At 41.4% G+C, this 71698-nt stretch overlaps 2 protein-coding genes across 3 annotated transcripts; one reads left to right on the top strand and one right to left on the bottom strand.

The window, feature by feature from the left end:
- The first annotated feature begins 2061 nt into the window (after nucleotides 1-2061).
- Nucleotides 2062-35435, top strand: Cops4 (COP9 signalosome subunit 4). Of its 2 annotated transcripts, XM_027387612.2 has the most exons (10): nucleotides 2064-2285; nucleotides 12363-12442; nucleotides 12878-13029; nucleotides 14591-14694; nucleotides 18006-18159; nucleotides 18691-18841; nucleotides 23073-23243; nucleotides 26522-26637; nucleotides 30178-30262; nucleotides 34943-35435. In XM_027387612.2, exons 1-10 carry the CDS (start codon nucleotides 2212-2214, stop codon nucleotides 35074-35076), a joined length of 1221 nt encoding a protein of 406 aa, XP_027243413.1. In that variant the 5' UTR covers nucleotides 2064-2211; the 3' UTR covers nucleotides 35077-35435. The 2 variants fall into 2 exon arrangements, with proteins under 2 accessions (XP_027243414.1, XP_027243413.1); XM_027387613.2 differs by lacking the exon at nucleotides 30178-30262 and having other exon boundaries at nucleotides 2062-2285.
- Nucleotides 35436-40746: 5311 nt separating this feature from the next.
- Nucleotides 40747-56270, bottom strand: Plac8 (placenta associated 8). The gene is made up of 5 exons (XM_027387610.2): nucleotides 56115-56270; nucleotides 48345-48482; nucleotides 45799-45923; nucleotides 42418-42533; nucleotides 40747-40991 (listed from the first exon to the last, which is right to left on the bottom strand). The coding sequence occupies exons 2-4, from the start codon at nucleotides 48451-48453 to the stop codon at nucleotides 42429-42431; spliced, it is 339 nt and encodes a 112-aa protein (XP_027243411.1). The 5' UTR covers nucleotides 48454-48482; nucleotides 56115-56270; the 3' UTR covers nucleotides 40747-40991; nucleotides 42418-42428.
- Nucleotides 56271-71698: the final 15428 nt, after the last annotated feature.

Raw genomic sequence — 71698 nt, forward strand, 5'->3', positions numbered from 1 at the left:
AAGTTCTCCAGGCAGGCCTTAAGAGGCCTGTGGCAACAGACCTGACCCACACTTTGGATTCATAAGCGCCCCCCAAACCTTATTGGAAAGCAAGTTTCCAGTCTCAGTGATGCTAGATATTCTTGCCAAAAGAACATGATTGAATTGGTGTGGATACCTGCTATTTTGTTTCCCTTGTTCTATATACTTACCAATAGATAGAATATGCCATTTATAAAATACCAAGAAGGTAAAATGCTTTGAGTTTGGTATTTGTTGTAGGTAAGTAAGTCCGTAAGAAATTGCAATCCTGTCTCAGTGAGTTCAAGGCCACCCTGGTCTACAGAGGGAATTCCAGGACAGCCAGGGGAACACAGAAACCCTGTCTCTGTGGCTCCCATGCCACTACTAAGTCAAATGGAACCTCCACTTGTGGCGCCTGCTCCATGACTAAGTCCAAGTATCAGTCAAAAGCCTGGAGATTTCGTTAAAAGCAGAGCCATCTGGCCACTTGTGCTATGTGTGTCTGTCTTAGTGAAAGGAGAGAGCAGCCTTATGTACACTTACAGCACGGTGGAAAAAACCCAGGTGTAGGACCTTGTGTTTTTTATGCTGTGGGGTACGGCCAGGATTGTAATTCAGGACTGTAAAACAGGATGCACCTGTGATTATTGACTGGCAAGCAACTCACAGAGACACCGTGGGGGCTGTGGCCCAACATCTCCCCAATATCTTTCCCAACAGTCTCAAAAATGTCAAAAGAAAAATAAAGGAAAGAAGGAAGGAAGGGAGGAAGGAAGGAAGGGAGAAAAGAAGGAAGGAAGGAAGGAAGGAAGAAAATACTAAAATTCTCCTGTAAAGTACAATTTGGCAATATCTGGCAAAAATTGTGTGTACCTTGATTTACTTTTGGGAGTGTATTTTACTTGCATATATCTTAAACCATGCACATATAAGGTTATTCATTGCACCATTGGTTACTCTCTTAAAGCTACTTATATATCCTATAAAGACTAAATGTAATGTACCATCATTACCTTTAAGAATAATGCTAACAAAGGACTGGACTTACATTGCTGGATTGTCCGAAAAGTGAAAACACCAAAGATAGAACAACAAGATGTGTCATTTATTGTGAAAAGAAGAGAATGCAAAGTCTTGCACCTATTTGATTGTAATTTTGCAAAGTTTTGAAATAATACATAAATAATGAATGTAATCTCATCTAAAAGTAAGATGACCATATAACTTGTCATTCAAATAACGGTTTGTAAAGTGAAGGCAGTATCATTAATAGTTACTTCAGGACAATAGTTGAAAAATAACATTGTTCTGATGAATACTTTTAAAAGATATAGGATGTAACAGAGAAAGGGAATACACATATATAGTCAGTCCACAGGGATGTGTGTGTACATTAAATCTATTTCCTAGACTCTTGTCTCTCATAGGTTCTCTCATGGTCCAAGCTGGCCACCAACTTGCTAAATTCAGGAACATAGCCTTGAACTTCGAATCCTCCTGCCTCCTACCTTTGGAGTGTTGGTATTGCAGTCTAGCCTTTTTTTGCGGGGGGGGGGGTGCGCTGAAAGCAGTCCACTGATATTATTATAAAGTATGCAATTAAGTTTCTCACATGTGGGGAAGCGCAGACATCAGCACCTCTAAATGGTGGTGCCTTATCCTGAGAGAATTATTTTCTTGTCCGTGGTGTATTCCCTCCTAGCTAAATTGTGTGTGTGTGTGTGTGTGTGTGTGTGTGTGTTTGTTTGTTTTTGCTTTGTTTTCAATGTTGGACTATCTTGAATTGGAAATAAAAACTATAGACAGCTCATTCTTTACCATAGGTGATTTAGAGATGCCTTAAAAAAGAAGGGCAGAACGACGACCCTCAGACCCGGAACTTAGTGAAAACGCTGTAGTTTTAACGCGCCGGGCCCTTACTGAGGTTGCACAAGGTACACTCCTTCAAGGGTTTAAGCCAATCTCAGTTCGGAGCGTGAGAGCCAGCGTCTCTCGAGAGGCCTGGGCGGGTCTCAAACGGGAGGAGAGGAGTTTGGTGTCGCTCAACCCCGAGGGCGGGGCTAATTCCGGCTCCCACACTCGGCGCTCTAGCCCGTAAAGACGCGATCTATGGCACCTCGGGTTCCCTCTGCCTGCGCTCTGGAGGACCACACTCGTTTTCTTTTCGGCTGCGAGCGGTCCCGCAGCCGTGGCTGAGCTGGAAGAAAGATGGCGGCTGCCGTGAGACAGGATTTGGCCCAGCTCATGAATTTGAGTGGCTCTCATAAAGATCTGGCGGGCAAGTGAGTATTTCCTAGGAGTCCAGAGGTGGGATGGGAGGCACAAATTTACCTTCCTAGAGGTGCCGGGGGCTCTCGGGTGTGGGGCCGGGGTGGTAGGCCCGAGGGCTCAGGGGGGCGGGCCTGGTTCAGGCTGTGGCGGTAAATGCTGGGAGCCGCAGAAGACTGTCAGGGACCGTGTGCTGGGGTCCAGACCGCCCCGAGACCCGTGCTGACTGCAGCGTCTTAAGTCCTTGGTAACGTCCTCCACGGGTTCCTTTGGCTTCTGCAAGCGTGGCACGAAAGATGACGGCTCCATCGGCGGTGGCCGCCTTCGTTAGTGGCTCTGGAGAGCCCAACATACCGAGTTTGACTTCTGTTTGCTGCCGCCACCGCCCTCACCTTGGTGGAGATAAATTTATAGTCTGGGCTTTGATGCAGAGTTTTATTTGTTTGTTTGTTTGTTTTTTTTAAGAGAAGGCTTTCCAGGGTGACAGGGGCCGAGGAGTATGGCCGTTGTCATGTCGCCCAGAACTTCTCAAGTTTAAATAGCGTGTGTAGGTCCTTATGTTCTGGATACTCTCCCTCAGTCTCTGTCACCAGCTCTGCAGAAAAGAACACAGGCAGAATGTCCTCGATCTAGGATTTCTAGAACACTGATGTTTCCATAGGCTGTTTAGGAATTTTGTAGAAACCTTAGAATGCTTAGGTCCACTCCAAGTCATAATTTGTTATATATGTATGTATGTATGTATGTATGTATGTATGTATATATATATTTTTTTCTTATTATTATTTTATGAAGGTATCAGATCCCCTGGAACTGGAGTTACAGACAGTTGTGAGCTGCGAATTGAACCGAGGTCCTCTGGATGAACAGCCAGTGCTCTTTAACTACTGAGCCATCTCTCCAGCTCCCCCTGTTGAACAGTTTTAGTCGTTTTCTTTTTGTAGATTTCATAGGTTTGCTCTCTGCTGAAAGTCTTTGTTTTTCGAGACAGGTTTTCCTGTGTAGCACTGGCTTTCCTGGAACTCACTCTGTAGACCAGTCTGGCCTCAAACTCAAGAGATCCGCCTGCCTCTGCCTCTGGACTCCTGGGATTAAGGGCATGCACCCCCCACACCTAGCTCTTTATGCTGAAAGTAGGCCTCCAATTGATTTTACATGCTGGCAGCTGAGAGCACGTTGATCTAACTGTTGAACACTCTTGCTCAAGCCTGCACATTGATGTTGTGTAGATGTTGTATGGCAGCTGTGCTGCTTTTTTGCTGGTAAATTTAGTTATACCCCAGCCTTAACTACTTTATGCTTCCTTTTTCTGCTTAAAAAAAAAGTGGTAGTGTGATTGTGAGACTTAGTCTTACCTGATTTCAAGATGAGTGTGTGTCTGTGTACTTATCACACTAAATATCTGAGTTCTGTCCCTGGTATATAGAAAACGCCATAGAATTGTTACTATTAAGCAGTCGGTAAATATATACTGACTTATTCCAGGATTTGGAAGTAGTTGACTATGTCTTCATTGTTTAGTCTTTTTTGCATGTATTAATACTTTTTATTGGTTTGGATGAAAGTAAAACTAGCTTATGTATTTCAGAAAATGTAAGGCCATTAGTTGTCAGATAAGCTGTAGCTCTTTGAACTGGGAAGCATTCTGGAACTTTGGCTTACTCCTTAACTTCTTTAGCTTTGAATTGGAGATGAGCAGTAGTATGTCTCCAGTGGGTTGTTTCTTTGTCTGTTGCTGCTTAATAAACGTACAGTTTAGTGGTGTAAGCATACTTTTCTCCCCAGGATTCTTTGTGTCACCTGGGCTGTCTTCCTGGTCTTGCCTGGTTCAATTAAACAGATTAATTTGGCTAGCAGTTCAGTTAGGGCTGGGCTCATGTCAGTATCTGGCTGTTGGCTGGGTCTTTTATTCTAGTTTCATAGTGTAGCTTTGGCTTTCTTCTGGGCTTCTCCATTAGAGTGTTCTACCTGAGTGAGAATGAAAGCTGAAAGGCTTAAGGCTAGCCTGAGAAGTCTTCCATTGACTCTGTAATACTGGTGAAAGCAAGTGATTCAGGGGGAAAGGAAATGGAATGTACCACTAACTTTTTAGTAGCAAAGTGATATTGCAAAGGAGTCATTGGAAACTATTCTTGTGGCAGTTTACCATGTGAGTTTATTATTCAGAGCAAATGAAATGATTGGATTGATAAATGGTAGCCCATGTAGTACTAGCTAGCTCCTCCCTCAGTATCACTTTCTTTTCTTTCTTTTTCTTTTTTTTTTTTTTTTTGGTTTTTCGAGACAGTTTCTCTATGTAGCTTTGGAGCCTATCCTGGCACTTGTTCTGGAGACCAGGCTGGCCTCGAACTCACAGAGATCTGCCTGCCTCTACCTCTCGAGTGCTGGGATTAGAGGTGTATACCACCAACACCTGCTTTCTTTCTTGTCTTAGGATTTAGTTGATTATTTTTAATTTTTATGTATGTGTGAGTGTGAGTACCATCTGTGTGCAGGTGCCCATGGGTGCCAAAAGAGGGAGTCACCGGGAGCCCTCTGACCTGGGTGCTGGGAATTGGATTCAGGTCCCTGGAAGAGCAGCACCCTTGACCACTGAGCCATCTCTCCAGCCCTCCCTCAGTGCTGCTTTCTGGCCTTGTCTCTGGATGTTTGCCCAGTACTATCTGGGTAAGAATGTTAGGATGTTTACCCCTGTAACAAAACAGTTCTGCCAGCCACATAACTTTATGAAGCACCTATGCCATGTGTTTATTTAAGGTTTTTATATTGGGAACTGCGAAACAAAAGATATCTAATACTGAAGCCCTCTGTGTTCCCATACAGTGTATTGTTCAAGAAATGTTGGTTAATGAGTAAATGGCTAGAAGGGGACGTAACATAACTTCTATTTGAACCCATGTTTGTCTTAAAAGCTCACTTTTAACTAACCAGACTATATTGCTTTTCTTGCTAAAAACTCAATTAGAAGTGCTTTCTGATAATTGAATTAACAGTTATCAAATTTTGGTATAAGAAATTGGCCACATAAAAAAGCATTTTTGTTTTTATATACATTGGCTGCTTTTTCTTTTCATATAACATATATATTTATTACCTATTACAAAGCTTTGGAGAGGAGACTGGAGCATTGCTCAGCTGTTAAGAACACTTACTGTTCTTGCAGAGGACCTGAATTCAGTTCCCAGCATTCACAGGGTGGCTCACAACTGTTTATAACTCCAGTTCCAGGGTACACTTTTCTGACTTCTAAGGGCACCAGATACACATGTGGTGCACAGACATACATGCAGGCCACACACACACACATAAAAGTAAATTAATCTCTTTTCAAGAAAAGCTTAGAAGCTGGGGCCTTGGATTCCAGCTCTTGGGGGTTGGAGCAGGCTGATCTCTGTGAGTTCCAGGTCAGGGCTATATAAAGAAGAGAAAGAGGGACTGGAGAGGGAACATGTGAAGGTAATTGTTGTGATAGCCTGTCTTAACACAATTGGCTAACCTACTTGGTCCTCAACATTTGATTAAGTGGCTTCCCGGAAGCTTGCTCACATTCTCACACCTATCCCCACGTTAGGCCTAGTTAATTGGTCTGCCTGTGACCAGCTATAGCTTACTTTTATTTGGATAGATTAGATTGATTGTTCATTTGTCCACTTCCCTGACCAGAAAGTATACTTTTTATTTTTTCAAAGTAAACAGCTTTATTTAGGAAAAGTGAGAAAGAACTTCTGAGAATGGGAGGGACTGCAAGGGGAGGAATACTTACACACACAAAAAGAAACTTTGAAGGCACCTAGTAGTCAAGCCAGTTTATAGTCCATGTTTATGAACTCCTCACTCTAAAATATAGTCACCTAGTCACTTAGTAGACATTTGCATATTCTGAGCTGCAGGCCAGGTATACCCCATCTATCTACACTGAGATGCAGGCCAGGTGCACTGCTTTGCTTTTTCGAGTTGCATGGCTAATACGTGACAACAGGGTTCCAAAGTTAATAACACATTCAAAGCCTCTTAAGGTCCAGGCTCAGAACTGGCATTTCATTTCTGCTACATTCTATTGGTCAAAAAGTTTAGAATGGGATAGGGAAATAAACCTTTTGTTTTTGATGTGAAGAGCTACAAAGTCAAATTGAAAAAGAGTGTAGATACAGGGAGTGAAAGAATTGTGACCACTTTTTGAAGATAGTCAAAGTTAATCGGCTGAGCTTCACTGGGAAGCCCAATGGGTTAGATGGTTTAAACAGTTCTGGAAGTGTTTATTGGAAAATCTATTTACCTGTTTGCCTCTCTCTCTTTTTTAATGGCATCTCACTCTGTAGCTCAGACTGGCTTTGTACTTACTGATCTTCCTGCCTCAGCCTTCCAAGTATTGTGATTATAGGCATGAACAACCATCTCTGGTCCAAGTTAAACCTCTTCATTACCTCTTTTCTGTCTTATTTCTCCTCTAGACTCTAGTGAAACCTCTGTTCAGAACAACATACTGGGACTTCTATATCTTCTCTCGTGTATTTTTTCATTTCTATGCTTCATTCTAGATAGGTTTTTTTTAATCTGCTTTCTGTTTTAGCAGTTCTTGGGTTGCCTCTTCTAGTGTTGAGTATTTAAGCTGGTTATAATCTTTTTCAGTTCTGTAATTTCTGATGGTTTGTTTTCCAATGACATGACACCAGTTCCTACTTTCTTGTTGAACTTCAAAGCTTGCCTTACCTCCCTGGGTGTAATTATATTACAGTTTTTCTCACTTCAGAATAATTCCTAGTTGTTGCAATTGATTGTTGTTTTTATTGATGCTAGCTAATACTATCATGTGCCTTACTAATCTTTGTTTTTTGGTAAATAATTTTCAGAGATGTTTTTAGAAACAATTTGGAGCCAGGCTCCTGTGTGTCAGAGAATGTTCATTTCCTTCTGTCAGCACCTGCTAACAATCTAAGACGAAAAGACTTCAGATTTTTTTTCCTAGATAATCCTTGGTATTGAATTTGTAACCTTATTTCAAGTTGCTTGTGTTTATTTCCTGGTTTGTCAGGCAAAGAACTTGAATCACATCCTTCTAGCTCTGTTAGTCTCCCAGAAACAGCAACTGGCTTCTCATTCTTTCCAGCAGATTTACAGAGAGCTCCAAAGTAGAGCCCTCCCTTTTCTCTGTAGAAGTGTCTTCACCACCTCACTTCTCCCTCCACTGCCTTCAGGACTAGAAAATACTTCTTGTTCTTTTCCCTGCTTCCCATGTCTTTCTCCCCCCCCCCCCAGACAGGGTTTCCCTGTGGCTTTGGAGGCTGTTCTGGAACTAGCTCTTGTAGACCAGACTGGTCTCTAACTCACAGAGATCCTCCTGCCTCTGCCTCCCGAGTGCTGGGATTAAAGGCGTGCGCCACCACCGCCTGGCTTTCCCATGTCTTTTTCATTTACTTATTTATACTGTGTGCGTGCATGTGTGCAGGTGCACATGAGGCCACACCTCCTAAGAGTGCCACTCCCTTTGGGGGCCATTTCCTTTCAAACCACCACAGGGGGGTTAGGAGCCTTTCTGGTTGTGTTTTTATGTATTTAAAAAGGTTTCTTATTTTTATTTTATGTGTATTAGTGTTGGTTTACATCTGTGTGTACATGTATGCATGACTTGTGCCCTCGGAGGCCCAAGTTCATTTCCCAGTACCTGTCTACGTGGTGGCTAACAACCATCTGAAATTCCAGTTCCAAATCAGATGATCTCTTGTGGCTTCCGTGGGTACTGCATACTCATTGTTCACAGACATCTGTATAGGCAAAACATCTACACACAAAGTAAAAGTAAATAAATCTCCTTTTTTGTTGTGGTTGGTTGGTTGGATTTTTGAAACAGGGTTTCACTGTGTAGCCCTGGCTGTCCTGGAACTAACTCTGTAGACCAAGCTGGCCTCAAAGTCATGTAGATCCACCTGGCTTTGCCTCCCAAGTGCTGGGACTAAAGGTGTAGGCCATCACACATGGCATCAAAAAACTTTTAACTTTAGGTTAGGCATCAAATTTGCCTAAGTACTTACCTTTAAATATTAGTTATATAAAATACTCTCTAGAAGTATATAAATATAAGACTTAGCTATAACCCTGATTTAATAAAATATAATCGAATTTGAAAATAAATCAGTCAAAAATAAAGCATAACCTATCTGAAAATGTGTCCAGATCAGTAAATATGTAAATATAGGTTTAAGACCAATTTTAATTTGTATGTATATGAATTTGTGTGTGTGTGTGCATACTATAAGTGAGGTATATACATGAATTTGTGTGTGTGTGTGTGTGGGGAATACTATAAGTAAGGTATGTACATGAATGTGTGTGTATGTGTGTGTGTGTGTGTGTGTGTGTGTGCATACTTGTTTTTTTTTAATTTTGTTTTTTCAAGACAGGGATCTATGTAGCTAGCCCTGGCTGTCCTGGAACTCACTCTGTAGACTAGGCTGGCCTCGAACTCACAGAGATCTGCCTGCCTCTACCTCCCTGATTATTGGGATTAAAGGTGTGTGCCACTACCACCTGACTGTGTGTGTGGTTACTATAAGTGAGGTATATACATGAATGTATGTGTGCATACTATGAGATATGTACATGAATGTGTGTGTGTGTGCATACTGTAAGTGAGATATGTACATGAATGTGTGTGTGTGTGCACACTGTAAGAGTGAGAAGGCTAGAATGAGATACTTTGTAGGAAGTAGTTTTCTAACACAGTCCTGTCCCTTAAGGAGTCAGACCTAGTAATATGTAAAGTAACACTCTTGTCTCTAAAGGTTTACTGTTTCCTTTCCTTCTCACATCTGCCAGCACACCTGCTTCCATTGTGATTTTGCTACATTCCATAACCAGGAGTGGGATAAGTGGGCCCTACAAAATATGTCGCCAGTCTGAATGAGTTGGGGTTTTATTTGTGCAAGTTTTTCTTCCAGGCTTCATTCTGAACCACTTTCTGAATAACTGAAACGTTGTTAGGTTTGCAATCAAATTTAACTAGCTGGGTATGATGGCTCATGCCTATAGTTTAAACACTGGGGAGAAACTGAGACAGGAGGATTAATCTGAGGTTAGTCAGAATGATGCTGAGTTCCTGGCCAGCTTGGACTACAAAGGGAGATTCTAGCTCAGAAAACAAAAATAAATAAAATGTCTTTAACTAATGCTTTTTAAAAATAAGGTGCTGGACAGTGGTGGTGCACACTTTTATCCCCAGCACTCAGGAGGCAGGGGCAGGTGGATCTCTGTGAGTTCCAGACCAGCCTGGTTACAGAGTGAGTTGTAGGACAGGCTCCAAAAGCTATACAGAGAAACCCTGTATCAAAAAAAAAAAAAAAAAAAAAAAAAGAAAGAAAAAGCGTAAGTGGTGTAGGGAAGCTGGATTGTGGGTAAAGATGCATGGCTAGGAAAACCTGAAGACCTGGGTTTGATCTCCAGAGCCCTCATGAAGGTGAAGGAGAAAACCAGCTCAACAAAGTGGTCCTCTGATTTCTACATGTACACTGTTATTTTATGTGTAGGGGTGTTTTGCTTGTGTACATGTCTGCATTATGCATGCGCCTAGTGTCCACAGAAGCCAGAAAAGGGTGTCATATCCCTGGGACTAAAGTTACAGATGGTTGTGAGCCACCCTGTGGGTTTTGGGAATTGAACTTTGGTCCTCTGGAAGAGTAGCCAATGTTCTTAACTGCTGAGCCATCTCTCTGGGCCCAATAATAAATGGTTTGGTATTTTTGTTTCTGAGACAGGGTTTCTCTGTGTAGCCCTGGCTGCTCTGGAACTTTGGAGACCAGACTGGCCTTGAACTCACCTGCCTCTGCCTCCCAAGTGCTGGGATTAAAGGTATTGCCCACCACAGCCTGGCAGTAAGTGTTTTGAAAAAGACAAAAGAGAGGGCTGCAGAGATGAGTTAGTGGTTAGAGTGCTGGTCACTTACTCCTCTGGAGAACTGGGGTGGATATCCCAGCACCTACTGTGCATGGCTTACAGCCACTTATAACTCCAGCTCCAGGGATCTGATGTCCTTTCCTGACCTCCGTGGGTACCAGATTCATGTGACAGATGCTCTCACCAACAGATACATAAATTTGAAAAAATTTAAGAATCAATAGAAAGACACATGATAATTTTATACTGACTCAGTTTAAGAGGTAAAATGTTTTGTGCCTTACCCTTCAAGACATTATATATTTCAGTGAATGAAGGAAGCTCCCTGTCCTCTTGGAACTTGTGCTTTAGGAAGGAACTTACCGTTGCCTGTTAATTGTCACTGTGTACTATTAGCATTTCTCTCACTCTTGCTCTAGTGTGGATTTGAACCTCATGTGGTGATGGATAGTAAGTGGTATGTTGCTAGATCTGAATGCAGACATCTGACAGCATAAAGAGCATTCTGTTGGTGCTTTTGGCTTGGTGGAGTTTGTTTTGTATGTGCTGAGACACTCAGTCTTGAGTATTGGTTTTGTCTAGGAAATATTATCTTATTGTTGAGGATCCTAGATTCATGAAGTTGACAAGCTGGTCACCTCAAATAATGGTCTTGTGTGTCTGTATAACATACATTTAAAGAAACATGTAGTTCATTTTAAAAACACTTGAGTGAGCTGGGCATGGTGGCCTCACACCTTTAATCCCAGCACTTGAGAGGGCAGAGGCAGGCAGATTTCTGAGTTTAAGGCCAACCTTGTCTACAAAGAGATTTCCAGGACATCCAGGGCTACACAGAGAAACTCTGTCTCATAAAAACAAACAAAAAGACACTTTTTGGTTGTGAGTGTAGCCTTTACTGGCTGAACTATCTCTCCAGCCCCCAAATTAGCATTTTAGTTCTAATTCATATTGGAAGTTTTCAATAAAAAGGCAGGTTAGATTCAGTTATATAGAGTTAGTAACATAGAGTTAAGAATTTATTCCTCTTCTGATGGGTTTGAAAATTAAAAAAAACAAAACAAAACTGGTACCCAATATTAAAAACTATAGGTAGCATCTTAGAATTACAGGTTTAGTGTTTATGTTAAAAATTGTTAAAGATTGCATCTGGGTGGAGGTGGCAGTGCACACTTTAATCCCAACTCTTGGGAGGCAGAGCCAGGCAGATCTCTGAGGCCAGCCTGGTCTACAGAGCAAGTTCAGGACAGCCAGGGCTACACAACTAGCCCTGCCCTCCCAAATTGTTAAGAGCACATTTATTTATTTACTTATTTATTGTGGTCTGAAACAAATTCTGATTAATCAGGTCTCTCCTTTCAGTATGTGGGTCCCAGGGATGGAACTCAGATATCAGAACTGGCAGAAAATAACTTTATCTGTTGAACTATTTCACTAATTCTGAGGCTTAGTGTTTTTTGTGATGGGCTGGAAACTAAAAAATATAGGTAGTTTTTTCAGTGTGCTGTAAAGAAAATGACCAACTAGAGAAAAGTAGGAATGAAAGAATGGAATGAAAAATGGAAGAAAAGTAGGGTGAATGAACAGACTGAGTACATGTCAAAATTAGTGGTAGAAATGAATAAACAGGCCAGGGCATGGTGGCACACCCAGAATCCTAGTGTTTGGGAGGCAGAAACAGGAAGTCAAGGGTTCCAAGTTAGCTGAGCTACATAGAGAATTCAAGGCCAGCTTGAACCTATATCACTGTGAAACTCTGACTTGAAAAACCAGAAACAGATATACAATAACGAATAAATAAACTTAGGAATTTATTTATTAGACAATATACATCTCAGTTTCATTTCAGTTGCTGCTGTAAAATACCCTGAAAGCAACTTAGGAGAAAGGGTTTATTTCAGCTCACAGTTTCAGGTGACTGTCCATCATTGCTGGGAAGTGAAGGCAGCAGGAGCTTGAAGCTGCTGCCACATCATAGTAAGCTTGGCTTGCTTTTAGGTCTCATAGTTTGGACTCCCTGCTTAGGGAATAGTGCCGCCAACAGTGAGTAGGTCTTCACCCTTTAGTTGATACAGTCAAGATCTCCAACAGGAGTGTCCATAGGCCAGTCTAAGACAGTTCCTTCTTGAGAGTCTTCCTTAGTGATTGTTTCAAGTTGACAATTAAAACTAAACATTCATTGTTTGTATTTGATACCATTTTAGATATCGTCAGATCCTGGAAAAAGCCATTCAGTTATCTGGGACAGAACAACTAGAAGCTTTGAAAGCTTTTGTGGAAGCGAGTGAGTAGAATGGAAGTTCCATGCTTGTCTTGTATTACTGAGTAGTTCTTTACAGCTTCATCAGCCTATTTTACAACTGCCATATTAAATGTGCTTTCAGATCATTTTATTTCAGACTTTTGACACTTATAGTTGGGTTATTTTTCACTTGAATTGTCTTAAGAGGAGAAAGGAAAAGTGTGAAATTTTCCCCAGTCTTTTCCATTTCTTAGAAAATTTACCGTGTTTTTCCTGCCTTGTTGTAGTAGATATGTAGTCAGTAAAATCCAGCATGAAAAAACTAATTATTTAGCATGAGATGATGAGTCTCTGAGTAATACATTGAAAGCTGCTCTTGTGGAGTTTTAAAATGGTAATTTTAAGTAAAATTTTGGTTGCTTAATGGAAACTTACAGTTATTCATGTTAAATATTTCTCATCTTATTTTTTAACAAGTGGTGAATGAGAACGTCAGTCTTGTGATCTCCCGGCAACTGCTGACAGATTTCTGCACACACCTCCCTAACCTGCCGGATAGCACAGCCAAGGAGATCTATCATTTCACCTTGGAGAAGGTCCAGCCCCGAGTCATTTCCTTTGAGGAACAGGTAAAAGTCTAGAGTTGTAGATTTTTGTTGTTTTGTTTTAATGAATCAGGAGACTGAAGTTCCTACTGTCCAGTAATTCCTTTTTTTTTTTTGAAAAAAAACTTTCATACATTATATTTTGACTATTTTCTCCTCCCCCAATTGCTCCCAGATGCTCCCCACCTCCCTACCCACTCAACTTTGTATTCTTTTTTTTCTCTTAAAACAAAACAAAACATAAAAACCTCCGAGAAACCAACAGCAAACAAAAAACCTACAAAGCCACAGAAACTAAATCAAAACAAATAAGCAAAAGACCAATAAGACCAAAAAAAAAAAAAATGCCGGGTGCTGGAGAGATGGCTCAGCGGTCAACAGCTAACTACTTTCCAGAGAGCTTGGGTTCTATTCCCAGCACCCACATGGTAGCTCACAGTTGTCTGCAACTCTAGGATCCAATACCCTCGTACACATGCAGGCAAAACACCAATGCACATAAAATTAAAATAAATAAAATGCCCAAACAAAGCAAAATGAAACTGAAAGTCCACAAAAATACCATCAGGTGTGGGGCCTGATAGATCCAGAGAGACTGATTTCCCTTTGCCACAGGGTATCAGTTGTAAACAGCTTCTTGGTTAGGTGTAGGACCATGAGTCTCCTCCACCTCTCAGTGCTGGAGCCCTGTCTGGCTTGAGCCTCTGCAGGCCCTGTACCAGCTGCCTTAGTCTCTGTGAGTTCATATGTGTACCAGACATATTGTGTTAGATTAGTAGATTTTGATCTGAAGATATGGATTCTTTTTTTTTGTTGTTGTTGTTGTTTGTTTGTTGTTTTTCTTTGGTTTTTCGAGGCAGGGTTTCTCTGTGGCTTTGGAGGCTGTCCCGGAACTGGCTCTTGTAGACTAGGCTGGTCTCGAACTCACAGAGATCTGCCTGCCTCTGCCTCCTGAGTGCTGGGATTAAGGGCGTGTCCACCACCGCCCTGCTGATATGGATTATTTTTATGATCTGATGTTATTGACTCCTTAAAGGAGATAACTGCTCAGTTTCATATTTTGTATAAACCTGTGTCAAACAGCATTTACAATGTAAAATCAAATAAGTATTATGATATTGCGGCTACAACTGGAGCAAAGATTTTTATTTAATTTTCTTTGTTGTTATATGATATGTGGGTGTGTAAAAATGTGCCACCATGTACAGGTAGAGGTCACAGGTCAGTTCTGTGGAATTAGCCCTGTTCTGTGGCCTGCATGTGCATTCTGTTGACCAAACTTGGATTATAGGATTTGGTTGTATGGTGCCTTTACAATCTCAGTAGCCTTAATAAGGTTATAAGTTAAAATTAAATACAACATCATATATATACCAACACAAAAGCAAAATTTAATACTGAAAACAAAATGTTGCCAAAATATACATTGTAGAAATGTGTTGTTTCAGTTTACTGTTTTGATATTCTGTGAATGCAAACTTGATAGAAAAAAATTGGATAATGTATATAAACCTGTGAATTACTTACCAGCTTAATATATTGGATGAGAGCACCGTTACAGTGACGTCTGTGTCTTTCATTCTAGGTTGCTTCCATAAGACAGCATCTTGCATCTATTTATGAGAAAGAAGAAGACTGGAGAAATGCAGCCCAAGTGTTGGTGGGGATTCCTCTGGAAACAGGACAAAAGTACAGTAAATAGTGGATCTGGGTGGACATGTTTTAAGTGCTCACTAACATTCTTCCTTACTCCTAATGTAGACAATATAAATAATGTGTAGAGTGTACATGGTAGTAAGTGCTTCTCAGAGAGTGACCATGAGCTAGCTGGCTGAAGGCAGAGGATAACAAGTCACACAAAGGTCTTAAGATGACAGCATACTTGTAGTGTTTTCTTAAGAATAAGGATACCAGTGTGGGTAGTGTGAACATGGAGAAAAACAAGAGAATGAAATTGGGTGCTTGAAGCCCTTGTAAGGACTTTGATTCAAAGAAAAATGAGAGTGCCACAGTGGTGGTCCACACCTTTAATGCCAGTGTTCAGAGGCAGAAGCAGGCATATCTCTGTGAGTTCAAGGCCAGCCTGGTTTACTCAGTGAGTAACAGGCTAGCCAGGGCTTCATAGTAAGACCATCCCTCCACAACAAAAACAACAAGGGAAAATGAGACTTAGCCATTAGGTGATTTTGAGCCAAAAAGTGACATAATCTGATATATATTTTAAAGAATCACTGACTACTGGGTAGAGAACAAACTGTTGGCAGCAGTAGTAGAAGTAACAGTATTAATTAAGAAGCTTATGCACGACCATAGATGAGGAGGGGTTTCTAATAAGTTTATCCTGGAGATTTCCTGTGGTTTTGGTTAATATCCCATGAGGAATATACAAAACAGTCAAGTCCTGGTTTTTTTGGCCTGAGCAGCTGGAAACATGGAGTTGCCATGCCCTGTAGGGAGTAGATTTTAAGGGGCCTTCAAGTGTATATTTTGCATTGTGATAACCAAGTGAAGATACCTAGTAATGAGTAGAGATAAAGTATTTTAGTCTGGAGGTGGTAGAGCATGCTTGGTTACAAGTAGACATTTGGGAGCCATTGACTACTAGACTGGACTGATATCTTTCCGAAGGAGGGAAAGGATATAGTTAGAGGAGTGAGTACTGAGGCGTGGAACACTCTGATGTTGAGAGACAATTGGCTAGAGGGAGTGTAGCAAGTGGGAAGGATTGTCCAGTGGGGTTAGAACACCGGGATAGAGTGTGCTCCTTCCTAGAAGCCGTATGAGGAAAAGAGCAGGAATGAGATCCGTCCTGATGAGGAGTGGACTGACTGGTGGTTAGCACTCCTCAGTGGTGGAGGCGGGTGACTCCACAAGAGGTATTTTAGTCAAATTGATGACAGCCCAAGCCCGATTGGAAAAAGTGAATTTGGACAGCTCTTTGGAATTTAAACAAACAAACAAACAAAGGAGATAACTACTGTAGGAGACCACAGTGAACGTTAGAGGTTTTTATTTTATGATCCATTGGAAAGCAAAGATTTGATATTGAGGCCCGGAATGGTGGTGCAAGCCTTTAGTCCCAGAACTCTGGAGGCAGAGGTAGGCAGGTCTTTGTGAATTGAAGGCCAGCCTGGTCTACAGAGCAAGTTCCAGGACAGCCACAGAGCTACATAGAGAGACCTTATCTCAAAAAACAAAATAAAACAAAGTTATTGAGGACTTGGCAAACGATTCTCACAGAGGTGTATAAAAAGAAAGGAATCTAGAAGGAGGGTGGGCATTTTAGACAGGCATAATCCTTTGTCTAGGGGCTGTCCTGGGCAAGAAGGTTAGTGGCATCTGGCTCATTTCTCAGGGCAACAGCACTGCCATGCCTTGTTGAAACAAGCAGAAATGCCAGATGTTCCCTGGTGGGCAGACTTGTCCCAGGGATGTGAAGGACCAGAGAACAAACAGGCTGTGTGCACTAGTGAGGGGGTGGGGTTTGTGCAAGTAGCCATCAGCTGCAGTTACAGAGGAAGGGGTGGGGGTGTGAGAGAGAGAAATTATAGGAATGTCTTTTCGTACATGGGAATGAACGTCGTTCTTTAAAAAAATACTCATTTTGACTTTTAAAGTAATGAATAGATTACTGGATAGAAAATTGAAAAATTAAAGAAGTTTAATGTGATATGACAGTTCATATAAATTTGAGTTGTGAGTGGGAAAACATTAACTATTGATAATAAACAAGCTGTTCAAACAGTTTCAGTTCATAGACATCCTTCCCATGATCTGTCCCTCTGCCACAAAAATCAAAACAAGAATTAATTTCAGAGTGAGAGCCAAGTGAAGTCTAAGGGTTTTTTTTTTTTTTTTTTTCTTGTTACAAGGTATTACTGTTTTGGTTGGCAAATAACAAAGAATACTTTTCTATGAAGATTAATCTTGAATTATATGTTTTGAGTTATGTGAGGTATCCAGGTCTTCATTCCTGGAATAAAGCTATAACCAATGAAGGCAGGAAGGAACTAAAAGTGTCTTCTCACCAATACTCTGATTGAGATTACATTTAGTTGTATGTATAAAAATACATTTTACTTGGATAGCACAAATACATTTTAATGATGTTTGATATACACTTGTATTCACAGTTTATATTTTTGACAAAGGGTTTTGCTATAAAGACCTGGCTGGCCTCAAACTCAGAGATATCTGCTTGCTTCTGCCTCTGCCTCTGCCTCCAGAGTGCTAGGATGAGAAGTGTGCCACTATGCCCTGCCATAGCCTGCTTTTTCACAAAAATAAGGCGGGGGGGGGGGGGGAGGAGGCTGGAGAGATGGCTCAGTGGTTAAGAGCACAGGCTTCTCTTCTAGAGGTTTTGAGTTCAATTCCCGGCTCATAACCACCTGTAATGAGGCCTGGTGCCGTCATCTGTTCTGCTGGGATACATGCAGACAGAACAGACAGAACACTGTATAACTAAATAAATTTAAATAAAAAAAAACAAAAAAACAATTAAAAAAAGGTGTCTATAAGCACCTATTAATGATTATAGTTACATACTCTTCTACCTTTTTACACACCACAGCTTCATTCCTATAAATACTATACAATGATTTCCATTTTTCCCTAACATAAGTAATTGTGAATTACTTATGTACAAGTTAATTTCCTTGTAATAAATACATGGACACATTCCTTATTGTCCTTAGGATTTGGTATCTGGAAGTAAAGTATAGTGGATGAAAGGCATATGAATTTAAAGAATTCAAAGGATAATTGAGGAATTATTGCCGGATTGTTCTCCAGGCAGGCTGAGCTTGGGTATAGTTCCTGAAACTTAGCACTTTTGTCTTTGTAATCTTTGTTTTATGAGACTGTCTGAGGATTAGAAGCACCGTATTATGACCAGTGATGATAAAAATTTAAAAAGATCACGGAATCATAGTTTTTTTCTATAACGTAATGTAATAAGAGTTTTTTGTTTGTTTTTTTGTTTTTGTTTTTATTTGTCCTAGACAGTACAATGTAGATTATAAGCTGGAGACTTACTTGAAGATTGCTAGGCTATATCTGGAGGATGATGACCCTGTCCAGGCTGAGGCTTATATAAACCGAGCATCCCTGCTTCAGAATGAGTCCACTAATGAACAGTTACAAATACATTACAAGGTAATAAATGACTAATTGGGAATTAATTTTGTATTGATGAATTATATACCAAGATGTTTGAGAACATCTGATGTATGTTTATATATTTTGGAAATTCTTTTTGCTGCTTTTCTCTGTGTGTACTGGCTGGTTTTGTGTGAACTTGACACAAGCTAGAGTCATTAGAGAGGAAGGAGCCTCAGCTGAGGAAATGCCTCCATGCAATCCAGTTGTAGGACATTTTCTCAATTACTGATCAGTGAGGGAGGACCCAGTCCATGGTGGGTGGGGCCATCCCTGGGCTGTGGTCCTGGGTTCTATATGAAAGAACCCTCCATGGCCTCTGCGTCAGCTCCTGCTTGCAGGTTCCTGCCCTCCTTGAGTTCCTGTACTGACTTCTACAGTGATGAACATTGATGTGAAAGTATAAGCCAAATAAACCCTTCCCTCAACTTGCTTTTTGATCATAGTGTTTTGTCACGGCAATAGAAACTCTAACTGTAACATTTTGTCTCTCCAGTTTCCCCTAATTGGAGCATTTTTCCTCTGTAGGTATGCTATGCACGTGTCCTTGATTACAGAAGAAAATTTATTGAAGCTGCCCAAAGGTACAATGAGCTCTCTTACAAAACCATAGTGCATGAAAGTGAAAGACTGGAGGCCTTGAAACATGCTTTGCACTGCACCATCTTAGCATCAGCAGGTAAGCTGTGATTTGCGCTTACATGGCAAGGGTTGTCCCTGCTCAGTAATGGTAGGAGGTAACTGTGGAGTAGTTAGCAGGGGATTCTTCTTCTAGGGGTGTCTTTGTACAATTAAGGTAAGTTTAAACATGGAAGCAAAAAATGGGAGTAAGATGATTTACCGACAGTTTAAGGTGAATGTAATCAAAGTGTTAATCACATGTTAAGAATAGTTTAATTTAATCTCAGCGCTGGGGAGGCAGAGGCAGGCAGTGAGTTCTAGGCCAGCCTGGTCTACAAAGTGAGTTCCAGAACAGAACAGGCTCCAAAGCTACACAGAGAAATCCTACCTCAAAAAACAAAATGAGAGAGAGAGAGAGAGAGAGAGAGAGGAAGAGGTAGCGTTGGTGTTGCACGCCTTTAATCCCACCACTCGGGAGGCAGAGGCAGGCGGATCTCTGTGAGTGGTCAACCTCCAAAGCAATACAGAGAAACCCTGTCTGGAAAAAAAAAAAAAAAAAAAAAAAAAAAAAAAGAGGTAGCAAATTTTTTTCTAAAATTGCACTGAAGAAAAAACTGGTTTTTAAGTTAAATGAGAAGCACAGAGGAGGAAAGAAAGATTAAAATCTAGAGACTGGGTGAGTAAGGTGACTCCTCCAGTAGAGGTGCTGGTTGCCCAGTGTGATGATCATGTGGTGGAAGCGGAGCACTCACTCCTGAAATTGTCCTCCCGTCTCCATGGGTGTATCATGGCATGTGTGTTTTCTCTCATGTGTACAAAATAAACAAATGTAATACAATCTTTAAAAACCCACCTAAAATTATGAGGGGTTTTTGTTGTTGGTGGTGGTGGTTTTGTTTTGTTTTGTTGTAACTCAATTGCATGGTTTTCCAGTATGAACTTTGTAGTTGATAACATCATTTCACAGTGTCAAAAGGTTTGACCTAACTGTATGCAGCTATGATTTTGCACAGGGATGAGTTTATGGATAGGTTAAACTCCTAAGTCCAAAGGTGCATATTTTTAACCTTTATGTAGAAAGTTTGCATTGTGCTATATAATAATACACTCTAAACAAAGATGTTCATGAGTACCTGATTGTTCACAGGTATCAACAATTTTTTACTATTGCCCATCTAGTAGATGAAAAATGACATTACAATTTGGTTTTAATTCATTTTTTTTCTTTTTCTTTTTTTTTTTTTTTTTTTTGGTTTTTTGAGGCAGGGTTTCTCTGTAGCTTTGGAGACTGTCCTGGAACTAGCTTTTGTAGACCAGGCTGGTCTCGAACTCACAGAGATCCACCTGCCTCTGCCTCCCGAGTGCTGGGATTAAAGGCGTGCACCGCCAGCGCCTGGCTTAATTCATATTTTATTTATAATGAATGGTAAGCATCTTTTCCTGTATATTTAAGAAGTCATTGTTGAGCTAGGCAGTGGTGGCACACGCCTTTAATCCCAGCACTCTGGAAGCAGAGGCAGGAGGATCTCTGTAATTCAAGAGGACAGCCTTTGTCTATAGAGTAAGTTCCAGGACCGGCTCCAAAGCTACAGAGAAACCCGAAAAAAAAAAGTCATTGTTGATAACCTTGCGTGCACTCTCTCCCTCCCCACCCCTTCTTGTTTTGAAACAGGGTTTCTCTGTACAGCCCTGGCTGTTTTGGAGCTCACTTTGTAGGCCAGGCTGGCCTCAATTGTCAGTGATCCACCCTTCAGAGGTGTACACCAGCACACGTGTCTCTCTGCATATCCGTTGACCTTTTTTCTTTTTTTTTTCCTTTTTGAGTTGTGAAAACTCTTCACATATAAAACAAAAGAAAATTGATAGTTTTTTTTTCCCAATTTATTGCCTAATTGGACTTTTTGAAACCATGCCATCCATAAAGTTCATTATTATTTCTGTGTATGTGTGTGTTCACACAGGGAGTCGCCTTGGGAAGGAACCTCAGTGCCTCAAGTATGCTAAGTACATCCCAGAATTATTTTACAATTGTTCTGAAGTTGTCAAATGTCTAGGTGAATAGAACACAACTGAATTGTTCTACATACTCACTCCTGCAGTCACTGTTTGATGAGCCATTTTAAATGAAGTGCATGAAGAAAATCTAACCTGCTATGTAGTTCATACTGACCTTGAACTCACAGAGATTCTCCTGCCTGCCTCTACCTCCTGAATTGTTATGCTTTTTGATGCTCTCTTGTCCCAGTGTGACTTAAACATGGTTCCATTAGTCTTTCAATATTTCTCTGCATTCTGTCATAAAAAGATAACCTTACTATATATTAGGAATATGTTCATTTGCTAGCATTGGAAAACAAAACAAAAAACATGCCAAAAATTATGCCTAAAGATCCATTTAGTGATGATTACTTTTTTTTAAAATTTATTTTATTTAATGTGTATGAGTATTTTTCCTACATGTATGCCTATTTACCACATGCGTGCTTGGTGTGTGGGACTGGAGGTAATAGGCTTTTGTCGTGTAGGTGCTGAGAATGCTTCTGGAAGAGCAACCAGTGTGCTTATACCATTGGCCCATTTCTCCAGCCTGTTAGTATTTCTATTGCTGTAATAAAACACCAGGACCACAGGCAACTTGAGAAGGAAAGGGCTTATTTTGCTTATATATCCCATGTCTTAGTCCATTGAGGGAAGCCAAGGCAGGAACCTGGAAACCAGGAGCTGAAGCAGAGGCCATGGAGGAAGCTGCTTGCTGACTTGCTTCCTATGGCTCCCTCAGCCTGCTTTCTTATACCATTTGAGATGACCAGCCCAGGGGTGGCCCCACCCACAGTTGGCTGGGTCCTCCTACATCAGTCACTATCAAGAAAATGCCTCCAGAGGGTTGTCCACAGATCAATCTAGTATGGGCATTTCTCATTTGAGGTTACTTCTTCCTAAATGATTGTAGCTTGTGTCAAGTTGGTATAAATGTAGCCAGGACAGATACCAATATTTAGACATTGGATGTGGCCACTGCTACTAGGTGTCCTTGTGACTACACTTTTATTTTACAAACCTAGAGTTATATTTTAAAAGAAAAGGGTATTGACAGTACTATTTTTATTTATTTGGTATTTTTGTCATCAATTGTATAAAAGTTCTTAATATAAATTGAAACTGTATATTGTTTCTTAGCAGTGAACTACTTGTTGTTTTTGTTTCTGTTGTTTCTGAGACAAGATCTTAGTGTTCAGCTTGGCTGGCCTAGAACTTGCTGTGTGGTTCAAGCTGGTTCTGGGATTACAGAAGGGTGTTCCATGCTGGGCGTATACATTTTTTTATTAACTAAATAATGCATGTTTGTTAAATATAAATATAAGTGTACAAGAAGAAAATAGAAATCACCCAGGCTTTACAACCCCTGGAACATTTTGCTCTCTGCCCTGGTCTATTAGGTGAATATTCAATTATCCTCATTTATCAGTGCTTCTTTGTTAGTGAACATATCTATTCATTAAGATTTCTTTTTAACTAACCCATTCCCAGACATGTGCAGAGTAAGCAGCAGATTGTAAGTTATCCATTTCCTGTCTCCAGTTGATAGTCTGCCTTTTCATAGCTAAGCTTCTACTGGAAGTGAACTTTTATGTGCTGCTGGGGTTTCTCTTTCTATAGTTTTATGCCCTTTATTGGTGATTTTGCTATTTAAAATGGTCCCCTGACATGCTGCTGGATGTGTGTGTGTGTGTGTGTGTGTGTGTGTGTGTGTGTGTGTGTGTGTGTGTGTGTGTGTTAGTGGAGACTAGAGGTGGACAAGATCTTGCTGTGTAGTCTTGGCTGACCTGTAGCCACTGGACTCAGACTTCTGGCAATCCTCTTACCTCAGCCTCCCATGCCATGTCCTCTAGTGTTCATATGGATAGCCAGTCTGATGTGGAAATTTTGTGTGACAAAATAATGTCATGTAATAATGTCATGTAAACCTTATTTTGAAAAAATTACAGTGTCAGCTATGAGTTCAAGACTAATGAAGATTCTAAACAGAAACATATGAATCAAAGTTGCAGATTGATTAAGGTTGACAAAAAATTGACTAGGGATTCAAAAGAACCCAATTCTGTATTACCATAGAAGCAGCAGCTGAACATTAACTAAGTGGTGCAATGACTTCCTAGAACATTCTATATATTATACTACATATATATTAATGGGGATTATAGTTTAAGTAGGCAAAAATGGGATCATAGAATGTGATTGTTTTTGTCACTGAAGAAACAGAATATTTGACACTCTGTTTTTCCCCCTAGGACAGCAGCGTTCCCGGATGCTTGCTACGCTTTTTAAGGATGAACGGTGCCAGCAACTTGCTGCATATGGGATCCTAGAGAAAATGTACCTAGATAGAATCATCCGAGGGAACCAGCTTCAAGAGTTTGCTGCAATGCTAATGCCTCACCAAAAAGCAACTACAGCCGACGGTAATGATCATGTCTTACCTATATGTGGCGGTAAATATTTAGGTACAGACTAATAGAAAGTACGTTAGATTAGTATTTTCAAGTAATACTTCCTGACTAATAAAGAGAGGACTATTGACAAATGATAAATGTTAAACACAGACATAGGTTTGTGGCATATTCTAAAATAGTCCCTATTAGAAAACATTTTGTGAAATAATGCTTTTTCTTTTCATTTTTTTTTGTTTGTTTTGAAACTTGTGAATACTGAAAAATTACAGAGAATACCTTTAGCACCTGGATTTTTAAAACGCTTAAGCCACTGGTAAATAACATTAAATAACAGATTGTAATAGAGCGTAATTATTCATTCTTGATTAAGAGCAAAATTTAGCTCAGTAGCTTGCCTAAGGTTCATCAGAGCTTGCTAATCAGAATAGATTATCTTTTGTATTTTCTAGATAAATGATGTGTTTACTTAAATCAGAATGTCTTTGCCAGGAAAAAGATTTTTAAATGTTTTCTTCATAATACTAATAATTTTATGTACATTTGTCTACAGATGTCTTAAAGTACTTGCTATAGTCACCATGACACTAAACATATATATGTAAACATGGAGAAACATGCAAAGAACAGTTTCAGTATGCATGTCAACTAGACCACTGCCCTGGACTCACTGCTACCCTGTACCAAAGAGAAATTAGTTGTGAGGAGTCATTTATGCTGGGGCTAGCTGAAAGGTGACATGTTACCCAGTCTTAACTGCTTGGTGATGAGTGACCTATTACACTCAGGTGGTTCCTGTCTTTCTATCTAAAGGGCATTTCTTTTAATGCATTTTTAAGGGTTTTATTTTTATTTATGTGTATGTGTGTGTCAGTATGAGAATACCCTAGGTGTGTGGAGGTGTCCTGGGAGGCCAGAAGATAATATCAGCTAGTGGTAGAAGCCAGTATGATCCACCAGTGTGGCCACTGGGAAACTCAAGCTCAGGTCCTTAACATGCTGGGTTGTGTCTCTAGCCCTAAGGTTTTCTTTTTTTTTTCTTTTTTTCTTTTTTTGGTTTTTCGAGACAGGGTTTCTCTGTGTAGCTTTGGAACCTATCCTGGCACTCGCTCTGGAGACCAGGCTGGCCTTGAACTCACGGAGATCCGCCTGCCTCTGCCTCCTGAGTGCTGGAATTAAAGGCGTGCGCCACCAACGCCCGGCCCAAGGTTTTCTTTTCATGGAATTTTCTCTATGTGGGATCTCAGGGGAAATTCCTTTATGGTTGTAGGATTATTTCTGGTTCTGAGCTATTAGCTTTTATCTTAGTTAAATACATTGTGAATTGATAAATTGATTCTCTTATTTTGCTTGGCTTGTAGAAATGTTAAAATTAAATTTGTAGCCCAACTATAAGGAATATGTATGTGCTTTAATTGAAGTAATTCCTCCTGTTTTGTAACTTTTTAATTTTTTTCATATTTATTATGTATACAGTGTCTGTCTGCATGTATCTCTGCTGGCCAGAAGAGGGCATCAGAGATCTCATTACAAATGGTTGTGAGCCATCATGTGGTTGCTTGGAATTAAACTCAGGATCTCTGGAAGACCTGCTAGTGTTTTTTAAGCACTGAGCTGTCTCTCCAGCCCCTAACTTTTGAATTCTTAACTCTCTGTATATTCTAAGCAGCCATGATTTCTTTTTAAAATTGTCTGATGTATAAATTAATTAAAGCTAAGTAGATAGTTTCTAGAAATAGTATAGTTGATCTTTAGATTTGAATTTGAGCTTTCTGATCATAAAAGAAAAGTGAAAAAATATTGTCTTAGGGTTTCTATTGCTACAAAGAGACACCATGACCATGGCAACTCTTATAAAGGAAAACATTTAATTGGGACTGGCTTATGGTTCAGAGGTTTAGTTCAGGCTGGGGATGTAGACTGGTACAGTTGTAAAATGTTTGCCATTGAAGGCCATGATCAATCCCAAGCACAAAAGAAAGGGAAGGAGGAAGGGACAGACAGTAGGAAAGGGGAAGACCACGTGGTTGACTAAGTCATTTTTTATCTTTTCTTCCTTCCTTCCTTCCTTCCTTCCTTCCTTCCTTCTTTTCCTTCTTGTGACAGGGGTGGGTGGTTGGTGGGCAGTTATAAGAAAAGGTCATAGATTCCCTAACCTAAAGGGGGTTCTGTTCCTGAACTCTGGGGAAAAGTGGCTGATCCTACCTCTGGGACAAGCTGCACATTTGCCTCACAGTAGTAACGTGCTTATGGATGATGTGAAGAATGAGATGAGGGCTAGAAAGATGCCTGGGCAGTTAGAGTGTGCACCCACTTCTCACACTGCCTGTAATTCAGCCACAGAGAACACGATGCCCCCATACACATAATTACAGATAAGAATGAACCTTTAAACATTAAGATGAGGGATTTTATGAGGCTCCCAGAGCATGTTGCATGATTGTTGTGCTGCTGTTTGCTAATAAAGGTAGGTGCTTGAAGCAGAAAAAGAAAAGGTAATGGGTTTGTCAACTGGAAGCAAAGCCCCAGGGCAAAGGGCTAAATCCATCCTTGGTAATTACTCCCCAGTTACTCACTATTCCTTATGTTCCTCACCATAATACCTGACAAAAGCAGCTGAAGACAGGAAGGATTTACTTTGACTCACAGTGTGAGAATACAGACTGCCACAGTGTGCAAGGCATGATGGCAGCTGTGTGAAGTGGCTGGTCACACTGCATCATCTACAGTAAGGATGCAGGGATAACATGCAGGCGCTGTGCTGACTTTCACCTTTTCATGCAGTCTAGGACCCCAGCCTAGGAATGGTAGGCCCACCTTCAGCTGAGGGTTTGCTCTCCAGTTAAACCTCTGGAATCACCCTCACAGACACACACAGAGATGTCTCCATGTTTGATTGGCTATTGAACATTAGCTCTCACACTGATTTTCTAAATACTGTATTGTATTTAATTGTATGTAAACTAAAATGGTAAATGTAGCCTACGTATTGGTGCTTGCCATTAATCTTAGTACTTGGGAGGCAGAGGCAGGCAGACTTCTGAGTTTGAAACTATCTTGGTCTACAGAGTGAGTTCCAGGATAGACAGGGCTACACAGAGAAACTCTCAGGAAAAATGATAATAATAATATTTCATCAAATGCAAGATTTAGTAATGTATTGATCAGAGGAGTAAAGCTGGTTTTAATGATTTATTACATGCCTAGGAATTTTAAAAAAATAATGGTTTATCTTTGTAAAGTATAAAATTAGTTTCAAATATTTAATGAGTTTATTATGTTTATTTAAGGTTCCAGCATCTTGGACAGAGCTGTTATTGAGCATAATTTGTTGTCAGCAAGCAAATTGTATAACAATATCACCTTTGAAGAACTTGGAGCTCTTTTAGAGATCCCTGCAGCTAAGGTATTTTATTAATTCAATACTTTATAAGAGGGAATTGAAACCCAAAACTATTGAAGTAATGGAAAAATTCATAATTGGTAATGTTTGCCAGCACAACAAAAGCTAGATGTTTAAAGCCTTGGGTAAGTGGAAGAGACTGTGTAAATGGTCATGTGTAAATAACGTTGTCATGAAATTGAGTAGCTTTAGCTTTCAGATTGTTTTATGATCGTTCCTTAGATGGAAATCTTAGAGAGGCCCCACGTTATACTCTTTCCATAAGGACATCTTAGTTTGGTGTCTTAAGTTTCTGAAGCATTAGATGGAGATCATTTCATCCTTGTTTCTCTGCCCTAAAGTGACTCTGACCCCAAGATGTTCTATTGTAATTTCTAAGTTTGACTTAAGGACCTGACTGACCTACTAGGTTCTTCTTATTTTATTTTTTGGATTTGATTGGTCATACACAGTACCAATTGTATTTACAGTGTTATTGTTTATGGAATATCATCTTAATTTCAAATAAGACTGAGAGTAAAGTCATGCAGTCTATCTGATTGTGAAATTGTAATTTAGGATTTTCTTTCTGCTTTTGAGACAGGATTTCATGCAGCGTAGACTGGTCTCAAACTCTGTAGGAGGCTGAAGCTAAGGATGACCTTAAACTCTGGGTCTCCCTGCCTCCTCCCTCCCAAGCACTGAGATTACAGGTGTGTGTATTCCAGGCTGCATTTAGGATTTTCTAACAGTTCTTTGCATGTACATGTTTAGTAAAAAAAGTGGATTGACTTGGGAACTGAGACTGCAGTTGCCAATTAAATGATGTTTTCTTAGCCAAGAATGGTAGTTCACACCTATAATCTCAGCACTTTAGACACTTTGTCTACAGAGTAAGACAAATAAAAATGATGCTTTCCTCTCAGGCTTGTGGAGACTAAGGGAAGTGAATACATTGTTAGTAGACTGTAATCAGTCAGTAGGATGATGCAGTATTGATTGTGATGATGTCAGTGTAAAAGATGAGCAGGCTGGAGAGATGGCTCAAGAGTTAGGAGCACTGGCTTTTCTTGTAGAAGACCTGGCTTTGATTCCCAGGATTCAATACATTGGCTCACAGGCATCTGTAACTCCAGTTTCAGAGAATCCTATGCCCTCTCCTGGCCTCCTGCAGTAGGCATGCATGTAGTGCACAGACATTCATGCAAGCAAAACAGCCATACACAGTGAAAACCAAACAAAACAAAATGACCAGTCACAATCAATTCTGCTCATGTATACTAAACATTAACTGTAGCCACAGACATTGAATTTAAAACATTTTGCTTTTGCCCCTCTTTTAAATCTTCATTTCCTTTTTGAATATGAACATCTGTTTCTGTTTGGTTCTTGGGCTTTTTAAAGAATAGTATTTTCAGCTGTGTGGTGGTGATGCACGCCTTTAAATCCCAGCACTCGGGAGACAGAGGCAGGCGGATCTCTGTGAATTCGAGGCCAGCCTGGTATTCAAAGAAAGTTCCAGGACAGGCTCCAAAGCTACAGAGAAATACTGGCTCAAAAAACCTAAATAAATAAATAAAATGATATTTTCTTAAGTTTTTGGGCTGAGTGTGGGACATCTTGTGATCAAAGGACTCAGGAGGACAAGGTAAGAAGGTAGCAAGCTTGTTTTGTCTACCTCGGGAGACACTGTCTCAAAAACCAAACAATGAAATGTGTAAACAGAATTCTTACTTGGTCTAAATAATAAAAACCTGGAGTCAGATATCGAGGAAAATGCTGAGAGATCAGAGACAAAAAGCAAGCCACAGCCACCCCTTACTTACCTCCTTAGTGTCTCAGCAGACAAGAGCTTGAGTTCCTGCCGGCTTACATCCTCTCTCTGCCCAGCCATCTCCTTCCTGTCTATCTGTGCAGACTTCCAGACCTCCGTGTTTAGCTAGTGGCAAGTTCCTTTCTCTAAACTTCAGACAAGCTGTATTTGTACAAGCAGGATAACACCACAGAAATGTTTTGTAATGAATACACAAATTGATACAAGAAAAACAAGTTTTTATGTTCCCCCAGAATTGAAGGCAGTTTTATTTTTTTTTATTTAAGAGTTTAACTATTTTATATGTATGGATTTTTTTAAAAGATGTCTTATTTTTATTTATGTGTGTATGTCCATGTGAGTGTAGGCTCTGTGTATGTATGTTTATGTATGACCAAGAAAGCCAGAAGGGAACTTAAAATATCCTGGAATTAGAATTACAGTCAGTTGTGAGCCACCTAATGTGGATGCTGGGAAGTGCACACTCCTCACCATGGAGCCAGCTCTCGGGCCGCATGTATATGGGTGTTTTGCTTATCCTGCATGTATGTCTCTGTACCACATGTGTGCTGGTGCTTGTAGAAGCCAGAAGAGGGTGTTGGATCCATGGGACCAGCGTTTATGGGCTGTTGTGAACTGCCCTGTGGGAATCAAACCCCAGTGCTCTGGAAGAGCAGCAAGTGCTCTTAACCACTGAGTTTATGTATGGTGTGTAATGCGTTGCTAGGGAACAGTGGGCAAAGGTAGTGGCAGAATATGTACCTTATTTTTAAGTTTTTTATTTTTTTAAGATTTGGATCTCTGAGATTTTGAGGCTGGTTTTATATTCTGTTGGTAGACTGTCTTCTACTTAGCATACACAAGACTCCAGACTCAGTAGTCACCTGCATAAACTGGATGGTACACACCTGTAGTCATAGCACTTGGGTAGTGGAGCCAGGAGGGTCAGAAGTTCAAGGTCACCCTCAGCTACAGAGGAACTTTAGGTCAGCCTGGGATTTATGAAACTCTTCACCAAAAAAAAAAAAAAGTTTGATTTTAAGTAGAAGAGAAAGTTGGTAAAAATGGCTAGATTCAGGGTTTGAGAGTTGGCTCAGAGGTTAAGAGCATTAACTGCTCTTCCAGAGGTCCCTGAGTTTAAGTCCAGGCATCCACATGGCAACTCACAACCATCAACAATGAAATCTGATGCCCTCTTCTGGCCTGCAGGTAAACATTCAGACAGAACATAATAAATAAATAAATTTTAAAAAGAAACTTTTTAAAAAGGCCAGGCGGTGGTGGTGCATGCCTTTAATCCCATACTTGGAAGGCAGAGGCAGGCGGATCTCTGTGAGTTCGAGGCCACCTGGTCTACAGAGTGAGTTCCAGGACAGCCAGGACTACACAGAGAAACCCTGTCTGGGGGGGAAAAAAAAAGCTAAATTCTTGTCTACCAAAAGTGTGGTATGCCTGTATTCTCAGCACTTGAGAGACTGATGCCAGAGGACCATGAGTTCTAGGTCAGCCAGGCTATATAGTGAGACTTTGTTTCCAAAACAGACAACTCCCAACAAAGTGAAATGGGTCCCATTTAACTTAAGCGGTGGGTTAAGAACCTAGAAATATAAGAAGCTGTTTTCCTCATCAAATAACAGGCGAGCACAGTAGTGACAGGGACTTAAGCTAAAGGCTTTTACTTGATTATATGTGAATGGTTGTTAAATATGATCTCAGTTTCTGAAAGATTGTTTTGTTTTTGTTTTTAATAGGCAGAAAAGATAGCATCTCAAATGATAACAGAAGGACGTATGAATGGATTTATTGACCAGATTGATGGAATAGTTCATTTTGAAAGTAAGAGGTTTTGTGCATTCTCATCATAGTGAAATGACAATGAACTGTTATATGTTTATGATTAAAATGTGTTGAATTGTTTCTTTTGACCCAGAATTATATTACTCATGAGCTTATTCCAAAAGAAATAATTTAAAATAATTTTAAAAGGCAGTATTTATGAATACATTTTTATCTCAACATTTCTAAGCTAAGAAAAACTGAACTGAAATTGTATCAGCTCACTCCCTTGTCACCTGACCTTTGTTGAACTCAGGCTCAGTGAACTAATCATGTAGGCAGGCAGGTAAGTGACCCCTGGACTTCCCGTTCCCACTTTACACTGTTCATCTGCGAAGTTTTAATTGGGAGAACTCGCTCAGCAGAGAGTCTGTGCTTGCCTGTGCTCACTGAGGTACAATTGTGTTACTCGACTCTCTGTACAACTCTTCTTGACCCATGAGAGCACTAGTGAGAGTCCTGACTTCTCTGTCTGATTAGGTTGGATCTTAATCAGTTTAGTTGTTTTCAATGGTTCCCTAGAACATTTAACTTGACTATTGGCCTTTTTTAAAAATTGCTTTTATTTTTGAGATTATAATATAATTACAACATTCTCCCTTCCTTTTCCTCCCCCCTAAACCTTTCATATACCCTTCCTTGTTCTTTCAAGTTCATGGCTTCTTTTTCTCACTAACTACTCCTCAGTTGGCCCATGGGACGGACACCATTAGAACTTACTGACCTTTTATTATAGCTGTCCAGAAAAACCCTTCTTATCTTTCATGTTTTTACTTACTAGTTGGTGTCACTGGTGGAGAGGCAGGACCCAGACAAATATCACTGTAAACTGAAGAAGTGTCCCTAGAATCCCTTCCCTAGCCCTGATCTTCACACCCTTACCAAAAAGAACTGTTTTATAAGCCTGAAATTAACACTTTGTTTTCAGCTTTTAAATTCTGCTGACTCCTTCCCACTGTATTTAAACACACACTGACCTGAAACTCACTGTGTAGCCCATGCTAGCCTCAGACTTGTGGAGCTCCTCTGTCTCAGCTTCCTGAGTGCAGAGATAACAGGTATGTGCTGTCCTGCTTGCTTTAGGCTTTATCTCATCTTTCCAATAAAGCGATTACTGTTGATCCTTTGAACACAGCAGCACAACCACTGCCACCCTGACACTGTCAGCTCTTCTGCTCTGTCTGCTCCTATGTTCTTTCCTCCATGTGCAGCTGTTCTCTGCAGTCATTTCTGTGCAGTCTGTTGTTGCCTTTAAATTTAAACAGCAGTTAGTTATGGCTTAATCCCAGGCCCTTTCCCGATAACAGCACTGGATCTCTGGGTGATCTCTTCCCTTTGGTTCAATTAGCATGTCTATGTGGAAATGGTTGGATTTAACTTGGACCAGCCTCTCCTCATCCTCAACCCCATGGCTCTAGTTCACTTTTAAAGTGTCTGTACCAGACTACTTAATAGGTATTTAAGATGAACAAATGTCCTATGTGGCTAGCCATTTAAAAGCCACATGTTTACTTTTTCTTTAATTTATTTTTAATTCCCTCATCTTCCCTGCCCTATAAACTATAATTGCTAATACTGTCAGAAAAATCCTTGTGTTTTTCTTTATATTTAAAAATTAAAATGTAGCTGGACATGGTGGCACATGCCTTTAATCCCAGCACTTGGAAGGCAGAGGCCTTAAAAAACATTAAACCTGTCTTAAACATAACACCTGTCTTAAAAAACATTAAAAAGTTAAAATGTATTTTATTATCATTATTGTTGTACATGCATGTGTGTCCACACGTCTTGGAACATGTGTGAAGGTCAGAGGACAGTTTTCAGTGGTCAGCTCTCCCCTTTCTCTGTGAGTCCCAGGGACTGAACTCAAGCCATGCCCACATGGGCATGCTTTTACCTTGAGCCATCTTGCTGGCCCTTTGCTTCCTTTGTGTTTCCTGTTAGCTTACCCTGAACACTGCTGTAATAGCCTCTGGATTTTTCTCTCATCTGCAATTCCTTTCAATTCTGGGTTTCCCAGTGTAGCCAGAGTGATTGTGGTGTTTAAGAGAGTGAAAACAGAAAGGGAGGAACGGAAAGTGATGTAGCTCTATTTCAGTTAAAAACAAATTAATGTAGGGAAAAAAAAGAAAGAAAATTAGATTGGAAAGATAGTTCCACAGTTAAAAGCACTTGCTGTTCTTGCAGCAGACCCAGGTTCAGTTCCCAGCACCCACAAGGTGGCTCAGAACCACCTGTAACTACAGTTCCAGGTCCCTCTCTCCCTTCCTCCCTTCCCCTCCCTCCCTTCCATCCAAGATTTATTTTATTTTAATGTGAATGGGCATTTTGCCTACATGCATATCTGTATTCTATGTGTCTGGTGTCAGTGGAGGCCAGAAGAGGGCAGCCCTTGGAACGGGACCCTCCATGTGGGTGCTAGGATTCAAAGCCAAGCTCTTTGGAAGAGCAGCTAATGATCTTAACCACTGAGACATCCCAGTAACCCCAAATAAAATGTAAAGATTGAAAAAATAAAGAGCAATAGAAGATATCCTCCACTCATGCTCTTGTGTGTATAGTCCACACATGAGCACACATGTGAGCATGTTCTCAGTTATGTATCACACTCAAACAAAACTCTAGAAAAGCTAATGAAATATGCAATGTTTTAGTTCAGATAAAAATCGATGAACATGGGGAACACATCGACCCCAGACTGCTGTCTGGGAGGCCAGTACAGGACTGATCCAGACCCCTGAACATGGATGTCAATGAGGAGGCCTCTGCACTCTAGGAGGCCACTAGTAGTGGATTAGTATTTTTCCCTGGTGTAAGAAGTGACTTTGAGAGCCCATCCCACGTGAAGGGATGCACTCTTGCCCTGGACACATGGGGAAGGGCCTAGGCCCAGGATGATGTGGTGGACTTTTCGGAGCCCCCGTTGAGGGCCCTACCCTGCCTGGGTAGTGGAGGGTTGATGGGGTGTGGGGTAGGATGGGTGAGGGTGAGGGGAGGGAGAGGGAGAAGGGATTGACATGGGAAACAAGCTTGTTCCTAATTTGAACTAATAAAATAAATAAATAAAAAAATCGATGAACATGTTCAGAACAGGCTAAACATAGGATGACAAGGGGTATCCCACAGTCCCTGCTCTCCCAACCCATCCCCAACCTTGTGTATCTTCACGGACCTTAAAGCAGATTTGTAGAAATCTAGAGGTAGGCATGTGGGACTGTTTTCATTCATTGTACTGTGAACACTTTCAAATCAGTAAGCAGCAGTCTCTTCACCACTTGTGAGTGGTTTTGTTGTGTACATGTCTATACGGTAGCATGCCTGTTTGTATAGAGCAGGCTTGAAAGTAAGTAGCATGTTAGCACTGGACGGTATGTGTCTGTCTGTGTAATTGATTTTAAAGTTTTTTTTTGTTTTCCAGGAAAGTTGTCCTTGGAGGATTTCAACAAAGTTAGAGAATGATGTAGCTTTCTTTCTCTCTTTCTTTCTTTCTTTCTTTCTTTCTTTCTTTCTTTCTTTCTTTCTTTCTTTCTTTCTTCCTTCCTTCCTTCCTTTTCTTTTCTTTTCTTTTTTGAGACAGGGTTTCTCTGTGGAGCCCTGGCTGTCCTGGAATTTGCTCTGTAGACCAGACTGGCCTCGAACTCTCAGAAATCTGCCTGTCTCTGCCCATGAGTGCTGGGATTAAAAAGTGTGTGCCACTATACCCACTTAATCTACTATTATTGTTATTATTTTGAGATAGGGTTTTTCTATGTAGCTATTCTAGAACTCACTATGTAGATCAGGCTGGCCTTAAACTTAGAGGGATCTACCTGGCTCATGCCAGCTTTTAAAAATTATTTTTATGTGTATGGGTCTTTTGCCTGCATGTATAAATGCCTGAAGAAGGTGCTGGGTCTCTTAGAATTGGAATTATAGATGGTTATAAAATACCATGTGAGCGCTGGAAGTTGAACCCAGGGATTCTGGAAGAGTAGCCAGTGCTCTTAACAGCTGAGCCATCTCTGCAGCCCCCTTTCTGAACCCTTTTAAAATGCTTTTTTAAATTGGACTCCTTCCAAGATTTTCATTTCTGACTATATATTGCTCGTTTTTAAAAACTTGTAGATTGAAGATAGTGTTTTGAGTAGATGTTACTCTTTTTGTTCTTTTTCTGTTGTATTTTTAGGTGAGGTAGGCAATTCTTGTATGTAAATCCAGTGCTTTCCCAGTAGAGGGCAGTGTCACCCACCAGTAAACACTGGCGAGGACCAAGCCCATGAGTGGACCAAGCCCATGAGTGATGCTTTTCTGGGACTGTTTCTGGGACTGTGTAGTGGCTCTTTGTCTTGTAAGTGTTCAGTGGTGAGTTTTGTTTTCAAGGGCATTGATAACAACATATATTTGTATTGTTTTATATTCATTGTTAGTGATTTGAGTTTTGTTGCTGTTTTGTTTTTTGAGACAGTGTCACTTTGTAGACCAGGCTAGCCGAAAACTCAGAGATCCTGCCCACTTCTGCCTTCTGCGTGCTGGGATTAAAAACATGGGCCACTGTGCTTGACCTGATTTGAGTTCTTAACTCTTGCTTAATATCTTCAGCCAATATTTCCAGAATAAACTTTTTTATTAGAACTGTTGTAATGTATCTTTTAACTTATTTGTAAGTAATGACTATTTTTTCCATTGCTATTCTGTCTTTAGCTCGAGAAGCCCTGCCAACATGGGACAAGCAGATTCAATCGCTTTGTTTCCAAGTAAACAACCTTCTGGAGAAGATTAGTCAGACGGCCCCGGAGTGGACAGCACAGGCCATGGAGGCCCAGATGGCCCAGTGAGTCCTGGCAGAGCCCCGTGCACGCTGCATCATTGCCCTTTGTGCGGGTTGATTCACTGCCCCTCCAAAGCATTTGCACACTTCAGTCCTTCATGTGGAATCCCGTTTAAAGAAGATGCTAGAGCAGGAGTTCAGCGTTTGAACATATTAGTTCCCATATATTCTGGGTCTGTGTATTAAACCAACTCAGATATTTTGAAAACTTGTTCTTTAGGCAGAAGTGAAAGCTCTGTGATGAAGTTTGGGATTTGTGATAACTTTGTAGTTATGTAAACTTAAGTGCTTTGTGCCTCTCCAAATGTGGTTATTCTAATAAATGGGGCAATGAGCCAAATAAAGAGAACACTTTGTTTTTAATTACTTGAAAAGTGTTTTGTTACTTTTCCTTGAATTTAGAAAATTTTAGCATATCTCTTATGCCAAGAATAAAAGAATAAGTAAGTTATAGTGCCTGCCCCCCAAGCCTTCTGAGTATGAAGCCAGGGGAGTAAGCTGAGCGCTTGGAGTTGTACACCAGGAGTAGCTGGGCTCATTTCAACTGTGGTGACTGCAGAATGTGCAGAAAGGACTCTTTAAAAGGGGTGTAGATGACTTACTTAACCCAACAATTAAAGAGCTTGAAAGCAACCCAACACATATAACATTTAGAACAAAAAAATTCCAGGTGGTTGAAACAGTGTCTTGTCTTAGATTCATCGGAAAACCGAAGTCACATGGACTACCCCTAAACCTGAACAGATGGGCGGGGTGGAGAATTGTGATGCTACTGGAGCTAGTACTTGCTTAGCAACTAAATAGAACTGACCTTCCTGCAGAGTGGATTCTCAGGTTACCATTGGAATTCTTTGCCTTTCAGCAGCCAAAGGGAGTTGGGGTGGTAACTTTTGAAGTTCTCTCATTGTTTTGAAATATACCTGGGGAACAGTAGCTTATATTGAAATAATACCAAGTTATTTTCCATAAGATACACATTTCCTGTAAGGGAAATTACTTTGCCATGGCTTTGTCTGACTTAGAGAACTGATGCACAATTAAATATTTTGTTTCCTGCAATTGTAGGAACAATAGATACTTCTGAAGGTCAAGCGCAGGGACTCAGGCTAAATAAGAACTAGACATATGAGGTCAGAAAGATGGCTCAGCCAGTAAAAGCAGTTGCCATGAAGCCTGCTGATGTGAGTTCAACTCCTAAAGCTCACATGAAGAGATAATGGTGTGTTTCTCTAGTCCAACAATACCATGATGAGCTTTGAGGCCAGACAGGAGACAATTCTGAAAAGCCAGCTAGCCTGGAGTATGCAGTGTGACAATCCCAAGGGAGACCCTGTGGCAAAACAGGGTGGAAGTCAAGAGCCAACTTAAAAAATTTGTCCTCTGGGGATGGAGATATGGTTCACTGGCTGTTCTTCCAGAGGACCCAGGTTCAATTCCCAGCCCCTTCCTGGTGGTTCACAACCATCTGTAACTCCAGTTATGGGGATTCATTCCCCTTTCTAGCTTCTGAAGGTACCAGGTGTGCAAGTGAGGCCTAGACATACATGCAAAACACTTATACACAAAAAAACAAATTCTAAAAAATAATTTAAAAATTAGCTTCCACATGGCACATGTCTGGCCCTGTTCACATATATGTCATATACAGCTAAACAAACATGACCATAATATAGAGTGATTCCCAGATATTACCATATCATCAGGGATATGGCTGTCAGAGTGCAAGACATCCAAAGAAGGAATTCCGAGAGCCTCTCCCTCAGAACAAACAGGAAAACAAGGAAACCGCAGCCTCTTTCAGTTATAGCTATAGGGAACAGTTGGTCCAGTTCCTGCTCAGACTAGCACAAAACCTCCCAGCAAAAGCCTAATTACCTGTAGCCTGGTACCTCATGCATCATGTCCAACTTCGAGCCAAACACTACCAAGATAGGTAACAGATGAGAGCCATTGAGGGAGGGAGATATAGCAGGCGTTAGAACAAGACTAACATATAATGAGGGGGTGTTGGAATTATCAGACTAGAAATTAAAAGCAACATTGATTAATATGCTAAGGAAAAGTTGACCACACATAAGAATAGATGGGTATATAAACAGTTTGAAAGGAAGTGCAAGAATAAGCACAGCGAAAGAAATGAATACCTACTATTGATCTGGTCTTTAGGCTGGAGATGGCTAAGAGGAGAAGTAGTGAGCCCAAAGCCACAGAAACTGTAGCTGTCCACAGTAAAACCTTCCCAAACTCAAGTGTAACGTGGCAAAGGGGAACTAGAAGGATATCTAAGAACTGTGGGGGAATTGTGAAAGTTCACATGTAATGACAATGCCAGAAGAAGAAAGGAAGAGAATATTTGAAGTAATGCATAACAGTGTTCCAAAGTTTACCAAGTTACAGATGCAGGAAGTTTATAAACCTAAGTAGCATCAGGTGTGGAAACACATGCCTGTCTCAGCGCTTGGAAGGCTGACATGGGAGGATTTCAAGTTTGAGGCTAGCCCAGGTTACACAGCAAGACCTTGCTTCAAAAAATAAAACAACAAAAACATTAAGTAGGAGTTCTGGGTATAGCTCAGTGGTAAAGCCACGCATAGCCTGCATTCAGCCTGAGTTCACTCTCCAGTTTCAAAAACAAATGTAGAAAAAACAAACAAACAAACAAAAACATTGGAAAATTGCCCATCGTGGTGGCTGACACCTCTAAGCCAGCACTATGAAGGGAGGCAGGGGTTCTCTGTGAGTTTCAAATCAGTCAAGACTATATAAAAAGACCCTGTATCAAACAAAGCAAGAGCTCTGATTACAAACTGGGGACAGTATTAGTTATTTTGAACGCTGGCATGGATACATATACATATACATATACATACATACATACATACATACATACATACATACATACATATCACATTTGAATTGCAGTAACCAGAGACAGGGGATATTGGAAAAGACAAAACACCTCACCTGGAGAGGAAACATGAATAAGACTCATATTGGCTTTCTCTTCAGAAGTCACTCAAGAACAGAGCAGAGATATTTAAGGTATTGAGAGAGAAACCCAGTATAGACTTTTACACAACAAAATTATACTTTAGAAGTGAAGAGAAAGACTGACAAAATGAAAATGGATTTTTTTGCAGGGGTGGGATCTGTCATACCAGAAGTATCAAAAGAAATTCTTCTAAGAGAAATAGAAGAAGTGATGTGGGTTAAAAACAAACAAACAAACAAAAAACCCCTCAGATCTACGAAAGAATCGGGACCAGTCAAGCTTTGCTGAAATGGTTATGCTGGTACATGCCTGAAATCCCAGCACTAGGAGAACTGGGGCAGGAGGATCAAAAGTCTGGGGCCAGCTTGTTAGACCTTACATCAAAAACATTCTTAAAAATAAATGGCACTGGGGATGGAACTCAGTGGAATGCTTGCTTACTTCATTCAAAGCCCTGGGTTCAATTCTCAGCACAAATAAAAACTGGGTGTGGTGACACACTCCTGTAACTCCTACAATCTGAAGCCTTCAGATCAGAGTTCAAGGTCATCCTCAGCCGTTTAGTGAGGAGGAGGCCTACTAGGCTACATGAAAACCAGTATCAAGAAGTTTTGTTTTTGTGTGTGAAAGTTTTAATTTAGGACAGAGATACCTATTAGATCAAGTGTAAGTCAGATCCAACACCAGATAAATAACTGCCACTACAACCAAGTGGCATTAATCCAGGTATGCACGGCTAGGCCAGCTTTGAAAGCTGACTGATGTGATCCACACCATGAGTGGGCACAGAAAAAGCACCTGATACAATCAAACTCGTTCATGATTAAGAGTCAGGAAGTTAGCAAGAGAAGTGGACCACATCAACTTGGTAAAGGATGTAGACAAAAAATGTATAGCTAATTGCACATTAATAGCGAGAGACTATCCATCTCCACATATAACTGGAAACTAGGCAAAGGTGTCTACTCTTTTTGTTTGTTTGTTATGCAGTTGTGAAAGGGGAGAGTAGAGCTCCACGAAGCACTCTGCTCCATGAGCAGGAAAAGAAGGGCCCAAGCACTTGTGATTGTTGTCTATGAAATGTCGGTGCCGAGGGCCTGAAGAGATGGTTCATCAGTTAAAAGCATGGGCTGCTCTTGTAGAGGACCCAGGTTCAATTCCCAGCACCTACAAGGCAGCCCATAAATGTCTGTTCCGGGGTTCTGATGTCTTCACACAAATGCAAATGCAGGCAAAACACCAGTGCACATGAAAAAGAAATTAATTAAAAAAGGAAGTCTTACTAAAGTTTCACAATAAATCTACTTGGTAGATGGCTAAGTCCTCCTTGACCCTAACAAATGAAGTGGACTCGAGCTTTGAATGACTTGTGGGAATTCGCAAATAAGATTCATAACAGAAGGATAAAAAAATGGTTTTAAAAATTTGTCTCATATATTTGTCCATCAATATTTAACCAAAACTGAGTCATTGCCTTAGACAATGGCAATTTTATGACTATTGTTATATAAATTATATGCTTTCCCAGCTCTCAAAAAAGAAAAGAGAAAGCCCTTTATTAAAATGTGTGGCTGGCTGCAGCTAACATCCAAATAAGAGCTGGCCTCAATTGCTGACTTTACTGTTACACACGGTAGGCTTGTGCATTTTACATGCACTGTCGTCCATCAGTCTCTTTTTTTTTGTCCTCACCCTGGGTTATGCTTTGAGTAATCTAAACAGAGACAGGAGAATGTGAATCTGGTCACTTGGGAAGATGGGAGATTTTCATAGCATAGACGTTGCCGGAATTATCTATTTCTTAAATACACCAAATCTATTGGTAAATCTTTTATAACATCAATTTTATTATTTTGAATTTCTCCGACATCACTAGCTCGTATTTAAAAATATAAAATATAAAATACCACAAACCTCTCAAACATTCAGTTAGCAGCCAGACCTGGGTGTTGTGGAATAATCTTTCCGTATACTGTAAAGATGAGTCTTTGCCAAGGCACCTTTTGATTGGTTTACTGAAGATCTGAATAGCCAATAGCTAAGCAGAGAGGATAGGCAGGACTTCCGGGCAGAGAGAGAGGAAGAGATGAATGTAGGTGCGGGAGAGACAGCAAAAGACAGGGAGAGGAAACAGGAGATGCAAGGTAAAAGAGAGGTAAAAAATCAAGAGGCAAAATGTAGATTACTATAAATGGGTTAATTTAAGTTATAAGAGCTAGTGGGACAAGCCTAAGCTATAGGCCAAACTTTCATAATTAATAAGTCTCTATGCCATGTTTTCTGCGCTGATGGCCCAAAGGAAAGTCTGACCACACCTGGGATTTTCACTGCAGAAAGTCTTGCTCTGTCAGTAACACACTGATGAGTAACAGGGAAGAAAAGTGTCTCAGAATAGTTCATTAGCTATAGCTTGTGGCTTCTACACCCCACCTCAAGCTTCATGGATCTAAGTGCTATTGATGAAAGTCCAGACACTTAACAACTGCAAGGGGGTGAGAGAGGGATGGAGTGTTGTGGTATGAAGAAATTGAATCCTTAATTGGTATCAAAAGGATTTGAGTGAAGGCAAAGATGCATAAAGATTGTAGCTAGGGGCTAAAGGTGGGGCTTCGGGGTGTAGCCGTTACTTAGCACCTACAAGGCTGTAACTTTAACCCCCAGTACCGCACACAAAACAAAACAATCCTCTTAGTAAAATCTTTTATTTGGTTTGTGTTTAAAGTGTAAAAAAACATATAAGCTGGACTATTTGCTGATAAGGGAGCAAGGAGAAACCAGGTCAAAGAGCAACATCCATTTAAAATAAGTCAAAAATTTATTTCTAAAATGCCATCATCTTGTAATTATCTTGCCATCCATCGCATCTCAATTGCAAAAGATTTGGAGAGACTCGAGCTGGAGAGTTCAGCTGCTTCAGCGAGAGCTCTCACCTGTGAGGGAAGCAAGAATTATTTGGGAATTTCTTAATCCACTTTTTTGTTTTTTAATAAACATTAATAAACAATGTTTATTAAAAAACAAATAAACATTTGTTTTTTAATAAACATTAATTTGCACAAACATTAATTTGCAACACAGAGAAGTTACACAGTTCCCAGACACTCTGTGCCCATTTCCCTGTTAACATTAGGTTAGTGTGGAGGTTTATCACAGCTGACAGCCGACATTGGCACGTTGTTAACCAGAGTGGACTTGATTCAGATTAGAGTCCGATTCCTCACATTTTCTCCAAGCTGTCCTTTCTGTTCTGGGATCTTGTCCAAGCACTGAACTGCACTGGGTTCTTGTTATTCCATAGGTTCTTCTCACCTAATAGTGTATCAGGCATCCTTTACTTGTTTTTTAAAGTTTTAAATTATTTTATGTGTACAATTATTTTGCCTGTGTACCTGACTGTGTACATGTGTACACTTTTTAACTATATATATATATCTATCTATATAGATAGATAGATATATATATAGATATATATATCTCCACATTGTTCTTTGGCTTCTTTTTTATTTGTCTTTTCAGTTTTAAAAACACACACTCTATTTCCATGTGTCTGTGTGTGTGTGTGTTTTTTTACATGCAGGTATGTTCACCTATGCAGGGGGCCAGGTTGACATTGAAATATCTTTCCTCCATCACTTCTCCACTCTCATTTTCTAGACAAGAGCTTACTAACCTGAAATTTGCCCTTTTGGCTAGATTTGCTAGCCAGTGGGCCCCAGGGGTCCACTGTTTCTGCCCCCTACACTGCCATATTGGGGTTACAGGCTGCTGTGCCCAGCTTTCACACATGCTCATACACACAGAACCAATCACACACACACTTGCACATGCAGACACACACACACACACACACACACACACACACACACACACACACACACACACAGAGGTTCTGGGTATCCAATCTCTGGTCCTTGTGCTTACACAGCAAGCAATTGACACAGTGAACCATAACCCCACCCCTCATTTTCCGAGACCCTTCTTAGCCTGTCATAGCCCTCATAGCCCTGACTAGCCTGGAACTTACATAAACCAGGTTGGGTTTGAGGGCAGCCCTTCTGGTGCCTCCTGAACCACCATGCCCAACTTCAACTTCTTTTTTGTTTACTGTACTCTGGTAGCTAATAAGTTGTAAGCTGTAAGCTGCTTCATTAATATACCAAAATAATGCTGTTAAGTTTATGAAAATTTACCAATACCAAAATATGCCTCCAAGTAAGAAGAAATCAAAACCAATTATCTTATTATAATGAGACAGCACTTTGGGAGACTTAAGAAATTGCCATTTTGAGTTTTATTCTCAACAGTGAATAATTTCCCCAGCCCCTAATTCTGTTTCCCAAGCCCATAGCTACTCACCAACCAGCTCCTTAGAAAGCATTCATGGCTCTCCTCCGGTTAATGTCTCTCTTGATTTGGCACAGAGAGCAAACAGGACAGCAGAGGGTGACCATAAAGTCCTCACAAATAGATCCCTGTGGAAGACACGAAGACATGTGAATGTATGCCCTGTTGCTTGTGGTTTTTAAGGCATTTTAAAGAGAACCAAAAGCTCTAACTCTTTGGATTCAGTTTACTTCATTTCTTTTTATGATTTATTTCATGTGTGTGTGTCTGTGTCTGTGTCTGTGTATGTCTGTGTGTGTATATGTGTCTGTGCCTGTGTGTGTGTGTCTGTGCCTCTGTGTATGTCTCTCTGTGTGTGCATGTGTCTCTGTGTGTCTGTGCGCGCGTGTGTGTGTGTGTGTGTGTGTGTGTGTGTGTGTGTGTGTGTGTGTGTATGTACCCGAGCACAGAGGTCAGAGGAAAACTTCAGGAGTCATTTCTCTCCTTCCATCATGTGGGCCCGGGTCTTCCGGTTTGATGGGGAGTACTTTTATCAGCTGAGCCATCTCATTGGCCCTGGATTCGATTTAGACGAATATCTCCAGGAAAACCCTAGCTGACTTTTCCACGGAACACTTGCCTCTCTGTTCCAGTACTTTATAATTCTCAGAATATAAAATTCAATCAAACTACCAAGTCCAAGGGTACAATAAAGAGAAAGTCAGTTCTCACAGCTGGGAAGCTAGTGGCTCAAAGCCATTAGAGCAGATGAAACACAGGACATGTGATGCAGTGAACATTTTAGGAAGAGAATTAGGGAAGTGGGAGACAATTTGGGGTCACAGTACTCTTAGGTACTAATAGAAAAGTAAAAGATTGACAGGAAATGCAACCGCATCCACTATAGGACATTGGCTGTGATGCTGAATGAAGAAACACTGGGGTCAGATATAAAACCTGGACACAGAATTATTCAAAGGTACAGAGAACTGTGTAGGAGGGAGTGGGGAGTGTGTTCCTGGAAGGGACACAGGACTAAAAAGCCTGGGTCTCTGGGTAGTCTATAGGTAAAGCTCACATTGAGAAGTGAATATTCAAGGAAAAGAAGAAGAAGAGGAAGGAGAAGAAGGAGAAGAATGAGAAGGAGGAGGAGGAGGAAGAGGAGGAGGAGGAGGTCTGTAGATGGCCAAATAGGCGAAGGAAGTTGGTAAATGGTTTTCTTGATGATATATAAAATGAGATCATTTCAATAACAATTTGCTTCAGGGCTTTCATCCATTAAAAAAGAAAGCCACATTAGGAAATGGACTGGTGGTCTTCAGTAGGCCAAGAATCCTGAGAAACTTGAGTACAGGTCAGTGGAGGAGAAAGTCTAGCAGAGTGGCAGAACCGGTAACCTGGCAGCCTTGGGGAAGGAGTGGTGACACTGGAACCTCAAACTGAGCAGCAAGGAGCTGGGGAGGTGGGAAGCAGACACAACCATGCCAGTGCATTCTCCTGGGATGACCTAACCCAGGGCCTCCTCATGTGGGCCTTTAGGAGAGGCACGTTAGAAAACAATAGGTAGTGTCCTAGATACTAGATTGCGCTAGCTCACAGGGTACGAACACTCGGAAAGATCCTGCCAGACATCCCTTGGAGGCTGTCAGTTCACATACCACCAGCATTCACACCCATGTATTTCTGTGAGTTTCAGGGATAGAAACATTCTACAGAGGATGCACACACGTCATCGCTCATTACCAAGCAGTAGACTTGGCTGTTAAAGGTTCACCTCTCACCTTTTACTTCATATATTTCAATTTAAATTGGTTAGATATTTTAACATTTCTCTCTGATAAAACGAATTAAAATTCCTCAGGTGAAACAAAATAATTACAATGAAATAAATCAGGTTCCTAGAAAATGTTGCACATTTGTTTGTTCCCCGTGATGGTTAAGTTTATGTGTTACCTTGTCTGTGCCATAGCTGAATATAAGTATTTGATTCAACATTATTCTAGATGGTTTTTGAAGATATATTTGAGATAAAGTTAACATTTAACTCTATAGACTTGGGATACATCGGATCATTTCACATAATGTAGCTGGACCTGGCTTCCAATTTGTGAGGACCTTTTTATAATCAGGACCTGAGACTAATTGATTAGACCACGGAGCCACAGAGGTCCATTGGTCTCCACCTTCCCAGTGATGGGACTGAACTCAGGCTCACAGGGCAAGCGCTCTACTGACCGATCTCTCTTCAGCTCTGTCTGTTCCTCCTTCCTTCCTTTCCTTCTGACAGGGTCACACTGTGCTGCTCAGGCTGGTGTCAAACTCCCAACCTTCCTACCTCAAGCTCCCAAGTCCTAAGATTACAGTTGTGTGTGCTACCATGCTCAGCTAGTTGAAGACCTTGGAGGAAGAGAGAGGAGGAGGAGGAGGAGGAGGAGGAGGAGGAGGAGGAGGAGGAGGAGGAGATGGATTTCCCTTGAATAAGGAAGAATCCTGCTCGTAAACTGCCTGTGGACTTCAATTCATCCATGAGGATCTAGATTGACAGCCTACTCTTCAAGTTTTGGACTTACTGGCTTCCATCATTGCATGATTTTAAAATAAATGCCTCTCTCTTTCTCTCTCTGACTTCCTTTGTTTGTTTCTTTTTGAGACAGGGTTTCTCTGTGTAGCCCTGACTGTCCTGGAACTTGCTCTGTAGACCAGGCTGGCCTCAAACTCAGAGATCCTCCTACCTCTGCATCCTGAGTGCTGGGATTAAAGGACTGCCACCACCATTCGACCTTTTCTTTACCTCTGTCTCTGTTTCTCTCTATATATGAAGAGGGAGGCAAACACACACACACACACACACACACACACACACTGCACATTCCTATATGGTATATAGAAATATGTGTACATACACATATGCACACACATCTAATCACCCTATTGACTGTTTCTTTGTGTAAGTGATTAAAAACCACCCCATTTCATACAGTGACGTAGGAGTAATGAAAAGTGCATGCACAAACAGTTTGGATTGGATATCATCTCTCTCTGATACTGGGGCACACTTCTGGGCCAAAGACTTTGCTTCTTATAAACTTTGAAGTCTTCATTGATAAAATATGGGGACCCCACTCCCACAACACATACAGGCATCACAAGGATGGTGGAGTGTTCAGGCACCTAAGGTGCAGGAGGTTCTAGATAATACTCTATTGTATTATACACATTGCAAATATGAATTACTGGCTTTCTAGGATATTCAGAGGGTACATCAGGAGAGGAACTACTGTTGTGTCAACTGAATTTAAGGTTGTACATGCTACAAAACTCTGGCCAATCAAATTCAGAGCCTAGGTACCATCAAATGGCAGCCACTCCTATGGTAAATTTGGTTGCAGACTGGAATGATAAAAGGTGACTCACGGGAATGCCGTATCGGGTTCGGTAGAGAGTCCTCATTGCCACCGTTGTCCCACACAAGCAGCATTCATTCATGTCAGCTGCCACTTGACACCCAAGACATGTAAAGCAAAATGTCCCACAGAGGCCTGGAAACAGGAAAGTCGGGTACACATTACTCCAGTCTGCCTCCATCAGCTACATCAACAGCAGTCATATCATGAGGCCTTTCCCATCTCTGCTGCCAAGTCTGTCTTCATTGTTTGCAACCCCCACCCCCCACCACCTCCTCCCCACTTCAAGAGTGACTGTACATGGAAAAGACCTAGCTCTTTGCAGCAGTGACACTTGTGTTTATTACTGAAAGGAACCCGTGCTCCAGGTAAAATCCTTGGTATTAACAATGCTCCCAACTGAATCCAACATGGATACGATAGCAAAGAATGTCTGGTATAGAACTAGGTTCACTTCAGACCACAGCCTCTAAGGCCCTGAGTAGGAAATACCACCTGAGCTGGATCATGAAGGAACCAAAGGGAACAAAGCCTCTTTGAGATAATTTGTCATATCCATTCACCATGGCCAAGGTCCTGAGATAGGCTGGGGATGAAGGTAGGGGGTGACACAGGCTTAAGGTGGTGTGTGTGTGTGTGTGTGTGTGTGTGTGTGTGTGTGTGTGTGTGTTGAGGACAGATTGGGACATGTTCATGTATGCCATCAAGGCCAGGAAGAACCACCAAGTATTTTGTAAGGTGAAAATGATTTGGTCAGATCTGCATTTAAGAAAATTTTCTATAAACTAGATGGTGGTGGTGCACACTTTTAATTTCAGTACTGGAGAGGTAGAGGCAGGAGGATCTCTGAGTTCAAGGCCAACTTGCTCTACAGTGTGAGTTCCAGGACACACAGTAACCTTGTCTTGGAAAAAAAAAAAAAAAAAAGAAGAGTAAAGGAAAGAAAAAAATCTGCTATAAAACAACAAAGCTTTCCCCACCCCTTCTAAAAATTAAATTTCATTGAATGTATTTGTGTGTGGATACAAGTGTGAAGGTTAGAGGATAATTTTTAAGGAGTTGGTCCTCTCCTTCCACCACGTGGTTCCTGGGGCTGAAATTCAGGCTGTTAGGTTTGACCACAGGCACTTCTCCCACTGCGTCATCTTGTCAGCCCTACATTAAAATTCGAATATCCAAGTAATTGTACATTCAAATAATTGAGTAATAACTTGGGGCTGGAGGATCAAACATTAATGTTTAAGGAATTTGCCTATTGTAAGTCTTTATTATCACTTTGATTTGCAGATGTCAAAACAACGTCATGAGACACATTAGGGAGCCCTGTTACCTAGTAAGTCAAGGACAGCTGGTGATGAGGCTTGCATGTAATTCCTTCTGTCTGTGCTCTCCATGTAATTATTAACGTCACTCAGTTTCAAGTTCCATTCCATTGCAAGTTAAAACGTGTGCGTTTCCTTACCATTCTTAGGAACAGATTTCAAAGAAAGCCTTTTGTTCCTGATTTGCTGAGAACAAAGGCTCTGGCCCCCTTTGCCACCCCACCTCACTTTCTTCCAAGCTCACAGAGAGAGAGAGAGAGAGAGAGAGAGAGAGAGAGAGAGAGAGAGAGAGGGAGGGAGGGAGAGAACTTAACTGTACATATTAAAACAGTTCTCCGAGGGTGTGTGGAAACTGGCTAAAAAGTGTCCTGTGATGGGATACAATCTAACTAGAAAACAAGAATCTAATTCTATGTGTGTAACCAAGAAGAGATTTTGTTGATGCTGCTTTTGTTTGTTTGTTTTTTAAATCCCAGCACTCAGGAGGCAGAGGCATCTCTGTGAGTTCAGGGCCAGCCTGGTCTACATAGTGAGTTCCAGGACAGGGCTACACAGAGAAACCCTGTCTCAAAAATAACAACAACAGGGGCTGGAGAGATGGCTCAGAAGTTAAGAACACTGACTGCTCTTCCAGAATCCTGAGTTCAATTCCCAGCAACCACATGGTGGCTCACAACCATCCGTTATGAGATCTGGTGCCCTCATCTGGTGTGCAGATATACATGGAAGCAGAATGTTGTATACATAATAAATAAATAAAATGTTAAAAAAAAGAGGGGCTGGAGAGATGGCTCAGAGGTTAAGAGCACTGACTGCTCATCCAGAGGTCCTGAGTTCAATTCCCAGCAACCACATGGAGGCTCACAACCATCTGTAATGAGATCTGGTGCCCTCTTCTGGTGTGCAGATATACATGGAAGCAGAATGTTGTATACATAATAAATAAATAAAATCTTTAAAAAAACAGTTTTTTTTATAATTATTAGGCCAAGCCCATTACATTTTAGGATCATTTAAGACTTCCAAAATTACCTTAACTCTAGGGTTTATTTTAGGGGTAGCATGATGGTTTTCGATGGACGGGAGAAGATCAGCTATAATCAGTAGACTGTCTTTGATGTTGACTGTACCACTCCAGGATGCCCAGGTGTCTATAACAAGTTAGCTACTTTCAACACAGTAAGGGAGGAACCGGACACTGTATCAATTATGGGAGCATCTTCCCGGCACTTACAGACTCCGCAGTCGCTGAAGCAATCACACAGGCTACTCTGCCAGTTGGAATTTTGGGGAGCACGGACAAATCCAGGTTGAGTCACGATGACTGTTGGTGCCTGAGCCATCTTTGATGCGAGGTCTCAAAAGCCCTGATCTGAAAAAGAAAATGTTGGTGTGTGCAGCCTGGAGTCGCCGTGGGAAGGTTATATGTTCTGCTCCTAGGCTAGAACTGCTGGGCTCCTCTAGCTTGGAGAATCAGCTTGTTGATCTCTAAGAGAATTGCTGTCTCCTCCTCAGAGGGGACAGAGGCCCCAGGGGAAAGAATTCACTGAACTGGTACAGCGAACAGATGCTTCTCATGGGCAAACACAATGAAAAGATAGTTGATCTATTTTTAGACAGGAACCTACCTGCTGTCCAGGAGGTGGGAAGCAATCGAGCAGCGTGTGACAATGTCAGGGCCAGAGAACCACAGAAAGCAACCTTTTCCCAAGTGGAACAGCCTCGTGCATACTAACCACCCCCTCACTCCCTTGCTCTGCCTCTTCAGGTTTTGACAGTTTCTCCTGAATCCAAGCCACTCCATCACTTCAAAGTTGCCAGAACCAGCACCCTGACCCCAGCAAGTTGCTTTCTGTGTTGTTTTGCAATGGGGTGACTCTGGCATCAGCAAGACCTTTAGCACTAAGGCTTGGTCAGAACAATTGGGGGGGGTAGTTGTATAGACTTGCTGGAGGGCAAGTGCCTCAGATGAGAACAACTTATGGTATTCAGGAAGCGCTCTGTTAAGTAAAATGATTGTAACTGGGTTAACTTGGAAAGTGCAAATGGTGAGCCCCTATGAGACTTGTGAGCACAATAGTGGAAGACTCAAAGATAAGCAAAACCTCAAACGAGGCAGCGCATGCCTGTAGTCCCAGGCACCTGGGAAGCCAAAGCAGGAAGATCACTAGTGCCCAGTTCTAGACCAGCCTGAGCAACAGCAAGATCTTGTCTAAAACAAAAAAAAAAAAACAAAACAAAAAAAAAGAATTTACAAATCATAGGGACATGTGCCAGGACTCAGGAAGCCATGAGGCAAGCAGGTTTATGAGCACATAGACACACAGATATGATAGAGGCATACAAAGACAATGTTCTCATTTCTCCACCCAGAGGGCACACCTAGTGCCCAAATCTTGATTATCAATAAAAAGAACAGGGTTCACTAGTGGGTGACTCCAGGACTGAGGAAGGAAGGCCTAAGATGAACCTGGGAAGTATGGTGTCAAAAAACAAAAACAAAAACAAGGCCCCAAGAGTAGATCTAATCAAACGAAATCCTGCTGAGTGTAGGAGACTTCTGAGGCAATTTGATGGCCAGATTCAGGAGAATTTCAGCAAAATGTAATGTTATGGTTAGATTATTACTCTCTCTCTCTCCCTCTATGTTATCCATGTCATATCTATATAATGTTAGTATAAATAAATAAACAAGATTTTTATTAGAGAGGATGGTACGTACTCTCTTTAAAAGTTCCCGTTTGTGAGTGTAGAAGGAATGACAGAAATATAAGACTGTTACTTGACGTATACTATAGTACTAACTGCTGAAGGCAGGACTGATGGGTGGAGTCTGTGATATTACCAAGGTTATTTTTCATTTTTACCTAGGGTTCCTGGCTTATTATTTCTTCTCCAAAGCAAGCCAAAGAATAGACTGGAATTTCACTTCCCCAAAATCAAAGAAACAACTCTTTCCCATCTTTCTGGCTTGGAGTTGGCCGTATAGACAGTTTCCTGTCTCCTCTGTCAGACAGCCAATCACACATGTCCATTGGATGATCTGGCCCATGAGAAAGCAACACTGAAGAAGCTGGCCAGATGGGGCGTGATGCTTCCCCACCTAGCCTGTGAGGCACTGGTGGCCACACAGTGATATCCCTAGAAGTGCTCAAAGGACAGAGTTTGAAGAAGGCTGGAAGGCTCAACAGGTAGAGTGCTTGCTTAGCATGCAAGAAGCCCTGGGTTCCACCCCCAGCACTGTATAAAACTCAGCATGGTAACACATTCCAGTAATCCCAGGACTCAGGAGACAGGCAGGAGGATCACAAGTCCAGATCCATCAGCTAAGTAGTGAGTTTGAGGACATCTGGGCTACAGGAGACCCTGTTTCATAACAGCAACAGCAAAAAGTCTACTTGAGTCGAGTAGTAGGTAGTACACACATGAAATCCAGGCTGAGGCAGGAGGGTTGTGACTTTGAAGCCAGGCAGTGCTACATAGCAAATGCAACTAAGTGGCAAGAATAAACAACTCCACAAAAGTCTATTGGCAGTTAAATAAGATTTATTTGCTCAAGGGAGAAGGCACACAGTGGGGAAACTGTGGCCTGTCAGGAAGAATTGTTGGAAAGCCTTCTTAGATCATGCAGGCTGCAATGGAGTGGTTTGGAAGAGGAACCCGGAAATAGAGATGCCACCAGAAAGTGAGGGGCAATTTATGGTGACACACACTCATTTGTTAAGAAGGGCTTTACTGATGGGGGAAGCTAAATGAACTTCTTCCTTTTGCTTTCAGTTCATTTTAGAAATTCACTAATTGTGGAGGACACACCGCTGGCCCGTGTGTGGTTCCTCACTAGCTTTGCTGTTGATGACATCTCTGACTGAAGCCACCCAACAAGTCAAGCTGACGAAAGGCTGTGGTTTACTATCTTGTCCTGGGACTTTTGCCTTCAGGGTGCCTTCCTCTAAAAGCATTTCCTCCATTTTCTTACTTTTTTTTTCCTTTTCTTCCTTCCTTCCTTGTGCAATTTCTTTAGCTCATGCTCCTATGCATCCCCCTCGTGTGTGTGTGTGTGTGTGTGTGTGTGTGTGTGTGTGTGTGTGTGTGTGTCTATGAGTTTCATTAGGGTTACTCACAGGAGCATGGGCAACTAGCCAGTGACCACACCAGTGAAGAAAAATGTCTCTGTCTCCCAGCAAACTGAACAATGCCCCTTGTACCTAATGATTAACCGCAAAACTAGCTATTCCAGGAAAGGGGCTAACACTGTGTCATAAGATATGCTAATCTAAACTTCCTTTGGATTTGTGGAACCCAGAAGGTCTGATGACCTATGAATAACAGCAGATGGTTGACCAGAAAAACAACCCATCTGAAATTTATGACTGCCATGGGCCACACCTGGGGTACCACCCCAGAGATCTCTGCGTGTGCCTTGTCTCTGCAGCCCTATGCAATAGAACTTTTCTCTTCCCTTCTTTTCTTTTCTTTCTTTCTTTCTTTCTTTATTTTTTTTGAAGTAGGATCTCATATAGTTTAAGCTCCCCTCAAACTTTTTGTAGCCAAGGATAATCTTGAACTCTGAACCTCTTGCCTCACCCAATGCCAGAGACTAAATCCAGGATCTGCTGCATTGCTAGGCAAGGACTATAGCAACTGAGCACCATAACCTGCCTTTCTGGTTTTTTTGTTTGTTTGTTTGTTTTGTTGTGTTTTGTTTTACTAGAGTGTCCATTTTTCAGCTTTTTGAAGTGTCTTTACAGGATGCATAGCTGCTCCCTAAATTTATTTCATCAGTTTCAGAAAAAGAAAGTAAAGACATTGCAATAATTCAATTTTGTTGCTGACCCTTTTCACAACTAATGAGTCCACGTTTTGTGAGCAGTGCTTACTAACGAAAGACTTGGGAAATGCAGCAGGCACCTGGAAGGGGTTTCACTAACTCCAGCTAGGAAGTTCTCTCCTTCCCCAACTGCTGGGGCAGTGCTTGATGCCCACATAGAGGGCACATTTCACCCTCTGGTGAGTGGGCAGACCCTAAGCCCCTCACAGTGGTGAGGTCCAGCTTCCCAGGACTGTGCAGACCTCCCCACACAAGTCCCCCAGAGCTTCCCTGCATCCCAAACTCTATCACTATAATGTCAGAAATCATAGTCTGAGGGATTACTTGGACAATAAAGCATTTTAGAAAACAGAAAAGCATGTGTATTCAAATTTATTTTGCATTGTCTTTAAATATTCAAATGCCACCGAGTGCTGGGATTAAAGGGATGTGCCACCACTGCCCAGGTTCATTAATTTCTTTTATAACAAAATTGTGAGATAGCTTTTTTTACCTTTCAGGAAAAATCAAATCAGCAACTAACAACTTTAAGGGGAGGAAGGCATCATCTACAGCTGTAGTTTTGCTCCTGGGCTTGTCAGTGTCCACCACACTGCTGGCTCGGGTGAATGACAGCAGAGTGAGCGAAGGAGCATCTGTCTGCCCTCCTTTTCAGAGGAAAATTATATTCCTTTAACTCACTTCTATTCCAGGAAGATTACATTGTGATTACAAATAACAGTAAACATCTGGAGGTCCAGGAGAAAGCTGCTATTCTGTGGCTCTATAATTGTCCCTTTCTTGGCAACCCTCACTAGGCATATTGCAGGTGTATTTACATTGGGTTAGACAGACTTTACAAACACTTGAGACCTGAACACTGGCTTCTAAAGTCCACGGCAGTCTGCATCTGAGGCAAAGAGATGCACATGAATGTCTATCTGCTCAGATCATTGGCAAAAATATGTTCTTTTCTCTACTAGTGGCCAAAACAGTCCTCAATCAGTCTAAGTTGTGTGTTACTAGCCAAGGTGGTAGTGCCTCTAATCCTAGTACCTGGAAGGTGGAGGCAGGAGAAAAAATATAATAATATTTTAAACAAATAAATATAATATGATCATAACCATAACAAAACCTCATATATTTTTTAAAAATTATTTATGTATTTATTTTCTTAATGTATGAGTGTTCTGTCTGCATGTCTGCCTGCACACCATAAGAGGGCGTCGGATCCGATTGTAGATGGTTGTGAGCCACCCCATGTGCTTGCTAGGAATTGAACTCAGGACCTCTGGAAGAGCACCAAGTACTCTTAACCACTGAACCATCTCTCCAGCCCCCTTTTCATTTTTTTTTTTTTAACCCAGGAGAAATTTGAAAACATATATAATGTGCCCTATACACATGAAATTATTTTCAGTGTTTTTGGTATTGTAAGTTTTTTCTTTCTATTTCTAATACAGACAAAAATCAAATTACAAATGAAATAATAAATTAAAATGTTGCATGTTTCTTTCAGGATTTATTTTTCTTCCTCTCTCTCTCCTTCCCTCCCTCCCTTCCTCTCTCTCTCTCCCTCCCCACCCGCCTCTCTCTATCTCTCTAGCACTGGAGATTGAACCAAAGTCTTCCTGCGTGTTAGGCAGGTGCACTTGGTGCCCATCTAAGTTCCTCTTTTGAAGGTGGGAAACTGTGGGGTGGGGAACCGAAGCCAAGCAAGGGTGAGGGGGCTGGGGGTGGGGTAAGAGGTTTTGAATGCCAAGATACCCTCCTGGCCTTGAATGTTGCCTACAGCTATTGGGTAGGATGCTCTGCCCAGTACTGCCTAGAAGAGCAGTCCTAGAGGGAATTAGCAGCCCAAGATTGCCATTTGCCACCTTCAGCTTACTCTGAAGAGGGTTTTATACTGTCTAGCTCCTGGTTTCTTATAGAAGTAACATCTCATCCACAGTTAAAGGTCCAAGAGGTGGAGGAGGAAGTGAAGTTCAGAGACGAGCATAGCAAGCACGTGTGCATCTACCTCGACTGGCTCCGGATTCTCAGCGTGCTGCCCACTAAAACCCTCCAACAGCAGAACCAACCACCAAGTGCTAAGAGAAGGCAAACACACACTCGCTCAGGGCACTCTTACGAAGCCCCGTGAGCCTGTCGAAATTCTGCGTCACTTGGAAGTTACGACAAAATGTAAAATCCAATAGAGATCATCTCAAAGACTTGACACCCCCGCCCCCTAGCCACCCCCACCCCCACCACCGTGGCTTCAACCATCAAGATAGGCAGCCTTTAACCTTAGTCAACTCGAATGAAAGGTCACCAGGAAGTGAAGGGAAAAATATCTGGTCCGCATCTGCCTAATGTTACATCGACCTAATGCTATCCACACCCTAATGCTATTTATGGCCTGTTTCTGAGTGTTCTGTGACCTTGTGTTTGTGCCTGTTCCATAGCCCTCAGAGTTTATGATATGTGAAGACTGCGCCCCAAACCGTGTTGGTCCGCCCATCCTTAGTAAGCCAATTAGGAGTCAAATTAATATGGAAAGCAGAAAAAAAGGACAGAGAAACCCAGCAATACCCCCACCCCGTCTACCATCCACAAATCTGTCTACGAATACGGATTAAGGTTTAAAGTGAAGACTGCTTGCCCCATGTCTAAGTATCATGTGGGCTTCAGCGGCATCCTGGAAGGTGGCCTGACTGTGTCCCTTTCTCAGAGACGAATTCCTCTGGCTGAAAGCCTTTTTCTTCTCCCAGCATGAGATTCCTGGGGAAAGCAAGTGTTTCTTTAGAGTATCTTCGTTTCTACCAGAGCTGTCTCAAAGCCCTTAAACTCTTGGGAAGCTTGCTGGCAATGTAGATTCCCGGTCACTACTCTGGGAAACTAACTAGTCCAGGGTCTGGGAGTTTGTAATTAGCATCTTCTGAGCTGCAGCCTCTGTGTCACAGGGCATGTGGCTGCTTTGACGACAATTATTTTAAAAGGTGTTTCTTTCCCCAGGCAGATGCTGTCCTTGCCAAACCTGCCCTCCCCATTACCCCCATGTCTACCACATGCAAAATCAACTCAAGAGTGTGATAGCCTTCAGGACTCTGTATCCTTTGCCTCTTGGTTTGTCCATTTCCCTCTGTTACTAATAATTATACATCCTTTTAAAGAACATGCATTGACCCACCTGTGTGTGTGTAAAGTCTTATGATAGACTTGCTGGGGACCAAGGTGACACCTGTAGTTCCCGTCCATGGGGGCAACCCTGCTCAGAGCTCTGCCTTGTTGTACAGCAACTTTGAATGCACAGCAGGAAAAAGACTGATAAAGCTCACAGAGAGAAGACATGGAGATGTGGAGATTGAAATGGGAATCTAAGAGAACAAGCCTTCAGAAGTTTCTTTGCAAGGAATGGTCACTGCCAGGAAATCTTGTAGTATTTGGCTCACAAGCTGAACATCTTAATTTTGTCTATTAGTCTTAGACTCATTCTTATATCTACATTCTATTCTACCTCAGAACACCCCACTCTTTAGAAGGACAGTTCACTGGCTTAATAAAATTATGTTATATGGCACTGATTATATTAATAAATCTTGTTAATATTGATTAACCCAGGTTCTAAGCAATATATGCTTAGATTTTCTTCTTTGTATTATATATTGGTATTACCAACACAACAACCTCTCATCCCATGAGCTATCAAATGTGAGATGTGAATGGTGGCTTTTCTCTTTTGCACATCAGTGAGTACCAGAATTAAATCTCCACAGTAGTTAGAGTTTTACTTTCATGAGAATTCTAAGAATTCTCAAACTTCGAAAACTAAACCTACAAAAACCCCATCTAGTTTTGCCAGAATGTTTAAACAGACAATTTTTTTTTTTTTTTTTTTTGTGCACAAAGCAACCAAACCAGCTCCGGTGAATAAAGAGAGGAAGGAAGAAGGATCGAGTTGGTAAATAAAGCACACAGAATGCATTTCCCCATTGTTTCCAGAGGATTCCAACTGAGATGTTCCAAAGCCTGACACTTAGCAAAATGATTGCCCCATAATTGCCGAGTTTCTCTAAATTTACTAAATTTAAACTAATCAGGGAAGAACTTTTAACAGCATCTCAAGCTATAGTAGGAATAAAACAAAACAATGAAATCACTTCTAAAAACCCAGGCCCCATATTTAAAGAAGTTCTTAATAAACAATGTACTCACAGCTTAAAAAGCCTGGAGCAGGAAGTGTCTTGTGGTTTTAGAGTTGACTCTCACTAAGAGTGGAAGCTCCGAGAAGCTCTGAAGAGGGGAGAGGTGGTGATCGGCTTTCAGGGGCAGTCTCTGGGCTAAAGAGCAGAGTCCTGGGTTCTGATTGGCTGTGGTGATAATCCAGGCAGAGGTAGCCCAAAGCAATGTTTTACCAAATAGGGCCTCCTGCTTTTCTTCCAGTGGACTAATCAGAAAAACCTACACCTTTCTAGGGAGGAGGAGATGTGAGTCATTCAGAGGTCCACTGGTGTTACCTGACTGGCAAAGTTACTGGCTTTTACACCTTATTTTCCTCTTTTAATATAATAAATAAAAAAGCATTGGGTGGCTTGAAATTGCAGACCCGATCAGACTGTTTTTCCGTTTGTTTGTTTCTTTGAGACAGGGATCTCTCTATGTCCTGGAACTTATACTGTAGGGTGGTCTGGAACTCACAGAGATCCATCTGCCTCTGTCCCCTGAGTGTTGGGATTAAAGATGTGTGCCACCATGCCAGGCTTCTGACCAGACATTTCTCTTTTTCTTTCTCTTCTGTCTTCTTCCCTCCCTCTCTCTCTTCCTCCCTGAAGTGCTAGGGACTGAACCCACAGCCAGGGCATGCTAGGTGAGAGCCCTATCGCTGACCTGACCAACATGTTTAGCCCTAGGTTGCTTTGTTTTCCATAACAGACTGGGCACTTGCTGTGTATTAGGCAGGGTTCTTACTTCTTATTTAAAAAAAATATAATAATAATAACTATATTATTATTATCACCCACTTGTCTCTCTTTGTGGTGTGTGCCTGCCCATGCATGCCAAAGCTGCACTTGGAGGTCAGAAGACAGCCTTTGGAAGTCTGTTCTCTCCTTCCACCTGCTGAAAAAGTCTTGTCTCTTGTTCCAGCTGTGCTGCACAGCTGGAATTCTGTCTTCCAAGCAATTCTGTCTCTCATCTCTTGTAGGAGTGCTGGGCTTACAGTTATGAGCCACCATGTCAGGTTTCTTTTTTGTTTGTTTTCTTTTTGTGGATTTCAGGGATCAAACTGAGATTGTCAGGGCTCGCCCAACTCTTTAAAAAAGTTAAATTTATTTTTATGGGTATGTGTGTTTTGTTTGTGTGTCTGTGCACCATGTGCATGTAGGTACATGTGTGCCTGATGCCCACAGAGGCCAAAAGAGGATGTTGGGTCCCTGGCACTGAAGCTACAGATGGTTATGAACCACTGGATGAGTGCTGGGAATCAAACTTAGGTCCTCTGGAAGAGCATCCAATGCTTCTAACTGCTGGGCCATCTCTCTAGCTCAGTTGTCAGGTTTTAGCTGCAAGTGCCTTAACTGCTGGGCTATCTCACTGGACCCGTAGGCATGATTTTTAATGCTAGGGGAGGCATGTTGTGAGAGCTAAAACTATGTTTTAAGTTTTAATTACAGTGCCTAAGAGATCCATGGAATAAAAACCCCTCTAACCTGCAAGCCCTTCCCGAAGGACAGATACTTCCTGAAATGCTGGAGGCTGCTGTTACTCATGACAGATAACAAGCCACATGTGTTCACTCCCCTCAACTTGATTTTTGACTCATCTATACCTCATCTTCACCATTGTGCTTGATTAATGTAGGATGGAGGTACCGGCAGGAAATACATCGGGATGTATACTTGCCTCTGATTGGATGTAGATGGGAGTTACAAAGGCAGGATATATGCCTGCCCCTGATTAGACCCAGTGGGAGATAGGATGGCCTTGTGGGGTTGCCTTTTTTGAAAATTATTTTTATATTTTATATATTTTATATTTGGGAATCTCACATCATGCACCCTGATTGTGCTCACCTCCCAGTATTCCCATGTCCACCCTTTCCCCCATCCCACATCACTGGCATGTATTAAAGAACATTTTCTTTAGAAATTATGAATTTATTTTAAACATAATTACTACTTTATAACACTGGGGAACTATCACTTGGTAGGGAGTGATTTTACAATTTACATAAACTACCCTTGGAAACACCCTGGCAAACTCTTAACAGTAACAAGATTTATATCTGATGTGATTTATGGCACTTGAAAACTTTTTTAACTATTTAAAACTCTATTAAGGTTAGTTAGTCAGTAAAACTATGCCCCGATATTATCTGCCCATTATTAAACAGGCAAGGCAACTCCTCCCTGTTTTCTACATTATGGTATTTTAAAGCTAAGTGTGAAAAAGAATCCTATTATTCAAGACTAACACATAAGAGCAATCAATTCAAAGCAAGATTTTAAACTCCTTTAGATCAAATTTCATTACTCCAAAAGGAACCCAAATCAACCACCATAAAAAAGATAACTAGTCTGAAAACCTCTTCCCAGCACTCACGAGGCAAAGGCAGTTGGATCTACGGAAATTCTAGGCCAACTAGTATAGTGAGTTTCATGCCAGCAAAGGCTACATAGTAAGATCCTGTGACAAAAATATAATAAGGAAGAAAGGAAGGCAGGCATAACATCTAAATTAAACAAGACAGCTTTTAAAAATAAACCTTATATGCTTGACCCAGTATTTCCACCACTGTTCAACGTCCTAAATAAACTCCAACCTTATAAAATAAACTTCCACTTACATAGAAGTTAAAGACTGATGTTTCCTTAACCTAGAGGTTAAGGTTTGGGTTAACTGAGACCACTACCTATTTACAATCTTGGCTTCTTTAATGTCTAATATGTCTTTTCCCAGTTTTAGAAGGTCTAAGGAAAAATGGCCGACACCTTTGATAGACTTTTTTTCTGCTGATTTGAGACAGGTATCATTAAGTAGTCCTGGAACTCTTAGACCAGGTTGGCCTGGAACTCTCTGTAGACCAGGCTGGCTTCTAATTCATAGAGATCTGTCTGCCTCTGCCTCCTGAGTGCGGGCATTAAAGGAACATGCCACCACACCTGCCTTTCTTTTTTAACTGTATTTTAAACTGTTTTCAATGAGTTTCTTTCATCTTTTACTAGATTTTTCCCTCTATTCTGTACTCTTGTAAAAAAAATATAAAAAGTCACTGGGTGGTGTTAGTCCCAGCACTTGGAAGGCAGAGGCAGGTGTATCTCAGTGAGTTTGAGGCCAGCCTGGTCTACAACACAAGTTCCAGGACAGCCAGGACTGTTACACAGAGAAACGCTGTCTCAAAAATCTATATATTCAGAATATGTGTCTGTTTCTCATGTTCTAATAGCCTGCTACATGCAGGATGTGTGTTTTATGCTCTTTTCTTCATACTGGGGTGCTATACCCCACAATCCCAGACAAGCTGATTAAACTCAAGTTGGCCTCAGAATTATATTTTATCTCTATAATCTCTGTCATAAAGTAGTCACTAGTTTAATTTGTTTTTCCTTATGGAGTCTACTATAGCCTTTGTCAGGAAACCTGCAAGTTCAACATGAACCTTGATTAGTAGAGAGGCTCTGTCTGTCCCTGTCTCTGTCTGTCCCTGTCCATTTCTCCATGTACTTACATGCGTTCCCAAACTTTCTCAGCCTCAAGTCCTTCAGTGATTAACTTGGATGAAAACATAGAGATGTATGGAGACAACAGTGTGCCCATGGTAAGGACAGTGGCAGTCATGCCATTACCAGCTAGCTCACAGTGGCAACTACTGTGTTTGCTGTTACAGGGACGCTCCCCAGCCTTGTCACCTTGATTTAGTCTTGGTTCTGAATGAGTAATGCCAGCACTGGGGAGGTTCAGTCAGGAGGACATCATGAGTTTGAGGCCAGCATACGCTGGATTGTGAGAAAAAGGAAAGAAAGGAAGGAAGGAAGGAAGAAAGGAAGGAAGAAAGGAAGGAAGGAAGGGAAGAAAGAAAGAAAGGAAAAGAAAGGAAGAAAGAAAGAAAGAAAAGAGGTCATCAAGTGGATTGAACTTTCATTTCACAATGTAAGCCCCAAGCTGGTTCTCTTTTGTTGTTGTTTTTGAGACAGGATCTCTTTACATAGCCCTCACTGTCCTGGAACTCACTGTGTAGATCAGCTTGTCCTCAAACTCACAGAGATCCATTGACCTCTCCCTCTCAGTGCTGGGATTAAAGGTATGTACTGCCACGCCCCACCTAAATTAGTTCTTAGCATGTCCCATGTCACACTGATGCTGACTGTGCTTGGACTGTTTTTAATGCTAAACATGTAAAGCAATGTCATTAAAGAATGCTTTAAATATCAACTATAACCTGAAATAATAATGACTACACACACACACACACACACACACACACACACACACACACACACACACACGCACGCACGCACGCACGCGCGCGCACATGAAAACATGAAAGTAGATACCCGGATACCCAATTTTGACAAAATTTCACATGTTATAGACCAGCTGATTCATGGCAGCAGTATAAGTTGTTACTGTCTTTTAAGAAGGCAATATTGGCTATAGAGAACATAGAAAAATAAAAAAGATATGTATTTTTTGACCCTGTGATTTCATGGTGAGTAACATGTTACATGTTGTGCCTGTATGGATGTACCTTCTTTGCCTCTCTTTGGCCCTGACCTGGAATGACTGAATCCCTGAGGAAAGGCCTGACTGTGCCAAGCTCTAATTCGTATATAGCATCTTGCTTCCCAGAGTAGGGCACAAAGGTGCATCACTATCTAGTCTACCCTCTTGAGGGACACCAGGATCAACTGGAGAATAGCACAGGATCATGAGTTGCAGACTGCTGGAAAGAGTGGACAGAGTGCAACACAATGGGAAATAACCATTTTTGGTAAGGTTACCTAAGGTTGGGGAAGTAGACTGATTTTTCCACCTGAGGCTACCCTGGGGAGCTCGGATTTGACTGGAGATGACGCAGAGCTGGGAATATAAGCAGCTGGGAAGAAGGGATAAAGATCAACAGAAGTCAAGGTGGCCATAGGGATGACCCACAAAACCTTGACTTATGAGGGTTGTGAGATATCTGAAACCTTCCTTCTTTGCATATCTTTCAGTGTGCAAATATCCAAATCAACTCACTAAGGTTACTGTACTCCTGTTTCAACCTTTGATTTGCTTCCTCTCTCATGGATACCTTCTCATCTTCCACCTGACAGCAAATAACCCAACAATCTACTCACTGCTTCAGGAAAAAGCCTAGGTCATACCTTCCATTGCAAGGGTTGCTGCTTTTATCCCAAAAGTGTCTGTCTAGCCCACCGGCTTTCCTCCTCCTCCACTGCTATACTGTTACTCTGGGGAATGATTGCAACACCTCCTTATTTGCCTTCATGTTTCTTAAGTCATCCCTCTTCACAGCAGCCAGCACCTTCTTTTTTAAATGCAAATCCTATTCTGTTATTTCCTGGCAAAACCACTCTTGCTGCTTTCCATGGCACTTGGAATACAATTCAAATTCTACCAAGCCTGCTACTCATTTATGCAGGCTTTCTGATGTTGAGAGGAGACTCACTCCCCCATAGGGCTTTGCACTTGCCTCTCCTCAAGTTCATGTTCCAGCTCCCACAGAGTTATTACAACCCAACTGGAAGGAGCTCCCCAATTAGCCATGACTTATTCTGGTGGGTTCTGGAAAGGACTTACTCTCAACTTGATGTTTTCTGTTTGTTTCTAGTCTGTTTAGTAGACGTCCTCATAAAATTAGAAGGAAAGACTTCCCATCTCTCTTACTGTTATGGGGGCTACGATTGCATGTGTTTAATATATTATTTGCTTTCTTGTGTTCCCACGTCTTTTTCACACTCATTCATTTGTTCATTGTGTGTGTGTGTGTGTGTGTGTGTGTGTGTGTGTATGTGACACACACACATATGTGCATGCACATATGTGGAGGTCAGAGGACAGCTTGTAGAAGTCAGTTCTCTCCTTGCACCATGTGAGTGTTGGAACTGAACTCAGCCTTGGCAGCAACGGCCTTTACCAGCTGAGCAATCTCACCCTCCCAGGTTTTTCACATGCTTCAGCCTCTTTCCTGAAAGTGATCATTTCCTTAAGGACTCCGGGTTTCTGTCAGTGTGAAGCATCATTTAGAGGCCACTGTTTGGTACTAGGGGCACTCATTGCTATGGGACTTTTGAGGGGGAGGAGTCAGTAAACAAATATGTATTTTAATGATAAAATTCAGCTGGTGTGTTGATGCACAACTGTTAGGCCAGCCTTTAGGAGGCTGAGGCAAAAGAAAGGCTGGCATAAGATGTGTAGTAGAGATGGTGTTTAAAAATATATGAGATGGTCGGGCGGTGGTAGTGAACACTTTAATCTCAGCACTGGAGAGGCTTAGGCAGGTGGATCTCTCTGAGTTCAAGGCCAGCCTGGTCTATACAGTGAGTTCTGGACAATCAGAGCTGTTACACAGAGAAATCCCATCTTAAAACACACACACACACACACACACACACACACACACACACACACACACACACACACAGCAGTTAAGAGCACTGGTTGTTCTTCTAGAGGACCAGGGTTCAATTCTCAACATTCACATGGCAGCTCAATTTGACACCCTGGCACAGATATACATGCAGGAAAAACACAAATTCACATAAAATAAAAATAAGTAATATATATATATATATATATATATATGCAGATATACATATATTTCAATCTGACACCTAGCTCAACTGTTTAAAACTTATGTGAAAACATAGCACCTGCACTACACCCAAGATGCCCAACTTAAAAGAACAGAGTGCTTGCACCTGCCAGCACTCTGAAGGAGAAGTAGAAAGACCAGGACTTTAAGGTCATCCTCAGCTACAGGGAGCCCAAAGCCAACCTGAGCTACATGAGACTTTGCCTGAAAAAATAGTGAAATAATAAATAAATAAACAAATGAGAACAGTTTGTTCAGGCTTAGAATCAGCCCATGAGTGGTTGGCCTTGATGCTTTTGAGTCTATGGTGCAGCACGCCATCATAGCTCATCTCAGGGCTCAGAGAAAGAGAGAAGAGACTATCTTCCTTCCATTTCCTTTCAGGGCACACTCTCCACTTAAGACTTCCCACCAGCTCCCAACGGTATTTAGTTAGGGACCAAGACAACATCAGATGGGCCTTTGGAGGTGCTTAAGATCAACTACCTCAGGCAGGTATTTGGAAATTCAAGTTCTTTGTAACAGTTTTATTAGTTTTTCCTCTTATTCATCAAAAACTCGAACCACAGGAAACTTCAGTTACTTTCCATTACTGAGACTCCATTCATGTGATCTTCCAGCTCTCTCAATGACCCGTGGCTTATTTATATTTAAATTCCATTTGGCATTTATTCTTTTGTTTTTTGAGACAAGGTTTCTCTGTGTAGCTTCAGCTGTTCTGGAACTCACTCTGTAGACCAGGCTGGCCTGGAATTCAGAGAGATCCACCTGCCTCTGCCTCCCTCATGCTGGGATTCAAGGCATGTGCCACCACCGACTGGCTTGAAATTTATTTTTTTTGTGCAATAAGAAGAAGACAGACAATCTTATGTTTATCTCAAGGCATTTCAGTTACATCAACACCACATATCAAAGAGTTTTTTTCCTGGTTGATACATGGTACCTCCCTTCTTCCGTACTTCTGTTTTTAATCGTCTCTATGGCCACATGTGAAGTTAACTTCAGAGGAAACTTGCTGAAGGACACCCAAAAACGTTATTCCCATCTTCGCAACTTTTCTGTTTTATCTACAGTTGTTCCAAGTTTTAAGACATATTTAAGGGATCGAGGGATGTAGAAAGATGACTCAGCAGTCAAGAGCACTTGTTCTTCTTGCAAAGACACCAGTTCAAGTCCCAGCATCCACATGGTGGCTCTCAACTGTCCACTTCCAGGGGATTTGACAGTCTCTTATGGCTTCTGAAGGCACCAAGCATGCACATGGATATAGACATACACAGGAGCAAAATATTCACACACATAAAAAATTAAAATATAAAAATAAAATAATAAATAAGTAAATATTGACGGGCCAGAAGTGTACCTTGGTGATAGAATTCTTGTCTACTGAGAACAAGGCTTTCAGTTAGATCCTCAGTGTCACACATGCCCCCAATTTAAACATTTGAATTCCCCAGTATGTTCTTCTGTCACAATGATCTTGAATTCAGGATGTGGAAAACAGCAACTTTGTATTGTTTACTTGAAAGTTCAAAATCAGATAACAAACCAATCTTTCTTCTCTCAAGGAGTAGTTTTCTGCTGCCAGGACATTATAATCTTAAGTACACTGTTGCTCAAGAATATAGGCTGCCAAGTAACAGGAGTTCCATTCAATTTAAACTTCTCTAAACAAAGGGGAAAGAGTTTTCGGGTGAGTAACTGTTGGCGTAGCCATCTGTATGCACTTGCAGGTTGCTCACAGACTTCCACTCACAGGAGAGTTGCCCCAGGGGAGCCAGGGTCTTGGGGTAAACAGTGCAGTCTTACCGTCCCCACCAGTATCTCCTCTCCTCTCACTTGCTGCCTGTCTACAGTCAAGACTTCACTCAAGAAGTCTTCATAGAGGACATCCCAGCCCTTCAGGTAAAAAAATACCATAGAGAAGGGCTTTTCCTTTTAACCACCATAACTTTCATAAATCATTTGCGTTGGCTTGATTCAGGTCACATGCTCAAGTCAGTCTCAGGCTTCAGAGCAGGAGACCACTGGCTAAACCTTGGTCATATAATGTTGATGGCACTTCAAGATCTCTCTCTCCTCAGGAAATTGGCATTCCATGATGGCTGTGGTTAACAACTAACTTTTGTTGTTTTAAAAATTATTTATTTTTGCCAGGCAGTGGTAGTGTGCACCTTTAATCCCAGCACTTGGGAGGCAGAGGCAGGCAGATCTCTGTGAGTTTGAGGCCAGCCTGGTCTACAAAGCTAGTTAGTTCCAGGACAGGCTCCAAAGCTACACAGAGAAACCCTGTCTGAAAAAACCAAAACAAAAAAAAATTATTTATTTTTATTTTATGTTGTATGGGTATTTTGCGTGTATGCATGACTGTGTATCCCTTGGGAGCCTACTGCCCAAGAAAAGAACAGGACATTGGATCCCCGGGAGCTAGAGGTGTAGACAGTTTGACATTGTAGACAGCACCCACGCTGCCATGTGGGTGCTGGGAATCTCAAACAGTACTTTTAACCACTGAGCCATCTTTGCAGCCCGCAGCTGGGTTTTAGTTGCTGGTGCTGTCATGGCTCCCTGCCAACCCTTTCGTCTTCATTTCTTCTTATAGCTATTACTCACCAACGAAACGTTTACAAGGCCAACTTGATCTCACTATCTTTCCCTGAGAACAATCGTGGGACCACAGCCTTCTCCAATACCGCAGCTCATTAATCCACCAGAAACATGCAGAATGGCAGAAGGACTTTCCAAGGAAATAAATGATTTGTGTTCAATGATTATTTATAAACAGTTGTAAAGATAAGCAGTTGTAAAAGTTTACCTATTAACAGTAGCTATCATGAGAACTCAATCTAGACTAGAGTTTTGACATTTAGGTTTTTATGCTCCAGGAAATAAGCTCAGGTAATACATGTTCTTTTTAGTTTTTGGCTTTTTTTCCCCCCAGACAACTCTACTGAGTTTTCAACAAAATAATCTCATAAATTAACATTGGTCAATAATATAAACTAGACTACAAACATTAGTTGGCTCTCAAGAGTCCGTCTTTTCTGTATTTGAGTGGCTGACATTGAATGCACCCAGAATTTCATGGCCTTCTCCATCCTCTCTCTTTCCACCCACTGAGGGATGTGTGGTTTTCCCTTCTATCATGTGGCTGACATGTTTGAAAAGTGTTGACCTGTTACTCCGCAGAACATCTTTCAGTTTGGTTTCCTTTGGCTTCTTCTTAGAGATCCTATTAGAGCAGCCATGATGTCAGTGTGTCTTATCACAGCTAATGTTGACCTTGACCCCTTGGTAAAGTGGTGTGTGCTGTCTCCACTGAATGATTGTCCCTCTATAATCACTAAGGATCTGACAGAGACACTTCCAGACTAGGAAAGTGTACTGGTTCTCCTCTCACCAACCAAATTAGTATCCATTGGTAGATCTTACCTCCAATGGTGATTTTCTATTTCCTCCATCTTCGTTCATTCATTAATTAGAATTCTTATTTATTTTCTTGTCCCAATTTGTCCAGTTTTGGTCTTAGAGAGGCCAGGTTCTTCAGGCTGGCTCCTTGTATACACCCACATCATTTGCAAACATCTTTTTGTTTTCTGGCATCACGAAATATCCCAAGTTCACTCTGTTTTTTCCTGTTCTCACTCCAGAAATGAGCTCTTCTCTGGGATACCAGCATGCCTTTTTAGAAGTGTATTTAGAAACAAAGATAAGGTTTCTAGGGCCACTCATTGCTGTTGGATTAGTATTGCTTTTAGGCCCCTTCATATAGCTAGAATACATGGTCCCACAGATATGAACACATACGCATATTTATATAGGTATTTTCATGGATACACATTTATCTACCTACCTGCTCAGGTCATGGCTTCGTGCCAGCACCTCCAAAGCCAACCCAAACAACGGGACCAAACAGAAAGGAGACACTATCTGAACATAAGTATCCATTCCTCAGGGTCCTGTAGACCCAGTGTGGTTAGCCATCATCATCTGCTAGGGTGACTGTATCCCTCAGAGATGAATGCCAAATAATTCCCTCAAGTTGTTTTTTGTGGGATGTTTTGTAGCAAAAAGACAAGTCTTTAGTACAGATTTTTTAAAATTGCTTATCAGGTTTGATTATTTTGGCAGTGTTTTTTAAAAAGCCTAGTTTTGCTGGAGGATTTAAGATGGGCATATACTATATTATGCCTTTATAGTATACATAGTATACATTACCTTTCTATATATGTCAAGCATACACTGGAAGAGTAGAAGAGAAATAAGTCCTTTTGTTCTTTCTTTCTTTCTTTCTTTCTTTCTTTCTTCCTTCCTTCCTTCCTTTTTTTTTTTTTTTCAAGACAGGGTTTCTCTGTGTAGCCCTGGATGTCCTAAAACTTGCTCTGGCCAGGCGGTGGTGGCGCAGCGGGGCAGTGGTGGCGCACGCCTTTAATCCCAGCACTGGGGAGGCAGAGGCAGGCAGATCTCTGTGAGTTCGAGACCAGCCTGGTCTACAAGAGCTAGTTCCAGGACAGCCTCCAAAGCCACAGAGAAACCCTGTCTCGAACAAACTTGATCTGTAGACCAGGCTAGCCTCGAACTCAGAGATAACCAAGTGCTGGGATTACCGGGGTGTGTTACCACCACCCAGCCCTGATGACATTTTTTACCATCAGCCTTTTGATTTTAAACCCAATGTTTAAGACTAAGAGTTAGCTTCTCTTTCATTTTTCATTTTCTACTCTTTTTTATCTTTCTTTTGCCCCATTATTATTCTTCCCACTAACTGCTCATTTGGACTCTTACATCTAAAATCTGATTGGGATTGGATATATCTTCTGAGCGTGTGTGTGTGTGTGTGTGTGTGTGTGTGTGTGTGTGTGTGTGTGTGTGAGAGAGAGAGAGAGAGAGAGAGAGAGAGAGAGAGAGAGAGAGAGAGACAGACAGACACTCAGGGAGGAGGGAGGGAGAGGGGAGGGGAGGGAGGGAGAGAGGAGGGAGGGAGGGAGGGAGGGAGGGAGGGAGGGAGGGAGGGAGGGAAGGACTGGTATTTCAGCTTGAAAAACCTGTCTTCCAGATTCTTCAATACCCTTTTCCTATAAAGGGAAGATTTATATCCTGTCTCTTGAATTTGGACTTGGTGACTTCTTGACCATAGAACATGATAATGATTCTGTGTCACTTTCTGGGCCAGGTTTTATGAAGCTGGTCCCTTCACTTGAAATGCTTGTTTTTGGGATCCAGTAGCCCATTGAAAGACCCATGTGGATAGGAGTCGAAACACAGATTATGACCATAAACCAGACCAGGTAACAATAAGAACCAACTTGTCAGTCATATTGAAAGTGTTCTACACAGAAACCATGTGGTGCTGGGCGTTGGTGGCACACGCCTTTAATCCCAGCACTTGGGAGGCAGAGGCAGGTGGATCTCTGTGAGTTCAAGACCAGCCTGGTCTACAAGAGCTAGTACCAGGACAGCCTCCAAAGTCACAGGGAAATCCTGTCTCAAAAAACCAAAAAAAAAAAAAAAAAGAAACCATGTGGTAAACAAAACAAAGCCAAACCAAACCAGTCTCCTCTGACCGCTGCATAAATTACAAATCTGTGAGCAACATAAGTGGTTTCTGTGTTCAGCCAGGAAGTCTTGGACTGTTTTGTAGGAGATGAGAGAAAACATTATAAAGTGGACATATTTTTTTAACTTTTCATTGTAAGAGAGGAATCTGACATTTGAATATATTTCTTTCTGTTGACTCTAGTTCCTCAGGAACTTTTATTTTTTGAGACAGAGTCTTTGGCTGGCTTGGAACTTCCTATGTAGATCTTGCTAGCCTCAAACTCATGTAGAACTAACTGCTTCATGAGTGTCGGGTGTATGCCCTTGCATCATGCTCATGAATAACAGTCTTAAGAAATGAGCCGGGCGTTGGTGCCACATGCCTTTAATCCCAGCACTCCGGAGGCAGAAGCAGGTGGATCTACAAGAGCTAGTTCCAGGACAGCCTCCAAAGCCACCACAGAGAAACCTTGTCTCAAAAAACCAAAAAAAAAAAAAAAAAGAAAGAAAGAAAAAAAAAAGAAAGAAAAAAAGAAATGACATGAAAATTGAGAAGGGAAAGTAGCCTTATCTAATAACCCATTCATTTCTGAAGAAACAGTGATATATTTTCTTTCCATTATCCGTAATCTATAATCTGTATTTACAGAAAACTTTTTTTTTGTTGTTTTTTTTTCAAGATAGGGTTTCTCTGTGGCTTTGGAGGCTGTCCTGGAACTAGCTCTTGTAGACCAGGCTGGTCTCACAGAGATCCACCTGCCTCTGCCTCCCGAGTGCTGGTATTAAAGGTGTTCACCACCAATGCCCGGCTCCAGAAAACATTTTTATATTGTCATTAATATAATTCACCTTTCCCCCTTCCTTCCTTTCTGCCTTCCTTTGTTTTATGTGTATTTGTGTTTTGGCCATGTCTTATTAGGTTTTCTATTGCTGCATTAAAACACGATGACCAAAAAGCAAGTTGGGGAGGAAAGAATTTAGCTTATACCTCCAGATCATAGTCCATCATTGGAAGAAGTCAGAACATGAACTCAAGCAGGGAAGGAACCTGGAGGCAGGAATTGATGCAGAGTCCATGGAGGGGTGCTGCTTACTGGCTTGCTCCCATGACTTGCTCAGCCTGCTTTCTTTTGGAACTCAGGACCAACAGCCCAGGGATGGCATCATCCACCATGGGCTGGGTCCTCCCATTGATCACTAATGGAGAAAATGCCCTACAGCTGGATCTCATGGAGGCATTTCCTCAGCTGAGGCTCCTTCCTCTCTGATGGCTCTGGCTTATGTCAAGTTGACACAAACCAGTCAGTACAGGCTGCCTGCGTGTCTATGCACCATGAGCATGCCTGGTGGCTGTGGAGGCCAGAAGGAACTAAATACCCTGGAATTGGAATTATAGATGGTTTCGAGGTACCATGTAGGTTCTGGGAATTGAATCCTAGTCCTTTGGAAGAAGAGTCATCTCTCCAGCCCTTCACCTTTTCTTACTTTAGGTTTGGTATCTATTTGGTAAGTGGGTACTGTATTTATAGACTCTTGTATTATGCTTTATTTCCCATCTTTTCCAGTGTGTATCTTTGTATATGCTCCTGCATTATTCATAGCCACACAATGATTACAGGTGTTTAGTAAATGTAAATGATAATTGATTAATGAGCAAATTAATTAGCATGATTAATTAGCATGCCTGCCATACTTACTAGAAACTTTTTCATACTTCACTTCCTTTTTTACTGTCTCTATTCTCACATTTAAATTAAAATGTTTAATTGGGTGGTATTTATGGATCAAGAGAAAAATTCACACACAAAAAAAGCTGTAGCTTGAGGCTGATTCGTGGTTGCAAAGGGTTAGAGAGAGGGGAGACCGGAAGTGACTGCTTAACAATCATGGCATTTCTTTAAAAGGAGATGTTTGGAATTTGATGATGATGATGACTGCATAGCCCTGGGAACACAGCAAAGTCCACCAAATTATACTTTAGATGGGTGAGTTTTAAAATGTTTGCATTATATTTTAGTTTTCTTTTGTTTTGTTTTGCTTTTTTTTTTTTTTTTAAAGTATTGAGCCTGGTGGTGGCGGTGCACGTCTTCAATCCCAGCACTGGGGAGGCAGAGGCAAGTGGAGCTCTGTGAGTTTGAGACTAGCCTGGTTTACAGATTGAGTTCCAGGACAGCCTCCAAAGCTACACAGAGAAACCCTGTCTCAAAACAAAAAACAAACAAACAAACAAACAAAAAACCTGCAAAAAACAACAACAAAAAGGCATTGAGCTAGAAATCCTTTTCATCAGTAAAATATAAAAAGCTGGAGCTAAACTCTACCTACCCAACACATTCTAGACAGAAAATGAAGTAAATAGAACTGTCTCTCTAAACCAAGGAGCAGTTCTTGTGAAATTATGATTGATATTCTTCCAACCAGATAACTGATAAAAGTTCAGCATTTCCTGGTGCCAGTGAGAAGAGGGCCATCCACATTCTTGACAGGTCACGAGTAAACTAATGTAATATCTTTTTGCTTGTTATCTCAGTCTGGAACGGTGGCCAGGTCCAGAGCCTTTCTCCAGATGATGTCATATCCTTTCTTAAACAGTTTTGAAGCCAGAGGTTGCTCTGGTTGGTCTTTCTTTCTGAACTGATGCAAACAAAGTCGATATGGATCGTTAAACTTAATGGGAACAGAAGACTCTGAGAGTCTGCCTCCTTAGAAGGGACAGAATAGGCAATCTTGAGGAGGGCACTCACCCCAGCTGGCTCCCTAGCCAAGCTGCCCCTCAAGCAAAAGGAAACAAAAAAGTGGATGCCAATTTCTGGTTAGATCTTTGCCCCTTAAAGATTATGGTAGTGGCAGGGGTTATACTTAGTTATAGTTACAGAGAATATGGCCATGGAAGTGGTTTGTGATGAATTTCCTTGGGCAATATTTTTATTGCGGAGTCTCCTTATCACCTTCATTCTCAACCTTTAGCAGCTGAATTGGAGTCTCGTTTTCTTGGGGGTGCACCGTCTCCATTCCCCAGAAGCTATGGGGTCACAGGTGGGTAGAGCTTTCTTTGTGAATCTGAAAGCTCCTATTAGAGAGGCCAACAGACAGAAACCCATGTGCCGGAATCCTGCGCTCATCTCAGTAAACAAAACAGGCTGAAGAAAAAAGACCCCGAGGGAATCGGGAACTGGAGCAGTTAGGACTTTCTGTTTCCTGTTTCTGTTCTTTTTTTATTGCAAGCAGGCCTCTTCTGAAATTAAGGGAAGCCATAAAGTTCTGGATGGACACGGGTCACAGGAAGTGACTCTTCTCTTTATAGGCTGGATCAAAAGCTGCAAAGCCGACATCTGTGACAGAGCCAGCACACAGGGACTGGGCAGAATGAGAAAGACCGTGCTCTTGGCCCTCTTCCCTCAATCCCTTCTTTGTTCATTGCCTTGGTGGGAACTTGGGTGCTTCT

Source organism: Cricetulus griseus, assembly GCF_003668045.3.
Source record: "Cricetulus griseus strain 17A/GY chromosome 1 unlocalized genomic scaffold, alternate assembly CriGri-PICRH-1.0 chr1_1, whole genome shotgun sequence".
Classification (NCBI taxonomy): domain Eukaryota; kingdom Metazoa; phylum Chordata; class Mammalia; order Rodentia; family Cricetidae; genus Cricetulus; species Cricetulus griseus.

Excerpts from the sequence above, each read along its gene's own strand:
- Plac8 (XM_027387610.2), bottom strand. The coding sequence starts at position 48,453 with ATGGCTCAGGCACCAACAGTCATCGTGACTCAACCTGGATTTGTCCGT. Across the intron at positions 45,924-48,344 it reads CTTCAGCGACTGCGGAGTCT|GCCTCTGTGGGACATTTTGC; the intron begins GTAAGTGCCGGG and ends TCCTGTTTCCAG. Across the intron at positions 42,534-45,798 it reads GAACCCGATACGGCATTCCC|GGATCTATTTGTGAGGACTT; the intron begins GTGAGTCACCTT and ends TGTCTTCCACAG.
- Cops4 (XM_027387612.2), top strand. The coding sequence starts at position 2,212 with ATGGCGGCTGCCGTGAGACAGGATTTGGCCCAGCTCATGAATTTGAGT. Across the intron at positions 2,286-12,362 it reads CATAAAGATCTGGCGGGCAA|ATATCGTCAGATCCTGGAAA; the intron begins GTGAGTATTTCC and ends ATACCATTTTAG. Across the intron at positions 14,695-18,005 it reads CCTCTGGAAACAGGACAAAA|ACAGTACAATGTAGATTATA; the intron begins GTACAGTAAATA and ends TATTTGTCCTAG.